Source organism: Pyrus communis, chromosome 1, assembly GCF_963583255.1.
Source record: "Pyrus communis chromosome 1, drPyrComm1.1, whole genome shotgun sequence".
In the NCBI taxonomy this organism is placed as follows: Eukaryota; Viridiplantae; Streptophyta; class Magnoliopsida; order Rosales; family Rosaceae; genus Pyrus; species Pyrus communis.
In genome coordinates, this window is record NC_084803.1 from 1,972,668 (window position 1) to 2,044,604 (window position 71,937).

The window sequence follows — 71,937 nt, forward strand, 5'->3', positions numbered from 1 at the left end:
TATTTTACATTATCTCATTCAATTGAATGTCTTCATATACCTTATACGGGTTTGGAAAAAAAAAATAATAATAAATGTCATGATTCCTATGCATTTAATAACAAAAATTACATGATGCTAACAAGTAAATTAATATATGTCATGTTCCGGCCCAAGTCCCCATCACATGTCGGGCTCGGCTCCACCATAGCACGATATTGTTCGCTTTGGGCCCGACCACGCCCTTACAGTTTTGTTTCTCGGAACTCACACGAGAACTTCCCAGTGGGTCACCCATCATGAGATTGCTCTCGCGCAAACTCGCTTAACTTCGGAGTTCCAATGGAAGCTGAAGCCAATGAGCTCCCAAAAGGCTTCGTGCTAGGTAGAGATAGGAATATACATATAAGACTTACAGGATCCACTCTCCTGGGCGATGTGGGATGTCACGATTCACCCTTCCTTAGGGGCTCGATGTCCTCGTCGGCACACATTCGGCCAGGGATTGGCTCTGATACCAAATTGTCACATCTCGGCCTGAGCCCCCACCACATATCGGGCTCGACTCCACTGTAGCATAATATTGTCCGCTTTGGGCCCCGGCCATGCCCTCACAGTTTTGTTTCTGGGAACTCACACGAGAACTTCCCAGTGGGTCACGCATCATGGGATTGCTGTCGCACGAACTCGTTTAACTTTGGAGTTCTGATGGAAGCCGAAGCCAGTGAGCTCCCAAAAGGCCTCATGCTAGGTAGAGATGTGAATATACATATAAGACTTACAGGATCCACTCCCCTGGACGATGTGGAATGTCACAATATCTCCTACAATTATTAAAAAAAAAAAGTTATTTTACTCAAAATTATCAATATTTTAAATATAATATACGGTAAATTATTTTGCACAACATATATATATAATAACAATATAAGTTCCTGGTAAATTATCTAATAATACATGTAAAATAATTTACCTATAAATAAATAAATAAATATTTTTTTATTAAAAATTAATTAAATATCTATATTTTGAAAAAAAATAAATAAAACAATTTACCTACAAAATCAAAGAAAGTTGATTGATTGCACACATCATATAATAATAACAAAATGTGGCTAGTATATATGTAATATCACATGAAAAATAATTTACTTACAAAATAAATAATTTTTTTAGCCAATTGATCCAAAAATTAATTACTTACCTATAATTTACATAAAAATATAGATAAATTATTTGCATGACTATATATAATTATAACAAAATATGCCTAATACTGTTGATCCTAAAAATTACAAAGCCTACGTGGCTCGCAGACTGAGTAACTAATGAGCTAACTATGTCATTCGGTTGATGCGGGGCGTGCCAACTAGTCGGCCGAGGAGTAAAATTTGTTGATGTTGCGTTGAGCGCATTGCTGACTTCTTGATCTTGCGATTGCGGCCGAGGAAGGAACAAGTCTCGGCCTTCGGGTTCTCGAGCCTGAAGACAAGGCTGCTAGTTCTACAAAGTTCACAAATTGTCGGCGTTGGATTCAATCACAGTGATTATATTTGTAAGAGTTAAGCACGTCAAATCGACACTAGACTATATAGGCACAAGTACTCAAAGGAGATGAATGTCTTGATGGTAAATGTGGTTCGACCGTCAGAATGCCGAAATCTAAAACTCACTTGTGAGTGTCCAATCATAAAATCACTCGGCGTTTGATGTGCCAAATGTCGTAACTCGTAACATCTTACTTCGCTGAGAAGGCTAATAAGATGACCTCTCCCAATGAGGATTCGGAAACCCTTCTCGACCGAAATTTGGATAGGTAACTAGTTGGCCTCGATGCATTGCTGTTTATCCAAACTGAAGGTACTCATCGGTCGGCTGATTCTACGGCAACAGTGCTGTTTATCCAAACTGAAGATGTTCGCCGGTTACCTTCACAGTGCTGTGTGTCGGCGAAAAAAGAAAATAAAAAAATCTCAAGATGTTTGAGAGGTTTGCACAGGACAATTTATGTGTTCAATTGGAGGAGGCCTTTACGTTGCCATGACACCTGTATTTGTAAGACTGATGTACTTGCTTGGCACATCTAAATAATTGTGTAGAGTCTAATTGCAACTCTAACTCGTTGAAATCTGATTCGTGGCCTTCAAATTTCGTGACTTCTAAAATAAAGCCTATCTAGGCTTTATTACACCACATCAGAACCCTATCCCACGTAGACTTCTGATCTTATTAAGAAAACCCTCAGAAACCTTTACTTCCATCACCATGCAAAAACAAAAAGCCTAGTCTACCTAGGTTTCTTGTGTCATCATCACAGCCTAGGCTTATCACATCACCACCAAAATCCCACCACCCACATATTCACACGCCAAAACACCCAAATTAATTTGAATTGTGCTGAAATACACATCTCATCTTTCTTAATAAATTATTATTAAAGGATAATTATGATAAAACACCATAATATTATCCTTTAACAAAAAAAAATGAATTACTTTTTATCTGACGGTGTGAAGTTATGCTCACTCAACGACCTTGATTGTACGGGCCGATGGTGTAAATTCGGATCCAAACAAATATATACATGCAAAATAATTTACCTACAATGATTGTCAAACAAATAAAAGAAATGAAACATATGATGGTAAGACAAGTACAAAGTAGATACTTTTGTAATAATAAGGCCCTTATTATCCATAATTATGGTAGATAATTAAATTCATTAACATAATTAGGCTGTTGTGGCACAATTGTAAATATTTTGAAAATAATAAGTATTTTTTTGTTTACATGACAGTCTATTTTAAATTTAGGTTTTATTTAGATGTTTAAAATGATATGGGATTGTGTCAAAGAAATAAGTATTGTATGAGCTTATATCTAAAGATAGTAGAGATATGCTTTTTCCTAAATGGTTTTTCGCCTGGCCACAAATACCATGGTAAAACGATGAAGCTTCCAAACAAGAAGTAAGCTGCCAACATGCTAAGACTGTGGCCACCAAAGATGCCAACACAAAACACAAAGCGACATCTAGTGACGGCCCAAAACGCACCACTTACATAGGAGTACAACCAGATTATAGTGATGCTCGAAAAGAGCAACATTGACGGTAATCCGCAGCATTTTGCGAATTTGTTTTACAAATTTCTAATTTTATGATAACTTGTTAGTGAAGGACGAAAAAAATAAACACTAAAATTTGATTTGGCGAAAAATTTATTGCTATTTATGATTTTATTTTGTACTAGAAGATTAAACTGTCATTTTACTCTCTTATAACTAAGATTTATTTATTTATTAATACATAATTTAGATTAAATAAATAGTAAAAATTAGCTTTTTGATAATAATTGCAGCCGTCTACACTAGAAATGGACCATTTTATTTTCTCCTGTTTGTGTACTAGCAAATGGGCGGGTTCTTTCCAAACAAATTGAAAAACAAAAAAACCGGGCCGACATGCCCCAAATAGAGCCATTTTAAACCAAATTTTGTAAATAAATGATGTGGTTGTTGATAATTGAATTATTAGTTAAATGTTAATTAACATGCTTATTTCATATTGCTAACATATTATTTGATTTGCAAATTTGATTTAAGATTCTAGTCTTCCTAGCATTATTCTTGAAAATATAATAAAGAAGTATTGTTTAGTCCAATTGAAAATGCAACATGCCCATTCCTGAATATTCATTATTGCTAGCAGTTTTTTTTATTAATTTTATGATTACAAATACATAAATGTATATAATTAATAACAACAAAAATCTCTTATTCATATCACAAATATAATGTTATATATATATATATATTTTATCCATAAAGTTCAGAAGACAAACGAGGTTTGATGAGAACTTTGAGTGGAGTTCTCTTATTGTTTGTTAATCCAAAGCTCTCCGTCATATCAATTGGTGTACTTGACGGGTTCAAGATTTCAAACGCATGTAGAAAACTAGCCAACGTAAATTGCACCATTTGAAGGCCAAATGCCAAACCAGGGCATGCCCTTCTACCACTTCCAAACGGAATCAACTCAAAATGTTGACCCTTCACATCAACTTTCTTGTGGGTGGTAAGAAATCTTTCTGGCTTGAACTCAAATGGCTTGGGCCAATTTTTCGGGTCAGTTTGAAGCTTCCAGAGGTTCATGGTTAACCGGGTGCCCTTTCTGATATGGTACCCAGCAATGGTGCAATCCTCAGTGAATTCACGTGGTCCTGATAATGGTGCTGGTGGGTACAAACGTAACGTCTCCTTTATAATAGCTTGGATGTAGACTAAGTTGCTTATATCTTGCTCACTCACAACTCTTTGTCTACCTATTTTGGTGTCCAGTTCGTTTAAGGCTCTTTCCAAAACGTGCGAGTTGTTCAACAATAACGATATTGCCCATGTCAATGTCACCATGATGGTATCGCTACCTGCTGCAATCATATTCTGCACAAGGATTATTTGGTTGATTAATTAGGATATATATATAGACACACACAAACACATACACATACACATACACACATACACACACACACACACGTAAGAGTGAGGCCACATTCTTATTCTTTACATTCATAATTTTCTGAGTCTCTGTCTTATTTAGGTGAAGATATATATCAAACATTGAAATATGTCCCACCTTAATTACTAAGAGTGTCAGTATACTGTCACTAGCGTTTACTAGAGTGAATTGAACTCACAGTTAGTGTAGTCTTGTACTTAGTGCAGTAAATAATTAACTTTAATAACAATAGCTTGGACTCACCTCGGCTTTGGGCCTCGTTAACTGATGTTAGCTAATCCTAACCGAAAGCTGGGTATTAGCTAGGGAGTATGATGATTTTTATTTTTATTTTTTTTAAATCCCTCTTCTTCTTTTTTTATTTATTTATTTTTTTTTATTTTTTATATTTGAACGATTACAATTAAGTTATGTTAATATTTTATATTAATTTTTTTTATAAAAAGAAAAAGATAAAATAGAAAATATGAGAAAAAGAACGAAAGAAAGAGGATGGAAAGAGGTCTTCCACACCACCGCAGACCTTTTCCAGTGACCGCAGCTCCAGCACGACTTAAAATATTAGATATAGTTACCACCCAGAGTCCGATTACCAACCAGGGTGTTGGACGAGAAAGAGCCAGAAGGAAGAGAGAAAGGGACTTGGACGGGAAAACAAAGGGAAGATAGAGAGGGAGTTGGACGGAAAACTCGCTGTGGCTGCCAACTCGAATTGGCGAGTTTGAACTTGTTCTAGCTTCGAGAAGACGAAATTGGGATTGATCAGGAGGAAGAGTCGTTGGGGTTTGTCACGAGAATTGGGGATTTGGAAAGCGATTCTCCATTTTTTTTTGTGGTGATAATTTCAATAGTGTCTGTGCAACGCTTGCCCAACTTGAGGAAAACAGAGGAAGAAAAAGGGGAACGTTTGACTGACTTGCTTGGGAGAAACACAGATAAAGAGTTCTAGAAATGAAAAAAAGAAAAAGGAATAAATATATACAGAAAAGAAAAAGAGAGCATTTTTACTATTTCTAAGTTAATTTGGTATTGGTAAACATTTCACTAAGTTAGTTTAATTTGATTTATTCTAAAACAGCCTAATTTAGTTCATAAAAATTATTAATTCTAAAATAATCAAATACAAAAAGCACACCTTATAAGTAGACAAAATTGACTCTGTGTACATATCGGTGAGCACTCAAATATGCGTCATGAGTCGTATGTAAAATTGGAAATCATCTCAAAAATCATTCTAGATAGCTACCCTAGTATGTAATGTAATTATAAATTCCATTTTTACATGATGTCTATATGAGAAGTATGTCAAATAATTGTATACTATTGATTATTTTAAAATTAAAAAAATTAGAGTTGTTATTGACAATCCAAAACAGTTATCAGAAATCACAAAATATTGTTAAAAGTAAAAATTTGTACATGATCTTAGAATATAAAATTTAAATTTAGAAATTTTCTTGGCTAATTATTTTCGTTTCCTTTTATAGACCATGCAATTAGCTTAATTATGTAATGAAAGTAAAAAAATAAAATCTTGTGTCTTAAGTCCAGCTTGTGTCTTAAGTCCAGCCTTTTACTGTTAATTATTTGCATGCAAATTAATGAATTATATATGTACCAAGCTTGTGGCTTTGTTGATTGTATCAGCATCAAAACCGCCAAGTTCTGCACCATCAAGCACAGAAAGCATCGCATCTATGAAGTCCTGCTCTCCTTTTGCATCACCTTTTGCTTTCCTCTGCTTATGCTCTTCAACCCACTCGCCAACAATGGTGTCCAATTCCTTCGCAATTTTCTTTATTGCCTTCTCATGTCCACCCAAATCGAACCACCGCAGATAAGGAACCGCATCACCCACCAAAAACAGCCCCGCATAATGAAAAAACTGCCTCAATGCATTCTGAACCCTACGCGCTTCTTTCTTCTCATCCTCATCGGCAGCTACTGAATACCGCTTTCCGTTCACCATTCTGACGAGCACGTTCAGCGTCATGTCCCCAAACCATTGCTTCAGCTCTACAACCACTCCATCATTCGAGCCCTCCTTTTGTCTTGTACTCCAAGTTTTGTGCAATTCTTCCAAGAAAGTAGTCACTTCCAATACTCGAATGTGCTTGAGCAGCTCAACCTTCCGGATTGAGAGCAACTCCAACGTGACGATCTTACGAATTTCTCGCCAATAGGGTCCAGATGGTCCGAACCCAAACATGGCGTAGTTGTAGCCAATGTGCTCTACAGCCGCCATCTTTGGGCGCGAGTTTAAGCTCAAGTCATTGGTTGTGAAGCATTCTTTTGCGATCTCACTGCTGCTTATCACCAACGACGGATAGACGCCAATTCGGATGGTGAAAATGGGTCCGTACTTGTCCGCCATGGCTCCCAAAGTTAAGTGAGGAGGTGTGGAGCCTCCTAACAAAGGAAGGTGACCCAATATAGGCCACGCACCCTTGGCTTCAGGTGGGGAGCCCGTGTAATCGGCAACTCTCCATCTTCGTGATAAGTAATAGGACACGATGATTATTGTGAATAATCCAGCAGCGATGGAGTTTGCATAAGGGAGGGAATCCATTCTGCAACTAAATCATTAGAAATCTGGAGACAGAATTTTTATTGAACTGGGGTGAAGGCTTAAGTTGATTTGTATTATTAGCGCCCTGTCATACATATATATAGAAGAAATATGGTCTCGTTAGATGCCCTTGATTTGATTGAACTGGATAATTTTTTATTCTCAAGGCATATTAATTGATGGGAGAAATGAAAATTTTATGATCAATTAGAAGGTAGAACATAAAATTAAAAGGTAGATAATGTTAGAGAGATCATCTATTTAAATCAAATTTTATAAATCATATGACGTGGTTTTTTATAATTGTTTTATTACTTGCGTATTGATTAACGTGCTTAATTCTTATTGGCGATATAACACGTGATTTACAAATATGGTCTAAAAAGTTGATCTACCTCACATTATATGAGTTTTGCTTGTCCAATATGATGACAAAACAAAATCTTCAATTTCAAACAATGATTCAATTGATGACCAGGTTCTATTACGTTTGACTCATATTTCTTTTCATTCAATCGAAAATTAATTTTACTATATGGATGCTTGTGATCTCGTATATATCTATCTCCTGCACTAATGATTTCCTAGACATTCGTTGAGCGTGTGACACAATACCTTCTATTTATCTGAACAATTATACACTATAGAATCCATACTATACGCTAAAGTTCTTTGGCCATCCTATGATTGAATTGGAACCTTAATTTGCCATGTACAATATATTCGTGAACTATTCATCAAAAAATATATATTCGTGAATTAACTCAAATTACATACTATATGGCTCAGGTGGTTCATTGTAAAATATATGCCACAATCCCACGTGAGCGGCAGATTCTTCTGTGCGGGAGCGATTGGGGTTGGTGTGAGTGAAGGATTGGACCAAAAGGTGAGCCAGGTTAGCATGACAATTGGAAAAGTGGGATGGTAATTTTGAATTTGGAGTTCGCAGAGACGCACGGTCCGAATAACGAACCTCAAACTTTCTCCAAATGAAGGCGCCGCAGCCATATATGACAAATTATGCGTGCAATTTGTCTGTAGTGTATTTTCCGTAGCGCTGTGAAGATTCAAACTATGCGTGCAACGATTTTGATTTCATCACAAGGTCATTAGCTAGATAGTATTTGTCTTGTATAAAATGAACGATTACATTCCTTCTTATAATAATGGCAAGGTAGAATCTGAGGATGCGAAATAATGTTTCATATTGAACATTTTCCGAACCTTCCCTGTACATAAAATTAAATTGTATTTCTCATACATTTTATTAATTCTACTACGGAACCTTAATTTTCTTCTATTTTACTATTTTCAATCATTCTTGCGGACTATAACATTTCCCGAACCTTCGCATGTACATAAAATTAAATTATATTTTTCATACATTTTATTAATTCTACTACGGAACCTTAATTTTCTTCTATTGTACTATTTTCAATCATTCTTGTCGACTGAAAGTGATACTCATTTGTTAAAAGTGGAAGAAAAAGCATGCATCAAGCTCATTAGTCAAAAGTGGAAGCTTTACTTTACCAAAGAGAAAAATTGTAGAAGATTTACTAGAGTATCACTACATCAGCAGCAATGTTCCACCTAATACGTTTGTGAATGGCAGCACAATCTTTCTAAACGGAACTAACGTCAAGATTTATCAATTTTGGCAGCATTTTATTTTTTTTGGTCTTTTTTACAATAGATTCACTCATTTATTTAGCATATAAAGGACAATATTGTGGGATTAAAATGTCATATAAGCCATCAAATGCAGTTTGATGCTTTTTATTGACACCTCCTATACCTCTAGGGTACAGTTCTTGAGTTTAAGTGGAACCACCTCTCTGGGCCTCCAAATCGGAAGGGCAATCCTCAGTGAATTCCCTGAAGCCTGAGAATGTTGCAGTTAACCGCATTGCTTCTTTAATATAGGCTTGCAGATACATGAGATTATTGGTGTCTAAATCATTCACTGATCTTCCCTTAGCCAACATAGTTATCTAGTTCTTCTTGGACTTTGTTCAGAGCCTGGCGGTTGTCCTACAACAATGCGACTGCGCACACCATAAGGATAGTTGTTGTGTCACTGCCTCCAGCAATGATATTCTGCAAAGGCATAGTTAAGTTGTTTGATACCTATATGATTGTTTAATACAAAAGAAGTAACGATTTTTGCACACCTTTCAAGACTTTACAATCCATAGCATTGTGGGCAAAAAAATAAATTTTTCTGATACATAAACTATTTTGTCCATTATTCTATTAATTTTTTCTTTTTACTAATTTCACCTTTTTTTCAAATTAATTTGCAATACAATTCTAGAATCCCAATGTGAATTTATATATCGTTTGGTATGCAGACGAGACGGGACGGAACGGAATGGGACGGGACGGAACAGAATGGGACGGGACAGAACGGGACAGGACGGAACGGAACGGAGCGGGAGCAAAGATGCCCTCGGATGGAAACAAGGAGGAAGAAGAAGGAGACGGAGAAGTTATAATTTTGTGTTCCACGGATATGGAACGAGTCGTTCCAAGGGAGTGAGGTGGAACGAAAATTCACCCAAAACTCATCCCGTGGAACAGCTCGTTCCACCCGTTTTAGGTGCACCAAACGTGGGACGGAACGCCTTGTCCCACTCTATTCCGTCCCGTCCCACGTACCAAACGGTACCTTAAGATTTTGCGTGGTATACGTACCAGAATCCAATGATGTATATTGCGCAACATCCTGTCCGGACTGAAAGCATCGCATCTATAAAATCTTGCTCATCCCGCCTTTAGTCCTGCTCTGCTTGTGTTCCTCTAACCTTTCTAGAACTATATTATCAAGCACTTTTGCATTTTTTTTTTTCATAGCTTTCCCATGCCCACCAATATCCAAAAACCTAAGCCATGGAACAGCATCCCCCAACACAAACATTCCCATATAATGAAAGAGTTCCCTCATGGCTTTATGAAACCGACATTCCTTTTTTTCATCATTCAAACTACCATTCGTAACATTAAAGTATCTTTTTCTGGCAACCATATCCTAAAAATCATGTTCATATTTAGGTAGTTGAGCCACTGCTTCATCTCCACAGAAAACTGTGTCCTAAGCATGATTATTTTTTTCGGTCCATAACTTGTATAGATGTTTAAGTAGCTCCTGCCTGCGGCTTGAGAGTGGCTCGTGGACTGTTATTTTGCACATCTCATGCCAGTTCGCGCCGTATGGGCTAAACCCTAGCATGGCATAGTTAAAGCTCAAGATTTCAGCGCCTATTGTTTGGGGACGTGAAGAAATAATCAAGTCATTGGTGGTGAAGCACTCCTTTGCAGCCTCCCAAGAATTAACGACCACGACGGGGTGGACACCGATGTTGATGGTGAAGACTGTCCGTACTTGTCCGCCAAGGCACCCAATGCAATGTGGGAAGGCTGGGGCCGTCCTCCGAATAGGCAAAGGTTTCCTACCAGTGGCCACCCACCTGCCACTTTGGGTGGCTTGCAACCTTTGGCATTGGCAGCTGCAGCCCTAAAAGCATCACAGCCATTGGTCTAGGGTTATGGCAATTGAAGGACAAAGGCAATGAAATTGTCCTTACTATTCACTCTAAACTGTAACTGTCTTTGTGCAAGTCCATCCGTTTGGAAAGAGAAAGGGCAAATGTAAGGACGATTACTATTCATAGATATACTTTTTATTTTTTTAATATTTTCTTTGTCTTATCGTCACATATCAGTATTACCATAAATTTTTGGATAATTTTAAATATTTAATTTACAAGCGTATTGAATTTTATAAGATTTTATAGTATAAACTTTGTAAGGTTTTTGAAAATTTTAAATAATTTTTATGACTTTTTAAAGTAGGATTAGCTTGGTTGTTGAATTTTTTTAATTTATTGAAATCAGAGGCTTACAAAACATCATGTGGCGGAGCTACAAAATATTTAATTTGTTTTAACCGTTGGAAATCTAACAGTCTAGATGAAAGGACTATTAGAAATCCAACGGTTTGCAGCCAGGTGTGCTCAAATTTGTTGTCACGTGGGTCGTTGGGCTGGGCTGGGCTGAGCTGTCACATGGGTGGGGCCCTCCCTCACCCTCCAGCTGATTGAAAGGGCGTAAGCTCGTGTGATTCTTGCAAGGGCACAATCCTTTGCTACAATTGCCTCTTCAATTTTGAACCGGTTGAGGAAGTTTTCATGGGTTGGAGGCAATTTAACCCAATTGCAAGGGCAATAAAATAACTGGTGGAGATGCTCTAATTATGACCAGGAAAACACAAGTATGGCAAAGAGTCCGGCTACGAGCCTATGAAGGAGCTTTAGAAATGGGATAGGCCTGATAGGGAGATCCATTACTGTAGCTTAATTAAAGGGTGTTAAGGAATTGTTTGCGAGCTTCGAGTTTATATAACTTAAATTCTGTCAATTAATTCCGATCGATTAAATATTTTTAAGAATGTCAAGTCACACTAGTAAAGTAGTCTATTACGGTTTAGTGGTATTCTTCACTTGTAAGTGAGAAATTTTATGTTCGATTCTTGTCAAAAATGAATTTAAACCAAATTATTGCTAGTCCATTGCGAGATTAGGCCCATCCATTCTTCTTACTGTAAATAATATCGTTTGTTAAAAAAAAAAAAGTACACTAATAAAGTAAAACCACAAAAAAAATAAGTCGGTTTTTCTGGCCTCTAATTTTGGTGTAGCCTTACCCTCAACGTAGCTTTACCTCCCTTCTAAACCCACCGATTCAGCTACACTAGTCTCGTTTAGCCAAATTGGCAATAAATTAGGGAATTTGATTCTATTCAGTCAAATCTGGTCCTATTCCGATTTATTGTTCTCTATTTAGCCAAAATTGCAATAAATTAGGCAAATTGTTCCGAGTGCAAATTCAAGTTAAAGCGGCGTAGTCAAAACAAATATGTTGGGCAGCAACTTAACTTGCCCTTTCGCCAACATGAGATGTGTAAAATAATCAAGTTGACCTTAATTGGTTTGTTATTTCAATTATTGATGATTTGAGAAGCTTTTGAATTTAATTACAAGACACTCTTTTTGAATGTTGCATGTTCTCTTACTGTTTTGAGTAAAATTACTATTTTTTAACCTAAAAGCACTTATAATCACGTATTAAGGAATTGAATGGTAGAATATACAGACAAAATATCTAGCGCTAAATGTGTACCTAATACGATGCTAACCATTCATCTAATAAGCTCATTCCCAATATTTCTCATAATTGGACCGATCATTTTTTACGTTATCGTTGAAAGATCAACTCTTCAAGGAACTCATTGAAATTGAAAATCATTTAGTTATGTAACTATAATTTGATAACCAATGAGATGTTCACATTTTCAAGTTGAGTGAATCTTTATAAAGATGATCAATGAATGGTTACTTAGAAATGGATAATTCGTAACATAAAATTTATGTGGGTATTGTTCAAGACAAAGTGAGTAGTTACTAACTAGTTCAATCCACCATGACATGTATCAAAGAATGGAACCCACGGTTTCTAGATTCTACTAAATGCTTTAGTGTTCCGAGAAACTATCATGGATGTCATTTTCCAAATTGAAATAAGTATATCTCAATATATTACATGTCACATCCCGCCCCGAGGTCCACCATATTCCAGGCCCGCTCCACCACCGTAGCACGATATTGTTCGTTTTGGGTCCCAACCACGCCCATACGGTTTTGTTTTTGGGAACTCACACGAGAACTTCTTAGTGGGTCACCCATCATGCGAGTGCTCTCGCGCGCTACTCGCTTAACTTCGGAGTTCCAATGGAACCCGAAGCCAGTGAGCTCCCAAAAGGCCTCGTGCTAGTTAGGGATGAGAATATACATATAAGGATCACTCCCCTGAACGATGTGGGATGTCACATTACAGTTCAATCCACTATGCAATATAGCTGGATCCCTCCTCAAGTGATAAGATGGAATTGTTTTTGGTGGCTATATACACGGACAATTATTTAGCATACTCTATGGTATCACATATTATTGAAGTTTTTATTATAAGAGAAATATTAGAGAAACTCTCTCAAAGTGAGATTTTGTCACTTCATGTTCTTTTGCAGTGTTTTAAAAATTGGCCTAAACGGTTGACTAAGCGCTAGCTATCGTTGTGCCGATGCGATTAGGTCCGAAACATTAAGGAAAATTGGGGAGCTGTTAGGTGCCCACCTAGGCTCTCCTAGGCGGCTTGGGTAGTCTATGCGGTTGTTTAGGCGACGGTCTAGGCGGAGTGAAATGGTTTCTTGGAAAGAAAGTCCAAACAGAACCCAGAATCGCAAAAGTTTTCTCACCGCTTCGACTCCATGTCTTTGTGCACCACGACTTTCTTAGCTGTCACTACTCTCGCTCTCTGAAATCTTCCTATCCAAACAAAAGAAGAGGAAAAAAAGAGATGTATGTCTTGATGGTGAATATCGTTCGGCCGTCAGAATGCCGGACTCTAAAACTTACTTGTGAATATCCAATCATAAACAACTCGGTGTTCAATTTGCCTAGCCCAATAATCTATAACACCTCACTTTACCGATAAGGCTAATGAGATGACCTCTGCCAACAAGAACTCAAAAATCCTTCTTGGCCGAGACTTGGATAGGTAACCAGTCGGCCTTGATGCAGTGTTGTTTATCCAAATTGAAGGTACTCCGGGGTCGGCTGATTCTACGACAACAATGATGTCTATCCAAACTGAAGATGTCACATGTTGCCTTCACTATATTTATAGAAGCAAATGTTGCTTGGCGCAACTCCCCACTAGTGTAGAATTTGACTTCAATTCAAACTCATCAACTAGAGCTTCAGTCAAAGACTTTTTCAAGATAAGCAGGAGCCTATCTTTTAGATGCCATCATCATCTGACTCTACTTCACCATTATTCGAAGAGCCTATATGTCTTCCTTCCTTATCTTTAGAAACTGTGCCATCAGGTTGTCTCCTAGTCCAATTAGAACATTATTTCCACCGCATTGATCCAGGTGCAGCCATGCACGCATAATAAGATAGAATATGGTCTCAAAAAGCACATTCATGTGACACAACATCAAAAGGCATATACCTGCATACATATTTATCTGCTGCCGAGCCTTATAAATACCCCCATTCCATCATCATCCAAATCAATGGAGATTTAGACAAATAATAATTTAATATATTACTAAGAGATAATATCATGATTAAAATTAGAATATTATTTCTCAATAATTGAAAATCACTTTAACCATTTTGTCATTTAATAGTCTAAAATTTTGCTCATCCAACGATCTCGATTACTCGAGCCGATAGTGTAAAATAGGATCCAAACAAATTATACAAAAAACATGAGATGCGTAGAGTCTCACGTTTAATAGAGTCTCATATTTAATAGTCTCTCTCTAGCATTTCTTTTATTTTAATTTTGGTTAAAGATATGATGACGAAAATTAGTAGTTTTTTATTGGATAAAGTACAAAAACTACATTAACTATTGATGTCACGACACTTTCATACCTCATCTTTTAAAATTGACAATGTCATACCTCATCTTTAGAATTTGGTCCGATGTTAACCTTCCGTTACTTGGCCGTTTACTTTTCAGTTAACTGCTGATATAGCTTGATTCGTGATCCACTTTATGTTAAAAAATTAATAAAATATTATGAAAAACTAAAAAAAAAAAAATTTATTTAATATTTTTTAAATATTAAAAGAAAAGTTAAAAAAAAAATAGCCAAATGTTAATCCTATGTTAACACAATTCCTAATTTAACCCTAATATGAAAAACTCTCAGTAACGTAGACCAGCAAACGCATAAAACCCTCCACGCCGTCATCATACCAGCAACCATCTACCTCCAGTGACGGTCGGCGAAATCATCGGCGACATCCCGTCTCTTCTCACTTACTTCCTCGTTTTCTCCTTCTCTTACTTCGGCATGGGACCCAGGTTGGTCGACGGCAATTGCAATTCTTAAATCTGCTACTCCAATCTAAGAATTAGTGAGGTCGCTGACCTCTTGTATGTCCTTATCCGATGTAAAAGAAAGGAGGCGAAAGAAAAATAAAGGAAGATGAAAGGAGAAAGTAAGGGAAAGGGAGAAAGAGAAATAGGTGAGGCCGTGAGAAGCAAAAAGGGGATGGGTGGGGGTGAGGGTTGTTGGGCACAGAGGATCGGCATCTGGGTAAACTTTTTTTTTTTTTTTTGTTTAATTAAGTTATACAGGGCTGAAATTGGAAGTTGAAAAAAATAAATTAATCCATCTATCACTTTGTAATTTGATTTAATTTCATATCTAATTCTGGGTTGTGAATTTGTTCCTCTTTTTCTTCTCTTCAAGTTCTAAACACAGAACATTTGAATCAGAACTCAATACGTTTTAATCCTTAATATTTGAGACTGTTTTAGATATGCGTCCTTTGTGAGGCAAAGCAACGGAGAAAGAGAGAAAAGAAAGGTACAAGTCGTGTTTAATTGCAACCACACGATCTGATTAAAGAGATTGGACCGCGAAAGCAACAGATTTGGGGTAATCTGTAGAATGGGTTCAAGGATTGGAACTTCATTTTTCGAATTCTAGGGGTAATACCAACTATGTTCCCATTTGAAGGTGAAAACTCATTTGATTCTGATTAGAATGGGTTCACGGTTTTGTTTTCTGGGTTTTTTTTCCATTACTTTTTGGTACCTATATATCAGCCCTTGTCTCCTTGAGGAGCCTAAGCTGCTGCCCAGAAATTGGGAAAAAAGATCCCAAATAATTGAACCCATTCTCCAAAATGGGAATTTACAAATTTCAGGAAAAGGTGTTGTGCAATTTAAATCAAGCAGGAGGACACCCAAATCCATTCTCCAGAAAATGTCCAACTGGAAAAACCAACAATTCCAATTCCTTGAACCCATTTTTCCAGAAAATTATAAAGAAAAAATAAAAATCAAATCATTTAACCCGTTCATCGAATTGCCTATAATGATAAGGCGGAGGAAACTCATATCTGGATTTGAGAAATAGCACGCTAGCAAGAGATAGAAAGATTGGGGTTTTGGTTTGCGGTTCGTCATTCGAGGGAGAGATGGTCAGGTGTTTGATGTTCTGGTTTGGAACACCAACTGTCGCTAGTGAGTTGGTGTTCCCGATACTTAAGAAAAATTTCTCCCCCCTGCCCCTCTTCTCTCTATTCTGCCTCATCTTCATCTTCTTCTCCCTTCTAGTCCCCTTCCTGCAACCCAGAAAAAAAAAGAAGGAAGAAGAAGAAGAAGAAGAAAAAAACCCGAATTTACAACCCACAAGAAGAAGAATGAGGAAGATTAAGAAGAAGAAAAAAAAAAAAAATCCCAAATCTACAAAAGAAGGAGGAAGAAGGAGGAGGAAGAAGAAGAAGAAGAAAAAAATCCGAATCTACAAAAGAAGGAGGAGGAAGGAGGAGGAGGGAAAAAACAAATAAAACCTAGATCCCATTAAGGTGGATCAGGAAACCTTCGTGACCTCCTTCCTCCTCTTCTTCTTCCTCTTCTTCCTCTTCTTCGGGCACGAGTGCGGCCGCCGGGGGTGGTTACTGAGGGTTTTTTTTTTTTAATTTTCTTTTAATATTTAAAAATATTAAATTTTTTTATATTTTTTAATAATATTTTATTAACTTTTTAACATAAAGTGGGCTTCGAATCAAGTCACGTCAGCATTTAACTGAAAAGTAAACGGTCAAGTAATGAAAGGTATAATATTGGACCAAATTCTAAAGATGAGGTATGACATTGTCAATTTTAAAAGATGAGGTATGAAAGTGTCGTAACACCAATAATTAAGGTAATTTTTCGTACTTTACCCTTTTTTATTTCACGTTATACACATATATTTACACTAGAGTTGGAGGAAATAAATTAATATTAAACCTGCTACTTACGAGATTCAGGCCTATTACAAGTAAAGAAGATTGTACGTATATAATACTAAACAACAACTGAAATTTACATAAGAGATTGCGTATTTAATTTGTTTGCTTGTACGTACTAAAATACACAGACTAGTAAGTGCAAGCTCCATGCGAGGAATATTGAGTAACACAAACCACAAAATTTAATTATGTCCTCATCTGCAGATATGTCTTAAACGTATATATCCAGAAGTTTTTCCAATAGATAGACATTCAGATGATAATTAAGATGCTGACTAGAAATGGAACATACATACTACACAAACCGTATAAGGATACTAAACGGGTAACTAATTCATAAAGATTTGGGGAGACAAGCGCGGTTTAACGAGGACATTGAGAGGGGCGAGTTTCATGTTCGTAAGTCCGACGCTTCCGGTCATATCAACCGGTGCATTTTTCAGAGTTAAGACATCAAACGCATGTAGAAAACCAGCCAGAGTCAAAAGCGTCGCTTGAAGGCCAAAAGTTGTCTGTAGTTACGAAGTCCTGTTTTGGTTCTCTGAATTCAGTCTTGGATTTTGACGTCGTCGAGTATCTGTGCAATGAGTTGGACACTGGTTACGTTTGAAACCCTACTTAAACGCCAACCTGAAATTAAATTCCAACTGGTTTTGATATATAGGTGATATTTGGTAATACATGGCTTTTCTGCTTTCTCATGTTGTTGTTGATTTATGCACTGATTTTCCTAGCGACCTGGAGCTTTTTACACAGGTTTCTGACTGAAGTGTTAGTTTGGGAAAGTAAACTGTTATTTTGTTTTTGTGAAAGGTGATATGTGTGTTTACGTTTTCTTTGCAGAGATGCTTAATGGAACTTTTTGGTTGGGTGAATTTGCAGGCTTCAAAGTATAAACATCGCAGTTCAACGTCCAGTTTATTTTGAATCATTTGAAACGATTAAGTCCTACCAATAATCCAGATATCATAACTTGATACCCTTTAAAATTGTCCTGCCAATGATGAAGAAAGTGAATAGTACTGACTTCGTCTATATTAGTGGTGCTTAATTCAGAAAACATCATCTCCGCAGAGACTCTATTTGTCCCCCTTCCAAGTGTATTTTCTGAGTAAAAGAGGTTCGCTCTCAGATTTCCTCATCGGCAAGCGAAAATACACTGCGTATCTATATGAAGAATTAGATACTGACATCTATATGAAAGTTCCAGAATGACTTAAGTTGCCTAAAACAAGTAACAAACCACGAGGTATGCTCTCGATCAAATTAAGGTGATCATTGTATGGGCTGAAACAATCTGGACGAATGTGGTATAATCGTTTTAGTGAGTATTTGATCAAAGAAGGGTATATCAACAATGTCATTTGCCCTTGTGTGTTCATCAAGAAATCCAATTTTGGATTCGTTATAGTGGCAGTATATGTTGATGATATGAATCTAGTTTGAACTCCTGAAGAGCTCAATAAAATTGCTGAATATCTGAAACGCGAATTTGAAATGAAAGACCTTGGAAAAACAAAATTTTGTCTCGGCCTACAGATCGAGCATTATGCTAGTGGAATTTTGGTCCACCAATCAGCTTACATTGAAAAAAATTCTGAAGCGATTTGGTATAGACAAGGCTTATCCACTCAGCACGCCAATGGTCGTTCGTTCTTTGGACATTAAGAAAGATTCATTCCGTCCAAAAGAAGATGATGATGGTCTAGAAGTATCATATCTGAGTGTAGTAGGTGTTTTGTTGTATTTAGCATAATGTACTAGACCAGATATAACTTTTTCAGTTAACTTGTTAGCAAGGTATAGCTCTGCTCAAACAATTCGCCATTCGAAGGGTATCAAAGATGTATTGCGATACCTTCGTGGGACAACAGACATGGGTCTCTTCTACTCAAAGAACTCCACAAATGACCAGGTCCTTATTGGATATGCAGATGCTGGTTTCCTCTCTGATCCGCATAAAGCCTGCTCACAAAGTGGATATGTGTTTAAGAATGAAGATACAACAATCTCATGGCGCTCAACCAAACAAACATTAGTTGTTACATCTTCAAATCATTCAGAAATACTTGCTTTACATGAAGCAAGTCGTGAATGTTCTTGGTTAAGATCAATGATCCATCATATCCGGAATTCATGTGGTCTAACTTCGAAGACAGACAATCCAACTGTCATCCATGAAGATAATGCAGCATGTGTTGCCCAAATGAAGGAAGGATTCATCAAGGGCGATAAGACTAAACACATATCTCCAAAGTTTTTCAGTGCACATGAGCTTCAGAAGGCTAAAATTATTGAAGTCAAATAAATCCGTTCGAATGAAAATCTAGCAGACTTGTTCACCAAATCTCTACCAAAGTGTACGTTTCAGAAGTTAGTGCAAAGCATCAGATTACGTCGACTTACCAAACAGCTAAATTTGGAGAATGCGGAATCAAGGGGAGATACATATCAGGGGGAGCATCCATGATACATGCTTGTTGTACTCTTTTTCCTTCGATTAGGATTTTTCCCACTGGGTTTTTCCTATCAAGGTTTTAACGAGGCAACATAAGCATACTTGACACTATATCAACGATCCAGGAAAAGTTGTACTCTTTTTCCTTCGCTATGGTTTTTTCCCATTGGGTTTTTCCAAGCAAGGTTTTAACGAGGCAACTCATGTTAATATGTGGGCATCCAAGGGGGAGTGTTGAAAATGCTGATGGGTAGTGAATGCCCACAGTGTTTTGGTGGAGTTTTTCAATGCCCTCACAGATTGGTTTTTAACATTGGAATTGTTTATGACTACACGTAAAAATTGTCAATTCCCATAACAGATTGAAAACTGACTTTGGGAATGCAGGATATCATATTGTCAAAAGTGTGTTGTAAATTTCAAATGTAGTAATACGAGTTGCTCTATAAATAAAGCACTCGACTGCAATCAAAAGATACAGAAAAATATAAGAAGAAGAGAACGAGAGAAAAAGATCAGTAACATCATCTATTCCTCTATCTTTTATTTGTTATCCTCTTGTGCTATAGTTTTAGTGTGACATTTTACATCTACCTCGCACCTACCATTAAAAAGATTATCTCTCTAACCTTGACCTATTTATAACAAGATGGTAGAAATATGCTTTTTCCAACATGGTTTTTCGCTTGGCCACAAATACCAAGGTAAAACAATGAAGCTTCCAAACAAGAAGTAAGCTGCCAACATGCTAAGACTGGCCACCAAGGATGCTAACACAAAACACAAAGCGACATCTAGTGACGGCCCAAAATGCACCACTTACATAGGAGTACAACCAGATTCTGGTGATGCTCGAAAAGAGCAACATTGACAGTAATCCGCAGCATTTTGCGAATTTTGTTTTACAAATTTCTAATTTTATGATAACTTGTGAGTGAAGGACGAAAAAAATAAACAGTAAAATTTGATTTGTGCAAAAATTTTATTACTATTTATGATTTTATTTTATACTAGAAGATTAAACTGTCATTTTACTCTCTTATAACTAAGATTTTTTCATTTATTAATACGTAATTTAGATTAAATAAATAGTAAAAATTAGCTTTTTATAATAATTGCAGCCGTCTACACTAGAAATGGACCATTTTATTTTGTCCTGTTTGTGTACTAGCAAACGGGTGGGTTCTTTCCAAACAAATTGAAAAACAAAAAACCGGGCCAACATGCCCCAAATAGAGCCATTTTAAACCAAATTTTGTAAATAAATAATATGGTCGTTGATGATTGAATGATTAGTTAAGTGTTAATTAACATGCTTATTTCATATTAGTTACATATCATTTGATTTGTAAATTTGATTTAAAATTCTAATCTTCCTAGCATTATTCTTGAAAATATAATAAAGAAGTATTTTTTAGTCCAATTGAAAATGCAACTTGCCCATTCCTGAATATTCATTATTGCTAGCAGTTCTTTTTATTGATTTTATGATTACAAATACATAAATGTATATAATTAATAACAACAAAAATCTCCTATTCATATCACAAATATAATGTTATATATATATATATATATATATATATATTATCCATAAAGTTCAGAAGACAAACGAGGTTTGATGAGAACTTTGAGTGGAGTTCTCTTATTGTTGGTTAATCCAAAGCTCTCCGTCATATCAATTGGTGTACTTGACGGGTTCAAGATTTCAAACGCATGTAGAAAACTAGCCAACGTAAATTGCACCATTTGAAGGCCAAATGCCAAACCAGGGCATGCCCTTCTACCACTTCCAAATGGAATCAACTCAAAATGTTGACCCTTCACATCAACCTTCTTGTGGGTGGTAAGAAATCTTTCTGGCTTGAACTCAAATGGATTGGGCCAATTTTTCGGGTCAGTTTGGAGCTTCCAGAGGTTCATGGTTAACCGGGTGCCCTTTCTGATATGGTACCCAGCAATGGTACAATCCTCAGTGAACTCACGCGGCCCTGATAATGGTCCTGGTGGGTACAAACGTAACGTCTCCTTTATAATAGCTTGAATGTAGACTAAGTTGTTTATATCTTGCTCACCCACAACTCTTTGTCTACCTATTTTGGTGTCCAGTTCGTTTAAAGCTCTTTCCAAAACGTGCGAGTTGTTCAACAATAACGATATTACCCATGTTAATGTCACCATGATGGTATCGCTACCTGCTGCAATCATATTCTGCACAAGGAATATTTGGTTGATTAATTAGGAAGGATATATAAAGAGAGACACACATACACACGCACACACGTAAGAGTGAGGCCACATTTTTCTTCTTTACATTCATAATTTTCTGAGTCTCTGTCTTAATTAGGTGAAGATATATATTAAACATTAAAATATGTCCCACCTTAATTACTAAGAGTGTGTCAGTATACTGTCACTAGCTTTTACCAGAGTGAATTGAACTCACAGTTAGTGTAGTCTTGTATGCAGTAAATAATTAACTTTAATAACGCTATCTTGGACTCACCTCGGCTTCGGGCCTCATTAACTGATGTTAGCTAATCCTGACTGGAAGTTGCGTATTAGTTAGGGAGTATGATTCATTTTTTTTTTTTTTTTTTTCTCTCTTCTTCTATTTGAAGAATTACGATTAAATTACGTTAATATCTTATATTAATTTTTTTATAAAAAAAAAAGACAAAATAAGAAGAATGAGAAGATGGACGAAAGAGGATGGAAAGAGGTCTTCCACACGACCGCAGACCTTTTCCAGTGACCGCAGCTCCAGCACGACTTAAAATATTAGATATAGTTACCACCCCAGTCCGATAACCACCCAGGGTGTTAGACGAGAAAGTGCCAGAAGGAAGAGAGAAAGGGATTTGGACTGGAAAACAAAGGGAAGATAGAGAGGGAGTTGGACGGAAAACTCGCTGTGGCTGCCAACTCGAATTGGCGAGTTTGAACTTGTTCTAGCTTCGAGAAGACGAAATTGGGATTGATCAGGAGGAAGAGACGTTGGGGTTTGTCACGAGAATTGGGGATTTGGAAAGCGATTCTCCATTTTTTTTTGTGGTGATAATTTCAATAGTGTCTGTGCAACGCTTGCCCAACTTGCGGAAAACAGAGGAAGAAAAGGGGGAACGTTTGACTGACTTGCTTGGGAGAAACACAGATAAAGAGTTCTAGAAATGAAAAAAGAAAAAGGAATAAAAAAAAAATTAAAAAAGAGAGCATTTTCACTATTTCTAAGTTAATTTGATATTGGTAAACACTTCAATAAATTAGTTCAATTTAATTTATTCTAAAACAGTCTAACTAAGTTTCTAAAATTAATTAATTCTAAAATAATCAAATACAAAAAACACACCTTATAAGTAGACAAAATTGTACTGTGTGTACATATCGGTGAGCACTCAAATATGCGGCATGAGTCGTATGTAAAATTGGAAATCATCTCAAAAATCATTCTAGATAGCCACCGTAGTATGTATTGTAATTATAAATTCCATTTTTACATGATGTCTATATGAGAAGTATGTCAAATCATTGTATACTATTGATTATTTTAAAATTAAAAAAAAAATTAGAGTTGTTATTGACAATCCAAAACAGTTATCAAAAATCAACAAAATATTAAAAAGTAAAAAATTATATATGATCTTAAAATATAAATTTTAAATTTAGAAATTTTCTTGTCTAATTATTTTCGTTTTCCTTTTATAGACCATGCAATTGGCTTAATTATGTAATGAAACTGAAAAAATAAAATCTTAATGTGTTTATAGTGTCTTAAGTCCAGCCTTTTACTGTTAATTATTTGCATGCAAATTAATGAATTATATATGTACCAAGCTTGTGGCTTTGTTGATCGTATCAGCATCAAAACCGCCAAGTTCTGCACCATCAAGCACAGAAAGCATCGCATCTATGAAGTCCTGCTCTCCTTTTGCATCACCTTTTGCTCTCCTCTGCTTATGCTCTTCAAGCCACTCGGTAACAATGGTGTCCAATTCCTTCGCAGTTTTCTTTATTGCCTTCTCATGTCCACCCAAATCCAACCACCGCAGATAAGGAACCGCATCACCCACCAAAAACAGCCCCGCATAATGAAAAAACTCCCTCAATGCATTCTGAACCCTACGCGCTTCTTTCTTCTCATCCTCATCGGCAGCTACCGAATACCGCTTTCCGGTCACCATTCTGACAAGCACGTTCAGCGTCATGTCCCCAAACCATTGCTTCAGCTCTACAACCACTCCATCATTCGAGTCCTCCTTTTGTCTTGTACTCCAAGTTTTGTGCAATTCTTCCAAGAAAGTATTCACTTCCAATACTCGAATGTGCTTGAGCAGCTCAACCTTCCGGATTGAGAGCAACTCCAACGTGACGATCTTACGAATCTCTCGCCAATAGGGTCCAGATGGTCCGAACCCAAACATGGCATAGTTGTAGCCAATGTGCTCTACAGCCGCCATCTTTGGGCGCGAGTTTAGGCTCAAGTCATTGGTTGTGAAGCATTCTTTTGCGATCTCACTGCTGCTTATCACCAACGACGGATAGACGCCAATGCGGATGGTGAAAATGGGTCCGTACTTGTCCGCCATGGCTCCCAAAGTTATGTGAGGAGGTGTGGAGCCTCCTAACAAGGGAAGGTGACCCAATATAGGCCACGCACCCTTGGCTTCAGGTGGGGAGCCCGTGTAATCGGCAGCTCTCCATCTTCGTGATAAGTAATAGGACACGATGATTATTGTGAATAATCCAGCAACGATGGAGTTTGCATAAGGGAGGGAATCCATTCTGCAACTAAATCATTAGAAATCTAGACAGAATTTTTATTGAACTGGGGTGAAGGCTTAAGTTGATTTGTGTTATTAGCGCCCTGTCATACATATATATAGGAGAAATATGGGCTCGTTAGATGCCTTTGATTTGATTGAACTGGATAATTTTTTATTCTCAAGGCATATTAATTGATGGGAGAAATGAAAATTTTATGACCAATCAGAAGGTAGAACATAAAATGAAAAGATGAATAATGTTAGAGAGACCATCTATTTAAACCAAATTTTATAAATCATATGACGTGGTTGTTGATGATTGTTTTATTACTTGCGTATTGATTAACGTGTTCAATTCTTATTGGCAATAAAGCACGTGATTTACAAATATAATCTAAAAAGTTGGTCTACCTAACATTATATGAGTTTTCCTTGTCCAATATGATGACAAAACAAAATCTTCAATTTCAAACAATGATTCAACTGATGACCAGGTTCTATTACGTTTGACTCATTTTTCTTTTCATTCAATCGAAAATTAATTTTACTATATAGATGCTTGTGATCTCCTATATATCTATCTCCTGCACTAATGATTTCCCAGACGTTCGTTGAGCATGTGACACAATACCTTCTATTTATCTGAATAATTATACACTATAGAATCTATACTATACGCTAAAGTTCTTTGGCCATCCTATGATTGAATTGGAACCTTAATTTTCCATGTACAATATATTCGTGAATTATTCATCAAAAAATATATATTCGTGAATTAACTCAAATTACATACTATATGGCTCAGGTGGCTCATTGTAAAATATATGCCACAATTCCACGTGAGCGGCAGATTCTTCTGTGCGGGAGCGATTGGGGTTGGTGTGAGTGAAGGATTGGACCAAAAGGTGAGCCAGGTTAGCATGACAATTGGAAAAGTGGGGTGGTAATTTTGTATTTGGAGTTCGCAGAGACGCATGGTCCGAATATCGAACCTCAAACTTTCTCCAAATGAAGGCGCCGCAGCCATATATGACAAATTATGCGTGCAATTTGCCTGTAGTGTATGTTCCGTAGTGCTGTGAAGATTCAAACTATGCGTGCAACGATCTTGATTTCATCATAAGGTCATTAGCTAGATACTATTTGTCTTGTATAAAATGAACGATTACATTCCTTCTTATAATAATGGCAAGGTAGAATCTGCGGATGCGAAATAATGTTTCATATTGAACATTTTCCGAACCTTATCTGTACATAAAATTAAATTGTATTTCTCATATATTTTATTAATTCCACTACGGAACCTTAATTTTCTTCTATTTTACTATTTTCAATCATTCTTGTGGACCATAACATTTCCCGAACCTTCGCATGTACATAAAATTAAATTATATTTTTCTACATTTTATTAATTTCACTACGGAACCTTAATTTTCTTTTATTTTACTATTTTCAATCATTCTTGTGGACTATAAGATTTCCGGAACCTTCGCATGTACATAAAATTAAATTAGATTTTTCATACATTTTATTAATTCCACTACGGAACCTTAATTTTCTTCTATTTTACTATTTTCAATCATTCTTGTGGACTGAAAGTGATACTCATTTGTTAAAAGTGGAAGAAAAAGCATGCATCAAGCTCATTAGTCAAAAGTGGAAGCTTTACTTTATCAAAGAGAAAAATTGTAGAAGATTTACTAGAGTATCACTTCATCAGCAGCAATGTTCCACCTAATACATTTGTGAATGGCAGCACAATCCTTCTAAACGGAAGTAACGTCAAGATTTGTCAATTTTGGCAGCATTTTATTTTTTTTGGTCTTTTTTACAATAGATTCACTCATTTATTTAGCATATAAAGGACAATATTGTGGGATTAAAATGTCATATAAGCCATCAAATGCAGTTTGATGCTTTTTATTGACACCTCCTATACCTCTAGGGTACAGTTCTTGAGTTTAAGTGGAACCACCTCTCTGGGCCTCCAAATCGGAAGGGCAGTCCTCAGTGAATTCCCTGCAACCTGAGAATGTTGCAGTTAACCGCATTGCTTCTTTAAGGCTTGCAGATACATGAGATTATTGATGTCTAAATCATTCACTGATCTTCCTTTAGCCAACATAGTTATCTAGTTCTTCTTGGACTTTGTTCAGACCCTGGCGGTTGTCCAACAACAATGCGACTGCGCACACCATAAGGATAGTTGTTGTATCACTGCCTCCAGCAATGATATTCTGCAAAGGCATAGTTAAGTTGTTTGATACCTATATGATTGTTTAATACAAAAGAAGTAATGATTTTTGCACACCTTTCAAGACTTTACAATCCATAGCATTGTGGGCAAAAAAATAAATTTTCCTGATACATAAACTATTTTGTCCATTATACTATTAATTTTTTTTTTACTAATTTCACCTTTTTTCAAATTAATTTGCAATGCAATTCTAGAATCCCAATGTGAATTTAGGATTTTGCATGGTATACGTACCAGAACTATTGCTTTCATGATGGTGTCAACATCCAGTGATGTATATTGCGCAACATCTTGTCCGGACTGAATGCATCGCATCTATAAAATCTTGCTCATCCCGCCTTGAGTCCTGCTCTGCTTGTGCTCCTCTAACCTTTCTAGAAATATATTATCAAGCACTTTTGCATATTTTTTTTCATAGCTTTCCCATGCCCACCAATATCCAAAAACCTAAGCCATGGAACAGCATCCCCCAACACAAACATTCCCATATAATGAAAGAGTTCCCTCATGGCTTTATGAAACCGACGTTCCTTTTTTTCATCATTCAAACTACCATTCGTAACATTAAAGTATCTTTTTCTGGCAACCATATCTTAAAAATCATGTTCATATTTAGGTCGTTGAGCCACTGCTTCATCTCCACAGAAAACTCTGTCCTAAGCATGATTATTTTTTTCGGTCCATAACCTGTATAGATGTTTAAGTAGCTCCTGCCTGCGGCTTGAGAGTGGCTCGTGGACTGTTATTTTGCACATCTCATGCCAGTTCGCGCCGTATGGGCTAAACCCTAGCATGGCATAGTTAAAGCTCAAGATTTCAGCGCCTATTGTTTGGGGACGTGAAGAAATAATCAAGTCATTGGTAGTGAAGCACTCCTTTGCAGCCTCCCAAGAATTAACGACCACGACGGGGTGGACACCGATGTTGATGGTGAAGACTGTCCGTACTTGTCCGCCAAGGCACCCAATGCAATGTGGGAAGGCTGGGGCCGTCCTCCGAATAGGCGAAGGTTTCCTACTAGTGGCCACCCACCTGCCACTTTGGGTGGTTTGCAACCTTTGGCATTGGCAGCTGTAGCCCTAAAAGCATCACAGCCATTGGTCTAGGGTTATGGCAATTGAAGGACAAAGGCAATGAAATTGTCCTTACTATTCACTTTAAACTATAACTGTCTTTGTGCAAGTCCATCCGTTTGGAAAGAGAAAGGGCAAATGTAAGGATGATTACTATTCATAGATATACTTTTTATTTTTTTAATATTTTCTTCGTCTTATCGTCACATATCAATATTACCATAAATTTTTGGATAATTTAAATATTTAATTTACAAGCGTATTGAATTTTATAAGATTTTATAGTATAAACTTTGTAAGGTTTTTGAAAATTTTAAATAATTTTTATGACTTTTTAAAGTTGGATTAACTTGGTTGTTGAATTTTTTTAATTTATTGAAATCAGAGGCTTACAAAACGCCATGTGGCCGAGCTACAAAGTTTTTAATTTGTTTTAACCGTTGGAAATCTAACAGTCTAGATGAAAGGACTATTAGAAATCCAACGGTTTGCAGCCAGTGTGCTCAAATTGGTTGTCACGTGGGTAGTTGGGCTGGGCTGTCACATGGGCGGGGCCCACCCTCACCCTCCAGCTGATTGAAAGGGCGCAAGCTCGTGTGATTCTTGCAAGGGCACAATCCTTTGCTACAATTGCCTCTTCAATTTTGAACCGGTTGAGGAAGTTTTTATGGGTTGGAGGCAATTTAACCCAATTGCAAGGGCAATAAAATAACTGGTGGAGATGCTCTAATTATGACCAGGAAAACACAAGTATGGCAAAAAGTCCGGCTACGAGCCTATGAAGGAGCTTTAGGAATGTGATAGGCCCGATAGGGAGATCCATTACTGTAGTTTAATTAAAGGGTGTTAAGGAATTGTTTGCGAGCTTCAAATTTATATAACTTAAATTTTCTGTCAATTAATTTCGATCGATTAAATATTTTTAAGAATGTCAAGTCACACTAGTAAAGTAGTCTATTACGGTTTAGTGGTATTCTTCACTTGTAAGTGAGAAATTTTATGTTCGATTCTTGTCAAAAATGAATTTAAACCAAATTATTACTAGTCCATTGCAAGATTAGGCCCATCCATTCTTCTTACTGTAAATAATATCGTTTGTTAAAAAAAAAAAATTACACTAATAAAGTAAAACCACACAAAAAATGAGTCGGTTTTTCTGGCCTCTAATTTTGGTGTAGCCTTACCCTCAACGTAGCTTTACCTCCCTTCTAAACCCATCGATTCAACTACACCAGTCTCGTTTAGCCAAATTGGCAATAAATTAGGGAATTTGATTCTGTTCAGTCAAATCTGGTCCTACTCTGGTTTATTGTTCTCTATTTAGCCAAAATTGCAATAAATTAGGCAAATTGTTCCGAGTGCAAATTCAAGTTAAAGCGGCGTAGTCAAAACCAATATGTTGGGCAGCAACTGAACTTGCCCTTTCGCCAACATGAGATGCGTAAAATAATCAAGTTGACCTTAATTAGTTTGTTATTTCAATTCTTGATGATTTGAGAAGCTTTTGAATTTAATTACAAGACACTCTCTTTGAATGTTGCATGTTCTCTTACTGTTTTGAGTAAAATTACTATTTTTTAACCTAAAAGCACTTATAATCACGTATTAAGGAATTGAATGGTAGAATATACAGACAAAATATCTAGCGCTAAATGTGTACCTAATACGATGCTAACCATTCATCTAATAAGCTCATTCCCAATATTTCTCATAATCGGACCGATCATTTTTTACGTTATCGTTGAAAGATCAACTCTTCAAGGAACTCATTGAAATTGAAAATCATCTAGTTATCTAACTATAATTTGATAACCAATGAGATGTCCACATTTTCAAGTTGAGTGAATCTTTATAAAGATGATCAATGAATGGTTACTTAGAAATGGATAATTGGTAACATAAAATTTATGTGGGTATTGTTCAAGACAAAGTTAGTAGTTACTAACTAGTTCAATCCACCATGACGTGTATCAAAGAATGGAACCCACGGTTTCTAGATTCTACTAAATGCTTTAGTGTTCCGAGAAACTATCATGGATGTCATTTTCCAAATTGAAATAAGTGTATCTCAATATATTACAGTTCAATCCACTATGACATATAGCTGGATCCCCCCTCAAGTGATAAGATGGAATTGTTTTTGGTGGCTATATACACGGACAATTATTTAGCATACTCCATGGTATCACATATTAAGAGAAATATTAGAGAAACTCTCTCAAAGTGAGATTTTCTGTCACTTCATGTTCTTTTGCAGTGTTCTAAAATTTGGCCTAGAAGGTTGCCTAGGCGCTAGCTATCGTTGTGCCGATGAGATTAGGTCTGAAACATTAAGGAAAATCGGGGAGCTGTTAGGTGCCCACCTAGGCTCTCCTAGGTGGCTTGGGCAGTCTATGCAGTTGTCTAGGCGGCGGTCTAGTCAAAGTGAAATGGTTTCTTAGAAAGAAAGTCCAAACATAACCCATAATCGCAAAAGTTTTCTCACCTGCTTCGACTCCATGTCTTTGTGCACCACAACTTTCTTAGTTGTCACTACTCTCGTTCTCTGAAATCTTCCTATCCAAACAAAAGAAGAGAAGAGATAAAAAAAATAAAAAAAATAAAAAATAAAAAAAAAAAAGAAGAAAAAGCATAAGAGGAGGAAACGAAAAAACACGAAGGCAATGAGGAAAAGGAAAGAACTTAAAAAAAAAAATGAAAAAGGTTTTTGGTTTTCGATTTTCAATGCGTCAAAGTGGTATCCTTCCTTTGGGAGTCTCTTGGGTGATGCGAGTGTTGGGGTGGAGGGGAGGGGTCACACCTCTGGGGTTTTATGAAATGGGAAAGGATGCATGCAGTTAGAATTTTACCTTTATTATGAACCACCTAACCCACTACCTGAGATTTTTATTAATCATTCATTTTTTTTTTTTTGGAAGTGTTATTGGCACTCCAAAATTCTCATTTTACAATCCTCACAAATGTATTTTTCTTTTATAATATAGGAAGTTTGGAGTGTGTAATGAGATTTTTGGAGTGCTAATAACAATTCCCTTTTTTTTTTTTTTGTCAAACGATATATTTTGTTAGATTAGCTAACGACAAGGTTTGAACCCACACTATTATGCAAGGACTCTATACCTTTCTACCATTGTGGCAAAATGCTACTTAAAAATACTAATCATTCAAAATTATCTTAAATTATTACTTTATTTTTATAACTTAATATATATTTTTTATAATGTAGAATAAATTTTTATAAAATCACCTAGATCACCTAGGCCCTAACCCACCGTTCGACTAACGCTTAGCATCTTTTAGAACCTTGATTTTTTGCACAAAGTTTTATAATATTGATATAGGAATTTGTTGACCCTAAAAACTACCAAGCCTACGTGGCGTACAGGCCGAGTAATTAATAAGCTAACTACGCCCTTCGGTTGTGTACGGGGTGTGCTAACTCGTCGGCCGAGAAGTAAAATGTGTTGATGTCTCGTTGGGCGTGTTGTTGACTTTTTGATCTCATGATTGCGGCCGAGGAAGGAACACGTCTCAGCCTTTAGGTTATAGAGCCTGAAGACAAGGTTGCTAGTCTTGCGAAGTTCACGGATCGTCGGCACTGGGTTTGGTCACGGTGATTATATTCGTAAGAGTGTAAGCACGCTGAATCGACACCAAACTATACATACACAACTACTTAAAAGAGATGTATGTCTTGATGGTGAATGTCGTTCGGCCGTCAGAATGCCGAACTCTAAAACTTATTTGTGAATATCCAATCATAAACAACTCGACGTTCAATGTGCTGAGCCCAATAATCTATAACACCTCACTTCGCCGAAAAGGCTAATGAGATGACCTCTGCCAACAAGAACTCAAAAATCCTTCTTGGCTGAGACTTGGATAGGTAACCAGTCGGCCTCGATTCAGTGCTGTTTATCCAAATTGAAGGTACTCCAGGGTCAGCTGATTCTACGGCAATAGTGATGTTAATCCAAACTGAAGATGTCGCATGTTACATTGTATTTATAGAAGCAAATGTTGCTTGGCGCAGCTCCCCACTAGGGTAGAATTTGACTTCAATTCAAACTCATCAACTAGAACTTCAGTCAAAGACTTTTTCAAGATAAGCAGGAGCCTATCTTTTAGATGCCATCATCATCTGACTCTACTTCACCATTATTCGAAAAGCCTATGTCTTCCTTCCTTATCTTTAGAAACTGTGCCCTCAGGTTGTCTCCTAGTCCAATTAGAACTTTATTTCCACCACATCGATCCAGGTGCAGCCATGCACGCATAATAAGACAGAATATAGTCTCAAAAAGCACATTCACGCGGCCAAAACCAACACAACATCAAAAGGCATAGACCTGCATACATATTTATCTGTTGTCGTGCCTTATAAATACCCCCATTCCATCATCATCCAAATCAATTGAGATTTAGACAAATAGTAATTTAATATATTACTAAGAGATAATATCATGATTAAAATCATAATATTATTTTTCAATAATTGAAAATCATTTTAACCATTTTGTCATTCAACGGTCTAAAATTCTACTCATCCAACGGCCTCAATTACTCGAACCGATAGTGTAAAATAGGGTCCAAATAGAATTATACAAAAAACATAAGATGCGCAGTCTCACATTTCATAGAGTCCCATATTTAATAGAGTCTCTCTAGCATTTCTTTTATTTTAATTTTGGTTAAAGATATAATGACTAAAATTAGTAGTTTTTTATTTCATGTTATACACATATATATTTACACTAGAGTTGGAGGAAATAAATTAATATTAACCCCACTATTCACGAGATTCAGGTTTATTACAATTGAAGAAGACTGTACGTATATAATACTAAATAACAACTGAAATTTACGTAAGAGAGTTTGCTTGTACGTACTAAAATACAGAGACTAGTAAGTGCATGCTCCATGCGAGGAATATTGAGCAACACAAACCATAAAATTTAATTATGTCCTCATGTGCAAATATGTCTTAAACGTATATATCCAGAAGTTTTTCCAATAGATAGACATTCAGATAATAATTAAGATGCTGACTAGAAATGGAACATACATACTGCACAGACTGTATAAGGATACTAAACGGGTAACTAATTCATAAAGATTTGGGGAGACAAGCGCGGTTTAACGAGGACATCGAGAGGGGTGAGTTTCATGTTCGTAAGTCCAACGCTTCCGGTCATATCAACCGGTGCATTTTTCAAAGTTGAGACATCAAACGTATGTAGAAAACCAGCCAGAGTCAAAAGCGTCGCTTGAAGGCCAAAAGTTATACCAGGGCATGCTCTCCTACCACTACCAAAAGGCATGAGCTCAAAATGCTGACCCCTAACATCAATATCTTTATGGGTGGTGAGAAATCTCTCCGGCTTGAACTCCATCGGGTCAGCCCAAACCCGTGGATCGGTTTGGATCTTCCACAGGTTCACCAACAGCCACGTGCCTTTCGGAACATGGTAGCCTCCGACCGTGCCGTCCTCGGTGAATTCCCTTTGGGCAGAGAGTGGTCCAGCAGGACATAAACGCATTGCTTCTTTAACAGTTGCTTGCAGGTAGACAAGATTGCTGATATCTGATTCGTTCACTAGCCTTTCTTTACCAACATGCTTGTCTAGTTCTTCATGAACTTTCTTCAAAGCGTGACGGTTGTTCAAAAGTAGCGAGAGTGTCCATATCAGAGTCACCGTGGTTGTGTCACTCCCTCCAGCAATCAAAGCCTACAAATAATTGAATCATAATTCGCTTGGTTAGTTAAAACCAAATTTAACCGAGAAAATTTAATTATTTAGTTTGAACTTTTTAAAGAGAGACAATCTTAGAGTACCAAACATGTTGCTTTGATGACTGTATCAGTATCGAAGCCTGAAACATGTGCTCCATCAAAGACTGAGAGCATCACACCCATGAAATCTTGCTGATCATGGCCTTTAGCTCTTCTCTGCTTGTGCTCCTCCAACCATCCCATAACAATACTGTCCAACGCTTTGGCAGTTTGTTTCATAGCCTTCTGATGACCGCCCAAATCCAACCACCAAAGCCAAGGAATAGCATCTCCCAACACAAACATTCCCACCAACCGAAAGAACTCCCTCATGGCGTTTTGCCAAGTTCTTGCCTCTTTCTCATCATTCAAATTGCCATTAACAACATTAAAGTCTCTCCTTCCGGCAATCATCCTTAAAACCACATTTAGAGTCAAATCCCCAAACCACTTTTTCATCTCCACCGAAATATCGCCCGACGATCCACCATCTTTTCTTTCGGTCCATCGCTTGTACAGCTCTTTTAAACTCATCTCCACTTCGGATACTCGAACGCTTTTGAGTAACTCGAGCCTTCGGTTTGAGAGTAGCTCGATGGATACAAGTTTGCGTATTTCGCGCCAGTATGGACCGTAGGGACTAAAGCCGAACATAGCAAAGTCATAGCTCAAGTGCTTAATCCCTAGGGTAGCGGGACGGGAGGAAACAATCGAGTCATTGGTGGTGAAGCACTCCTTGGCAGCCTCCCAAGTATTTATCACCAGAGCTGAGTGGATGCCAATTTTGATGGTGAAGATTGGTCCATATTTGTCAACCAGGGCTCCCAAGGTTATATGGGGAAGCTGGGATCCTCCGAATAGATCGAGATGACCTAGCAGAGGCAACCCACCTGCCAATTTTGGTGGTTTGGAACCCCTGGCATTGGTAGCCGCCCTAAACTTTTGTATGAAATAGAACGAAAATAGAAGTATGGCAAAGAGTCCAGCTACGGCAGTGTTTAGGAATGGGAGAGAAAACTCCATTAATTGTAGCTTGGGTTACTTGGTTATCTATCACTCCAATGATTCTTACTTATTGTACACCATAACATAGTTCAGAGAATCTGCGCCTCAGATATACTTTTCACTTACTCCAAAGGATCTGTAATAATTGATCCCGAGGAAGCAACTTGCCAATTGATCGCTACCAAAAAAACAGACTAAGGGTGTACAACATAGTTCAGAGAATCTGCGCCTCAGATATACTTTTCACTTATCCAAAGGATCTGTAATAATTGATCCCGAGGAAGCAACTTGCCAATTGATCGCTACCAAAAAAACAGACTAAGATTTTCTTCTCTCCTCTTTCCATTCATTCATCTTACATTCTTTTATTTTATTTTTCTCTTACTATAAAAATTAATATAAGATGTTGACGTGACTTAACCATGACCGTTCAAATAGGAGAGAATGGGAAAAAAAAAAAAAAAAAAGAGAATCCTAATCCAAAGCTAAAATTTATCAGGAAAGAAAATTGTGGTATTCTATCAAGACAATTATTACGGAAACAACCTCAATGTGAGATTTTACATTGATTCTCCTACGGTGGAAAAAAAAACTTAAAATTTCAAATCGAACCGAAAAAATTTCAAAACCAAGCAGAAAAAATCCTAAATCGAAAATTTCGAAAATTTCGGTACCCAATATCGAACTGATCCTGAAATTTCGGTACAAGAATTGATTTCACATTTGCATTAATTTGGTAATCCCAAACCAAACAGAAAAATATATATATATATATATATTTAATTTTAAATATATATTTAAAATTGTAACAACCGTTTGGTTGAGATTTAATCTCAACCGTTGAATCCAAATAAACCCGCACTCAGACAGTGAGATTCAGTCACTCTCACCTCACCCTCGTCCTCGTCGTCTTCGACCTTACCCTCAGTCACAGCCTCACTCAGTCACTCTCTCTCTCTCTCGACCTCACCTCACCCTCCTCGACCTCACCCTCACTTAGTCACTCGCTCTCTTTCTCGACCTCATCTCATCCCTCAGACCCTCACTGTGGAGGAGCCTTCCTTCACGGCACAGAGGCAGAGCCACGGCCACCGGCGCCGCTCACCTCTCTGATCTCTCTCTCGACTTCTTCATCCAGATTCCAGTGCACTGTGCACCGATTCTCCCCCAAATCAGGTAAATTTTGGAATTAATTTAGGGTTCGAATTCTAGATTATGGTTTGTCAAATTTCGCAATAAATTGGGGAGCTTTGTTTATTGCTTCTAATGGCGGTTCTGATGTTGGTATTTTTTTTTTCTTTGTGGTCTTGCTTGTAATTTCAGAATTGCGAAATGATCACAAAGAGATTACCGAGAAATTGAACCGAAACATAGAAGTTCTGCATTCGGCAAGGGTTACTCCGAAACAATCATCACTCAAAGATTCGGGTAGGTTTTTGAAACCCGACATGCATATTATCGTTTTGGTAGGAAAGTTACATTTCTACGGTTTAATCTGTTTCGTGTTTTGATATGTATTGTGTGTGTGAGTACTGATAGTGAGTGCCTGTGCACTGAGAATTCTGAGATTTATTGGCCTTTCCAGATAGGAGCTAAATATATATTGTACTGTGTATCTATCAAGATATGTGACACCTGCATTTTTGTCTAATGTTTCTGTGATGATGGATGTCAGATGGCCAAAGCGCATCAGTTGTCAACGTGGTTGCATCTGCATCCTCAACCAATGTTCATACTGGTTCTACCAATGCCATGGATGTGGATGTGATTGTGAGCGTACCCCTTGCGTTGGTGGGTGAGATATCTGATGCATCACCAGCAGCAGAGGATGGTTTGCAGCTTGGAGATCAGATTGTTAAATTTGGTAGTGTGGAAAATGGCGATAATTTGTTGCAGAAACTTGCTTCTGAGGCTCAAGCTAATCAGGGCCGTGGGATACCTGTAATACTTGTAAGGCAAGGTGCTCAAGTCAACTTCACCATGACACCTAGAACATGGCAAGGCAGGGGTCTACTCGGGTAAATGTCGTTTTATTTCATTTCATTTTTCTCTTGTTAAATGCATTCCTGATTTGATTACTTGTCATAACTTCTATGTTAGGGAGGGCATTGGTTAACATTTCGTATTAGTGCTATTGAGGTTCTTAAAAGTTCTCCAAAGAATATATAATTGACAGCTTTTTCAGTTAATTTCCGTTGTTCATCAAGTAACATTGAATTATTATTAATCTTTCTTCCGAGTCTAACATCCAATCTGAGAACGATATCATAGAAAACCTTTGGTCAGGAAATTATTATATTGCCAACTATGTTTCGTTTAAAGTTATTCTCTTCTCAATATGTAAGTATATCAGCATATTTGGTCTAAAGCATCATCGTAATGCATTATAACTGGAGTTTTCTGATAGATATGGTTTACATTTGATAATGCCGTCTCTGTTTGGGTGAATGGAATGCCCTTTCTTGGGGTTTTGTTTTTTTTGAATTGCACAGTATTATACGCGGTAAGCTATAATAAGTGGAGAACAGATTTTCCTCACGACATTTAACAGTTTTAGTAATCTCAAATTTTTTTGAAGTTGTTCTTCCTCCAAGTTGGTTTCCAGACCATTTTTAGTCTTCCACCCTATGTTGTCAGTCACTTTCTGTCCTCAAGACATGGATTCCCATTCTTGCAGAGAACTTTTGGTTCATGGGGAAACATGGAAGGTTGAGGCTTTATATTCAAAAGGTTAAATTTAGCCCAAAAGCCCAAAACTATTTCAGGATTCCTGATTTGTCCCGAAATCCCGAAACTATTTCAGGATTCCTGGTTTGGGATTGGTCTCGAAATTGGGATTCCCGAAAACTTCGGTTTGAGAATTGAGACAAGGGTTTCAGTTCAGTATCCCATATCGAACCAGCCTTAGATTCTCCGTAACATTTTATTTTTGGCAGAATATGTCACGAAGCCGGAATAAGAATGGTGATAAAAATGTGAGGTGGCATAGGAGAGGTTTTTAGGGTATTCGGAACACGAAGTGCTATATCACATGTTACTATACAAGTGGTGAGATATTTGTGTTAAAAATTAAACACTTAGAAATAAAATGACGTTCTTCAGTTCATCAGGTTGAAGAGATTATCTTTCTCCATTTGATCACAATGGAGGGTGTAACTATTTAAACTTATCCGATATTGTATAACACTACTGTTTAATTTTTAATTATTATGTAAATTATCATGTGAAGGCTCGTATTATAACTATTAGAATTTGTAATTTAGTTGGTTAAATAAAATTTAATTTTATATTTTTCAAAACATAATAACAAGAAAAAAAAGGCCTATAATTATGTCAATAACTTAAAAAGTGAGATAGTTTCGAATCTAAAATATATGAGTAAATTACCAACGATCATATTCACTAGAATATCATACCACATACCACACTACTGGATTCATTTTCTCCTCTCTCGAAAGCTTGTAGCATGACAAGAAGAAAAGACACATCTTACATCAAAATAAAAGCTGTTTAAACCTCCTTAATTAACCAACAATTAAGCAGTTCAAATTTTATTGTTGTTCGGACGCTTTGACTAGAGATAGAGTTCACTAGGTAGACGTGGGCTGAGGAGAACTTCCAAAGGAGTTGCTTTCGGAATGGTCAGACCAGGACTCTCAGTCAAATCAATAGCCTGACCCGACGCCGTTTCAATCTTAAACCCGTGCAGCAGTCGAGCAAGCGTTAGGTGAAGAACCTGCATGGCAAACGACATACCGGGGCACGACCGTCTGCCAAAGCCGAACGGCATCAGATTGAATTGTTGGCCTCTGACGTCGACATGGCTATGGCTTTCCAAGAACCTCTCAGGAACAAAAGCAGATGGGTTCTCCCAAACCCTAGGATCCCTTTGAATCTTCCACACGTTGACCACTAGCCGGGTGCCGGCTGGCACGCGGTACCCTGCTACGGTACAGTCTTCCAGAGCTTCTCTGGGTCCCAAAAGGGGCCCAGCTGGGTACAGACGCAGAGTTTCCTTGATTATGGCTTGGAGATATACCAAGTTCGTGATGTCGGATTCTTCAACCTGTCTTTCTGTGCTGACGTGGAGGTCTAGCTCTTCTTGTGCCTTTTTCATGGCATGGGGATTGTTTAAGAGTAATGAGATTGCCCATGTCAGAGTTCCTGCTGTCGTGTCACTCCCACCAAGTATAAGCGCCTACAATTTCCATGTTTAATTTGTTTGAATTAAGGTAATTAAATGACAAATAATCAATTTTCAACATAAAAAAAATATGAGTTAATAGACTACGTGGTAAGTGTGTGTCAATAGAGTGAGATTTATATCACAATATTGAGGTTACACTTAAACATGATCTTAAATCTCGGGTCACCATCAGTTAATAGCCTACGTGGTAAGTTTGCCACACTTTTTGTTTTTTTTTTTTTCTTTTCTTCAATACAATAATATATTTTACACTAAAATGAGAGGAGAATGCGGTTAAGCCATACAATCGGTAATATAATTTGGTACCGAATTCGTCAATCATAAGATTCGAACTTAAGACATCTTACTTACAAGTGAAGAAGAATACCATCAGACCGTAGTATTGAGTGGTGTGCCACACTTCTAAATGGCAACCAATTTTCCCGCCCAATTTCGAACTGAGACAGTTTTCATCTCCCAGTCCTTAGAGTCCTAAATTCTTTAGAGCTTTCAAAATTTACGTAGTAATGTGAAAAAAATTAAAATTTTCTTTCCTGTTTGCAAGCAACTGCATTAGTACATTCCTCATAGCGCATTTTAAAAACTATCTTTAAACAGTACCAACACTGTCATGCTTCTCTAGATTTTTTTAAAAAAAAGAAAGAAACCATACCAGACAGGTAGACTTGATGCTAGTATCTGAACTATACTGAAAATTTGAAAGCTGCCCTTCCTCCTCAAGAGACAACATGACATCAATGAAATCCTCATCACCTCCTTCATCCTCCGCCTTACCATGAGAAGCTCCTCTCCTCTGGCGGTGCTCCTCCAGCCACCCTCCGAGTATTCCATCCAACTCTTTCGCGGTCTTCTTCATCGCCTTTTCGTGCCCCTGCAAATCCAACCACCAAAGAAACGGCAGTGCATCTGCCACCACAAAAATCCCGATCAGATGAAAAAACTGCCCAATCGCCTTCTGACACCTTCTCGCCTCGTCCCCATCTTCGCATTTCGCCGACGCGCCAAAATAACGCTTTCCCGCCACCATCCTAACCACCACGTTAAGCGTCAGCTCCTCCAACCAGTGATTGAGCTCGACAACGGCAGGTCGTAAACCTCCGTTTTGGACCCACAAATTGTACAGTTCTTTTATGCCCATGTCGAGTTCTGACGTCCTGACATGTTTGAGCATATCCAGCCTTCGATTCGAGAGGAGCTCGAGCGTTGCGATTCTTCTCATCTCCCGCCAAAATGGGCTGTAGGGCGCGAAGCCGAACACGGCATAGTTGTAGCCCATGTGCTTGGCGGCCACCGTCGCGGGTCGAGAAGCGAGTGCCCTGTCGTTGACTGTGAAACAGTCTTTTGCTACTTCCCAGCTGCTCACTACAAAAGCTCGGCGGCTGCCGAGGCGGATGTTGAAGGCTGGGCCGTACTTGTCCGCCATTGCCCCAAGTGTTCGGTAAAGAAGCTGGTCTCCGCCTCCTAGAAGGTGGAGGTGGCCTATGATTGGCCATCCACCGGCGGGTTCCGGTGCTTCTCTAGACTTGGAATCTTGCATATTTTTTTTAAGACATGCGCGAATGAGAAAAATTAGGGAAACGAGCAAACTTATGACAGTTAATTGGATAGAAAGATCCATGATTGGAATAATGTTGCAAGGAATCAATGAAATAGCAAGCTCTGTTAGGTTGATTTATATACAAGTAATCCACTGGGGATTTCAGTAGGTTAGGCATAATGAAACATGCCGATTATTGCATTGGTTACTATCTGGAGCAGTCTCCAACCTTAATATTATTGCATTGGTTACTATCTGGAGCAGTCTCCAACCTTTAATTCTAGCTTTCTAGTAAATAACCACTAATGCTCGAATGGTGACGAATTAGAATAACTTTACAGAACGCTGCCTCATTCAGTATTAGAATATCAATTAGTATATTTGATTCTCCTTGATTGCATAGGGAGACCAAATTTTTAAACCAAATTTGCAAATCAAATAATGTGGTTATTAATTATTGGATTACTACTTAACGTTGATTAATGTGCTTATTTTCGATTGGTGATACATCATTGATTTGCAAATTTAGTTTAAAAGTTTAGTCTCCTTAGCATTACCCTTCGTGTAAATCCTGTATTGATATCTCATAGAGTTGACTTCCTAGAATACTATTTGTATTGTATAAACTTGTACTTCATTGAAAAAGCAAATGGCTTTTTTTAATGCAAAATGATCTCTGAGATTTGCATAACTCCTCACTTTGGTCCTGAGATTTGAAATCAATAGAAGTGGTCCCTGAGTTTGTCCACCATCAATTATTTTCGTCATTCTGTAAAAAATTATGTTAAATAAGGACTAAATGAAAAAAATACACTCAATTTAATAAACAATGTGCCAAAATGATTTGACAAAACTTGAGGTATTTTTGTCACTTTATCGTTAGTTAATAGAGATTTTTCACGGAAATATCAAAATGATTGATGGTAGACAAACTTAAGGACCATTTTTATCAATTTCATATCTCAGAGACCAAATTAAAGAGTTATATCAATCTCAAAGACCATTTTAGCTAAAAAGCCAAAAAAAATTAATAAAAAGAAATTTATTGAGAATTCCTTCCATGTATCTAATCCTAGCATTAGCACTTATCAACGTGGTATCAAGGCACCGTTTCTGATGACTTTGATTGCCCACATCGCTTCTGCAACCTCAATAGACACCACATCGCCACTGTTGTCGAACCAACAAAAAGCCCAAAATCAAAAGAGATGTCCACTAATGTCTCAAACCCCTTTACTTTACATGCCTCCGATCAGCCAGGGGATATATTGGTTTCCTGAACACTTCAATGAGGCAACTACAATACATGGGGTCGTGCTAGGCAAATTAGCTTGTGCGCCAATAACAAACTCAGTTCTGTTACTCAGGCACTAAGATGCATAGTGATTTTCCTTCCCGATTTTTGTGTGATACAGAATCACCACAAGCAATGATGAGGTGGCCATTTGTGATCTTAAACAATTCCTTCAAACTCATTTTCGAATCAAGGATAATGAACACTTGAAATATTTTCTTGGCGTGAGGTGGCTTGGTCTTCCTAAGGTATTTCCATCTCCCAGCGTAAATATACCCTAGACATTCTTGACGAAGCTTGTTTACTTGGTGCAAAACCTGCAAATATTTCATACCCAGTTCATATTTTTAGTTTCTTTATGCAACAATCGAGAAAAGGTTATTGTGATGCGGACTGGGCTTGATGTCCCATTACGAGAAGGTCCGTCACAAGTTATTGTATATTCCTTGGAATTGCACTTGTGTCTTGAAAGAGTAAGAAACAATCTAGTGTTTCTCGGTCCTTTGCTATAGTGGAATATTGTCTCACATCTTCTGCCACATTTGAGCTTACATGGATGAAGTTTCTATTAGCTAATCTACGGGTTGATCATCTTGGACCAGAGAAGTCACATTGTGATAGTCAAGTTGCCTTTCAAATAGTCGCTAATCCGGTTTTTCATAAGTGCACCATGCCCTAGAAATCGACTGCCATGTTGTTCGTAAACGGATACCCTATGGAGTTATTACAAAATCTTACATCCCTAGCGGACAACAACTAGCTGACATATTTACCAAGCCATTTGGGCAAGCTACATTTCGATATCTTCCTGGCAAGATGGATGTTCATGACATTCACACTCCACCTTAAGGGACAGTATATATTTGGAAAACAATATCAATCAGTATATTTGATTCTCCTTGATTGTATGATTGGATTCATGTAAATCATGTATTGATATCTCATACAGTTGAATTTGTCATGGCATTTGAATAGAATAATAGTATTTTAAAGTTTGTGTGGCTCTTTTTATTATTCATATTAATTAAATGGTATCTAACAACAATACCAAAAAAAGAATTAAATAATAAAACGGGATGAAATGTGCTTGTAACAGTCAGTCACTCTTTTATTCTTAAGTTAACGCCTGACAACAATTTTAGACTTTTAAATGATGATTATGATTCACTAAAATAATGATTCTAATGTATACCTTATAATTCTTGTGCTAAGAATCAATTATTCAATGAAAGAAACGTAATAGTTATTTGGGTCACTCACGATCATAACATATGATTCATGATAAGATATGATTGTTGATAATTGAATTATTACTTAAATGTTGATTAACGTGTTCATTCCGTATTGGTGACATGTCAAATAATTTACATATTTGGTCTAAAAATTTGTTTTACCTAACATTATCCTTATGTTAAACTTCATTAGGTTAAGGAAAAAAAAACAAATTTGACATTAATTTTCTAATCTATATAAAGGAAGTACCCCAAAATAGTGAAACATCCAAAATACCATAAATTGTCCCTAAAGAATTATTCAAAATTAGAATTGAACTAAAAGGAATTAAAATAATTCGACAAATACTAATATTGAATGAATTTAAAATATAAAACATTTTGAATGAATTTGAAATTTTAAACTTTAGAAAGAAAAAAAAATTAACAAAACCCCACGTTAGTGAGTGGTTAATGGGCAGCCTAATTTGGTATCTAATTCGCCATCCACGATATTCGGACCTAGAATCTCTCACTTATAAGCGAAGAGAAATATCACCAAACTGTAATATTGAGTGGTAGTGGGTGGTTTATGTTTAACTTCTAATTTATTTTCAAAAACGTTTTTTTTTAATAAAAAAAAACTAGCATTTGCCTACACACTTTGTGTGTATGAACACATTTTTTTAGAAAATGAGAAGGAGAGAGAGAGAGAGAGAGAGAGAGAGAGAGAGAGAGAGAGAGAGAGAGCGAGAATGTGGGGGGAGTGGGAGGTTTTTGTTTTCGGTTTTTTTTTTTTTTTTTTTTTAATATTTGAGGTATTTTAACATTACATGTAGGTGAAACTTCGATAAAAAACAGTAAAATTTGGACCTATGAAATTACATGATTGCCCATCATTTTTTTGGTGATAGAACAAAGAAGGTTTCATTAATTAGTAGAGATATATAAATAAGAAAATTTTAAATTTCTTAATTTGTTTTGTGAAAAACCACCAAAAAAAAAAAAAAAAAAATACAAACCTTAAATTTAATATACAAGACCAAACGTGGGACAAGAAGCTAGTAAATGATTTATTAGGGTGGTCGAGGCTTCTCTAGTTTAAAGCCCAAGGCAAGGGACGTGTGTGTTTACCAGGCCGATATGCCCTAAACAATTGTTATATATTTCTCTCGTTAGTTTTTGGTTCGTGTCATAAGGAAAGGGATCTTCGGATCTTTTTCACCTAATTCTCTTCATCAAACAATTTAGATCCTTGAAATTTGATGCAACAACTAAAGTTATTATAACTTTAAAGTGGGGCCGTGTTTTTAATCGTTGGATCAAATTTCAATGGCCTGGATTGTTTGATGAGAAGGATTAGGTGGAAGGGATCCAGAGAGGATCCCTTTCCATGTCATAAAGCCTCAAATTGGTTTCGGTTTGACGAGAAACTTTTCAGTGTATTTAGATTTTTACGGGTTGGTACGTCACATGTTGTAATACAAGTGGATGAAGACTTAAAAAAAAAAAATTATTTCCACTTATACTTTGACATGTGGTATAACATATTGTAGCCACATAAAAAAATCTCTCCACAATGTTACTCAGTTAGTTAAATTTATATATGCAATAGTCTTCATATCTTTTATCATCGATTTCTATATGCAATGGGTCTTCATAGATTTTGTCATTAATTTTGATAAAACTGATGAGGGTGATGGGCAATGTGGGGACTGGAATTTGCTACTTCTGCAGAAGAATGAGGAAAGGCGGAAGAAGAAGAATAAAGGGGTTGGGAGGGGGTTGAGTTGGATTATCGACTGACAATCTGAGATGGTTGTGCCAAATTTTTTTTCTTTATTTTTGTGTAGGAATAATTTAAAAAGTTATAGATAATGTAAAAATATTATCAATTTATACAGGTGTCTAGAGAAGTATATAAATTGAATTGTGGGTGTCCAAAAATAAAAATTGTGGGCCAAAGTCCAAAGTTTAAACATGAAATGGGCTCCCAAGCGAATACATTACATCGTTGGGCAACGTAAAAATACCTTCTCCTTCTCATTCATTTCCTTTCCAGAACTTGGCCAAACCGATTCAGTGGGATCAGAACGATGATGATCCTTCATCATCGTCTAGAGCGGTGAATAGCATTCTACGATTCGTGGCATGAAAGAAATTAAACTTTCGTTAATCTCGCGGAAAATTAGAACTAAAATACTGAGAATTTCAAAGTATTTGGATCACCGTTTTTTATCTCGCACAATGTAGTACAGGAAAGTATTTAGATTTTAATGGAGTGTTGAGATGATTGATGAAACAAACCAACAAGTCATTCCTTTAGAATAATTTGATGATTGGTATCTCATTTACTTTGTTATTAGATCTAGATACAAGCATTCAGATTTAATGTAAAATAACACAAGCATTGGTATTGCATCTAGGGAAACATGAATTTCATGATGGTCTGGTGACCCGTGTTCGACATCTGTTAGAGTTCTACCATGTTTAAGCCTTTAACATTTCAGGCTTTTTCTTTCTGTGTTCGGTTGCTAACTTCTGATGAGGCAAATGAACTCTCATACATGGTTAACTTTATTTAGGACTCAAATGTCAAGGTTCGGCTGAGTTCGTCATCTTCTTGTTTGCAAGTGCGTATTGAGATTTCTCAATTTAGTTGGGTTGTATAATTGTATTTGACATGACATGAAACTCAATCGAATATGGTGTGCCATATCAAATTTATAGCTTTCGGTGTTCTATTCACTTGGTGTTCTGGTGCCCTCTTGCCTAGACTTCCTAGTGCTTCGTAAAGATCACAGCGAGTTCCCTTTGACTCCCGCCTTCTCTGTTTCCTGCTGTTCTTGAAATTTATCCCTTGTTTATTGTAGTGTCGGTGAATTATATGTTTAATCGTGAGTTAAGGCCTGAATTTCAGGTTCTTTAGATTTTATTTTGGATTTTATTGGAGCAGTTGTCTGTAGTTACTAAGTCCTGTTTTGGTTCTCTGAATTCAGTCTTGGATTTTGACGTCTTCGAGTATCTGTGCAATGAGTTGGACACTGGTTACGTTTGAAACCCTACTTAAACGCCAACCTGAAAATAAATTCCAACTGGTTTTGATATATAGGTGATATTTGGTAATACATGGCTTTTCTGCTTTCTCATGTTGTTGTTGATTTATGCATTCCTAGCGACCTGGAGCTTTTTACGCAGGTTTCCGACTGAAGTGTTAGTTTGGGAAAGTAAACTGTTATTTTGTTTTTGTGAAAGGTGATATGTGTGTTTACGTTTTCTTTGCAGAGATGCTTAATGGAACTTTTTGGTTGGGTGAATTTGCAGGCTTCAACGTATAAACGTCGCAGTTCAATGTCCAGTTTATTTTGAATCATTTGAAACGATTAAGTCCTGCCAATAATCCAGATATCATAACTTGATACCCTTTAAAATTGTCCTGCCAATGATGAAGAAAGTGAATAGTACTGACTTCGTCTATATTCGTGGTGCTTAATTCAGAAAACATCATCTCCGCAGAGACTCTGTTTGTTAGACAAATAAGGAATATGGTTGGAGTCCTTGTGTAATTGTATATAATATTATTATTGGAAGAATAAGCCGTCCTACAGCCGTCAAGCCGTCCTACCTTGTCCTACCTACACACTAGCCGTCCTACAGCCGTCCTACCTTGTCCTACCTACACACTAGGACGGCTACCTTGTCCTCTACAGCCGTCCTACCTTGTCCTACCTACACACTAGGACGGCTACCTTGTCCTCTACAGCCGTCCTACCTTGTCCTACCTACACACTAGGACGGCTACCTTGTCCTACCTACACATTTGTATCATGTATATATATCCTTGTAATCTTGTAGAGAAATATAATGAAAAAAATTAAGCATTCTCTTCCATAAACATTCTCTTCCATTTTTCCACATTCACGTATCAATAACAAATATATTTTTTAGCCTACATACCTTTTTCTACACTGTTTGTCCCCCTTCCAAGTGTATTTTCTGAGTAAAAGAGGTTCGCTCCCAGATTTCCTCATCGGCAAGCGAAAATGATTTCTCCAGATTTTTCGGTATGAATTCAAAATAATTTGTAGGAAAATTGAAAATTGAAAGATTTGGGAAAAGAGAACTAAATTTAAAGGAGCGCAACGGCTCAGAAAAAAAAAGCAATTCAAAATTGGGGGTTCGTTTGTTTCTGGTTTTGTTTGGCTAGCAACAAAACCAACTTTTAGGGTAACTAAAGTCAAGAAATTATGTTTGACAATTGCCAAAATTATTGTTCCCTTAAAGTTTCAAAGGGGAACCATACGAATTTGCTAATAAAATCATAGTATAATAATAATTACGTTGACATCAGGCTGAAAACATCCCAACATAACGCTGACAGCATTCAGGATTAATTATAAGAAAAACTAATGAAAAGAGTTTAAAAACTTTGAGTTTTAACGATAAGGACAAAATAAAGGCTAAAGTGAATAGTACCATAATTGACTTTTTAGTATAAAAATGTGATTTTTCGTTAAAATAAACAGTACTGATAGTTTTTTTTTTGTTAAAGTTCCCTTAATTAGATGACAGTCACTTAATTTCACTGACCACGTTTTACTCAACATGCATCCACCATAGTACTATGTTACGTCCCTAATTTTTTTTTTTTTTTTTTTTTTTTGTCGAAAAGAACAGTTCATTAAGCATAAGGGAGGCTACACATCAACCTAAAGAAAGGCAAAATAACCCAAAACACATTAGGAGAAACAGATACCTAAAAATACAGTCCAATCAAATAAATAAAAATTAAAACCTTAATCTCTAATCTCCAACCACAAACCGCAACGCCCCCCGCCAGCCACGAAAGTCTTGCCAGCAACCATGGAGGCATCAACACTAGAAAAAACGACCGAATGGTCAATTCGACCTAGATATTGTAGCACAGAAGTAACAAACCCGCAACCAAAAGGACCCCGCACCCAAATTTTGTCACCGAAAATGTATAACCAAGAGATAGTCACCGAATTCAAATCTCATTCACCAATCCCTGCAAATATATACAAACACAATAACACATGGATATAAGGTGAGGTTAAGGAGTATGTAAAACACACTTACTTTGATCGATGCTGCAGAACGCTTGGCCTCGAGGGAATTCGAGCATGCTGGTTGGGGAAGGGAAAGTGGAGGAGGGAGATGAATATGGTAATCATTTTCATCTAGGAGCCCGCAAATTGGAGCAAAAGATGGGGTGGGGATGTATTATGAGTGGGGGTGGCAGTGGGAAAAAGTGAGGGGAGTTGGAAGTTTGGGTTTGGAAAGGTACGGCCAAATGATAGAGAGGGAAGTAGAGAAGGGACATGAAGCTCAAATCTGAGACAAGCTCAGGGGAAAACACTTCAAACTTAATAATTTGGAAATACGAAAAAAATAGTTTATTTTGTAGCGACAGAAGGGAACCAAAAAACTCCCGGGCTTACAAGTAGATAGATGATGAGTTTTTTTTTCCTTCTATCTGAACTTTTAAGGTGTTTCTATATAAATTGTGATGTATTTTTCTTATTTACTATCCTTGTCAATATGGGACTAAAATATAATGATATTTTTGAGTTTTTAATTGATATGTACGAGCAATGAATGAGCACTAAATTAAACTAATCGGTGACACGTCATATGATTTGTAAATTTGGTCTAAAAATTTGGCCTACGCATTACTCTTTGTTGAAGGTTAGACTTGGAACGAATGTTTAAAAACTGCAACCCACATAAGTACTAGCCAGTAATTAAAAAGAAATTAACGACAAAACAGAAATTAGTAAAAACTGAAAAGAATAAACATGCACATAGCATTTTAAACTGAGGACATCTCATTAATTTTAAACAACAAAAACATTGTTTATGATTAAACTTATTGATCATTTAGTCAAATTCCATAAATTTAAACTCTTATTAAAAAAATCGTAGAAGTTGGAAATTTAAAAAACACACATAGTATTTTGAACTCGGGACATCCTTGTTAATTTTAAACAACATAAACCACCATTATTGGTCAAATTTACAATCATTTGGCCAAATTTTATAAATCTGTACTCTTATGGAAAGAAATTTGTAAAACTTGGAAAGTAAATACACTCGCGTGGTGTTTTGAACCTGACACCAGTTCTAGTTAAATTCTTTGTCATTGGTAGTGGGTCACAGTGAAATTTGGTTGTTTGTCTAGATTTGGAAAGAAAAAAAAATTGTTTTTCAAATGGGTAAATTATTGCTGGATTATTGTATGTGTTTGTGCTTATGTTTGAAATGGAGTGGTGATGATGAGAACAATGGCAAACATGGGACACGGACATGGGGAGAGGATGTTGGGGATGAAAGGAGTAATTGGGATGTTTGGACACATATGATTTACCTATGTGAACAATACTCATATAATTTACTTGTATGAACAATACTCAATGTTTGACACAAATCTATTTGTGAAAGAAGATGATGATGATGATGATGTTGTAAACACGAATATTTCTACGATGAATGAGACAATAACACGTTTACAAAATAATATTTTGTATTAATTTTGGAGTTACAATCTTTTTTACAATTTGTTCCTCTAATTCTATCCTCGTAAGGTGTAGATATGTGGAGGGGTTGTTGATCCAAAGGGCCGTTGGGGCTTAGTCTAGGGATGAACAGTGATGCAGATTTGTTGATGTTGTTGATCCAAAGGGCTGTCGGGGCTTGATCTTAGGATAAACGATGATGAACGGATCTTCAAGGACCTTCAGGGCTTGATCTTAATGAACGGTTGTGTGGATTTCTTCAAGAGTCGTTGGGCTTGACCATGCAGATGGATCTATATTTGTTAGTCAATCGAAGTATACAAATGAGTTACTAAAGAAAGCAGGCACAAAGGCATGCAAACCAACCTCAACTCCTTCGAAGCTTCACTCTCAAATCCTTGTGTCTGAAGGTAGTCAATCTAAGCTCTAGTAGCTTAGCTTGAGGGGGGAATATTAACCATAATCATTTGTGATGATATGGTTACTTAGTAATACAAAATATAATCCGTTGGAATGTGTGGCTAGGTAGTTAAGGTAGTTACAACGGTAAGATTGGTTGAAGTTATTTGAGGGTATTATTGTAATGAAGATCATAAATTCAGCTCTATAAATTCAAATGTAAACTGCCATTTATGGCATCAGAAAATATATACAAAACTTTATATTCTCTTATATTCTCTCTAAGAGCTTCTTCTTCGTCCTTTCACTGTTCATAGATTTTAGAGTAGTTAACACTGTGCTCCCTCTCTCGCCCCAATAACATCCTCACATCCACAATGTCGACATAAATTTGTGATTGGACAAGTCTCAGTTTTAGCAGAAGAGGACATAATTAAATTTGGTGGTATATGTTACACAGTATTCTTCGCATGGAGCATGCAGTCATGAATCTCTGTACTTTTGTACGTACAAGCAAACAAATTAAATACAGAGTCTCTAGGTAAAGTTGGGAGCGTGGCATAATTAAATTAAGGTACATCAAACAGTACATCAGCCTTTTAATCAGATTATGTAGGAACTGGAGGAGGTGGATTGTTTGCCCTTCTATTTTCATACTTTTCTCATACTTTCTTGTTTGTGTGATCACGGTTAAATTACGTTAAAATTTTCTATTCCTATTACTTTTTGTTTTATTATTTCTATAAAAAAAAATTTAATATAAAATATTGACGTGGTTTAATCGTAATCACACATCACAGAAGAGCATGAGGAGAGTATGGAAATGAGACGACAGACAATCCACCTCTAGAACTGGAGGGCTGTCTATCCGTTTATGTATGATAAAAAAATTGTAGTTAAATTTCATTATATCTTTAACCAAAAAAAAAAAAAAAAAAGAGTATACTAGATAATTGTCCGTGTATATAGCCACCCAAAACAATTCGATCTTATCACTTGAAGGGTGATCCGGCTATATGTCATAGTGGATTGAACTGTACGTAATATATTGAAATTCATTTATTTCAATCTCGAATTTGACATTCATGATAATTTCTCGGGGCACCATTTATTTTCTTTGAACAAACGGGACAACATTTATTAGAATCTAGAAACCGTAGGCTCCATTCTTTGAGACATGTCATAGTGGATTGAAATAGAAACTTTGTCCGCACTCACCACTTGTGTTGAACTTTCCACATAGAAATTTCATGCTCCTTGTGTCGAACATTGCACAAAGAAATTTTATGCTCCAAATTATCCATTTCTAAGTCACCATTCATGAAACATGCTAAGGAGATCCTCTCAACTCTCAAAGTGAAACTCTTCATGTACTCTTTGTTAGCTCATCTTTTTGGTATATTGTTTTATAATGTTGGCACGAGAATTGTTTCACAAAGATGAGGTAGCAGAGAGTCTATAAAGAATCCCACTTTTGAGAGAATCTTCCTAGATTTCTACACCATTCATTGATCATCTTTGTAAAAATATACTTAAATTGAAATCGTTTCACCCTTATATTGTGAAAATATTAGTGGTTGTCAAATCATAATTAGATAATTAAATATGAAAGTGATTTTTAGGATGGTTGTTGGAAAAATATCGGCCTAGGACTCTTATCACGTGGCGTAGCCTAGGGTTTGATGGTCTTGGATAATGATGAGATAAGAAGCCTAGATAGGCTAGGCCTTTTTACATGATGATGGATGTTGTCAGATGTGTTTAAAGGTCATTGATGGAGTTTTGATTATGAGATAAGAAGCCTAGGTGGGCTAGGCTTCTGATATGATGTGATAAGCCAAGATAGGTTTTTATTTTGTTTGAAAAGTCATGAATGGGAAGGATAGATACCGATCAGTCTTTCTTCCTAGAGTTTGAGTTGCGCTTGAACACCATCAAGCCGTGCCAAGCAAATACCAACCCTATAAATACAAGACTTTGTGCATCGAAAAGAGCCCCTCCAATTCAATACACAAATTACCTTGCGCAAACCTTTTAAACATCTTGAGATTTTTATTTTCTTTTTTCCGTCAACACATCTTCAATTTGGATAAACAGCATTGGAGCCGTAGAATCAGCCGATCGAGGCAGCACTGGGGCCGTAGAATCATCTAACTGAGGAGCACTTTCAGTTTGGATAAACAACATTGCTTCGAGAGTAACTAGTTATTTATCTAAGTCTCGGTCGACAAGGATTTTCGAGTCCTTGTTGGTAGATGTCATCTCATCAACCTTCTCGACGAAGTGAGGTGTTACAGGTTACCACGTTCAACACATTGAAATCCGAATTTAATATTGAACTTCACAGAGCTAGCAGCCTTGTCTTCAAGCTCTAGAACCAGAAGGTCGAGACGTGTTCATTCCTCGGCCGCAGTCGCAAGATCAAGAAGTCAACAGCGCGCTCAACGCGACATCAACATATTTTACGCCCCAGGACGTAGTTAGCTTATTAATTACTCGGCTTGTGCGCCACATAGGCTTGGTAGTTTTTTAGGGTCAACATATACATAGCTATCTTCATTTGTCTAGTTGATTAAATTCACACATCACATATAACCAAATTTTTAGGATTCTTTAGATATAAACTCTTATAACTATTATTGTCTAGACGAAAACCCACCTTATATTAAACATTCAAATAAAACCCAAAATTCAAATAGTCTACCATGTTGACAAATAAATGACATATTCTTATAAAATATTTACAACTTATGCCACAATGCTCTAAATATGTCAATAAATATTATTATTACTCACCTTTAATTATGCCAATGAGCAATGAGCTTCTGTTTTAAAACCACGTATTCCAAATATAAATAATATCTATAACTACTAATCTATCTACATATAAATTAATTTACCTAAATTCCTTTAAAACAAACTAATTTATTTATATTTTAATACAAACTAATTTACCTACATTCTTTTGATACAAACTAATTTACCTCTATTTTTAAAACTCACTAATTTACCTAATTCCTTTTGTTACAAGCTAATTTATCTGCATTTTTATAGTACGTACTAATTCACTAATGTAGTTATTAATTTACCTATATGAACAATACTTATATAATTTACTTATAATATCCAAAGTAATCATATACATTTTTTTTATTTACAATATCACGCCTATGGGGTAGGTAAATTATTTTTGCAGTATTTCTATTCTAAGTATATGTACAAGAATTTATCAATAATAGCCAAAATTTAACACTCACTTTCATAAATGTCACTTTTTATAAAATCTTTCAAATATAATAGAAAATTCACATGAATAGACCTAAATGCCCTCAAAATCCAAAACCCATTTACACATAAAAACCAAAACAATTGCATAGACTCATCTACATCTCCCTTATGATGCCCGGATACTTTACTTTGGTTGCATATCCCGTATGCGATACTTTTCGGAAATGATACTTGCTGGATACTCTCGGATACTTGCTGGATACATATGATGGTTAATGGATACACTTTAACTGGACAGATACACGTATCCCACATTTGGGATACAAGTATCATGCTTTTAGAATACTTTTACACTTTCAAATAAAATATTAATAAGAGACAAAGCTTTATTTGAAATCAGTGAATATGAATTATGAAGAGTAACCTCTAATTGAAACTATGAATACAACTGTCATCCTTCTTTTATATATACCAGGAGAATTAGAATTCCAACTTTTCTTCTCCAATAAATCAAATGAACTTGAATTTGAATGATCTCGTGTTATCAAAATATGTTCTAAATTATATTTTTATCTTTGTTTATTATTATCTAAATTTATTGTTGTATCTATCGCGTATCGTATCCTACTTTTTAGAGATTTTTCATATCACCGTGTCATGTTGTATCGTATTGTCATATTCGTGTCCGTGTTTTACAGATCATCCCCAAATTTCAACCTCTTTTTGATGTTGAGTTGGGCAATAATTTGGGGAGCTAGGAATTCAATATTTTGAAATGGAAAGATGGAAGCCCCAAACATCTTTGTATCATGTACCACCTCCCTATGGTCTGGTTTTGTCTACAGCAACTCAAACTCCTCCAAGCATAGACCCTCTACTCTTCTGTTTCGTCTTAGCTTTAGACTCTGAATTTTCATTGACATCAGAATTTTTGTCGGTGGTACTACTACGGTCTTGACATTTTTGCTCGCGTTGTTTCTTGTACTCCTCTTTTAAGTCTTTCTTTTCTTCTCTTCTTGGTGACATGGAGTTTCTCAACTGAGGACTTCTTTTTGTTTCCAATTTACAATTGGTTTGACATCACGAAATGTGCCTCTCATTTTTCCTTAATTCTAATCTAATAGGGTGTTGTCTCTTATGTTTATTTGGTTTTAATTATAAGGGTATTGAAGTCTATTTAAGTGGTTTTTCTGCTATATTTGAAGGAATTTATAAAAAATGATATTTATGAAATTGAGTGTTAAATTTTGGCTATTATTGATAAATTCTCTAAATGTACTAACATATAAATAGGTAAATTATTTCCTATGAAAAGAAAAAAAATAGATACATTATTTTATATAATTTTTTTGACACAAATTATTTGTCTATGTTTCAAACGGAAAACACCATAATATTTTTATTTATATTACCCCTTGGTGATTGTTGGTAAAAAAAAAAAATATGAGAAAAGAAGCCTAATCAAATAATAGGTTAGTTGACATTTAATTGCATTGAAAACAATAAAATGCAACAATTAATTATTAATCATAAGTCAAACCAAATGCACGTTACATTCTATGAGGGTATTTTAGGAATACGAAGATTATAAAAACTGATATATCAAGCTTGTTAAGGAAATTTGTTTAGTTGGACTCTAATTAATGGGTTTAAGTCTGAAAAAATAGAACGCATTATGAGTCACATTTTACACCACAAATATCATATATAGTTTGCATTATTGACGTTTATTATTATTATCCATAAACATTTTCAGATAAGCGAGGTTTGACGAGGACTCGAAGTGGGGTGGATTTCACGTTCGATAGCCCCAGGCTCCCAGTCATATCAACAACTGCATTTTCTGGAGTTGAGATGTCATAAGCATGCAAAAAACTAGCCAGGGTTAACTGTATGACTTGAAGAGCAAAACCCATTCCAGGGCATATTCGTCTACCACCACCAAAGGGAATGAGCTGAAAATTGTGACCCTTCACATCGATATCCTTGTGGGTGGTAAGAAATCTCTCCGGCTTAAACTCCATCGGATCAACCCAAACCCGGGGGTCACTCTGGATCTTCCATAGGTTCATCATCAACCAAGTGTCCTTTGGGACATGGTATCCTCCTATTGTGCAGTCCTCGCTGAATTTTCTTATGCCAGAGAGTGGTGCCGGTGGGTACATACGCAGCGTTTCTTTGAAGATGGCTTGCAAGTACTCCAGGTTACTGATGTCTGATTCATTCACTAGCCTTCCTCTCCCAACATGCTTGTCTAGTTCTTCTTGAGCTTTCACCAAGGTGTGACGGTTGTTCAAAAGTAGCGAGAGTGCCCATGTCATAGTCACCATGGGTGTGTCACTGCCCCCAGCAATCACGGCCTGAAACATTATAATTTCAATTAGGATGCTCTATACAATTTAAAAACTGATAATTGCAATTTATAGATATGAATTCAATGTTATCATTCAAATTAATTTAGAGAATATGTATCTACATACCAAACATGTCGCTTTATTGACTGTATCAGCGTCAAATCCTACAACATCTGCTCCATTGAGGATTGAAAGCATTACATCCATGAAATCCTGCTCTTGGCCTTGAGTTCTTCTCTGCTTGTGCTCCTCCAACCATTCCACAACAATACGATCTAGCTCTTTCGCTGTTCTTCTCATCGCTTTCTCGTGCCCACCTATATCTAGCCGCCTAAGCCACGGAACAGCATCCCCTAACACAAACAATCCCATGTAGTGAAACATATCCCTTATGACGTTTTGGCACCGCCGCGCCTTCTTTTCGTCGCTCAAACTACCATTCATAACGTTGAAGTAACGCTTTCCAGCAACCATTCGAAACACCACATTTAGTGTCAAATCCCCGAACCACTCCTTCATCTCCACCAAAATTTCTCCTGAGCCTCCTTTTCTTTTGATCCACAGCTTGTACAACTCTTTCAAGCTCATCTCTACTTCGGACACTCGAACATGTTTGAGCAGCTCCAGCCTGCTGTTTGAGAGTAGCTCGTGGGTTGCTATTTTCCGTATTTCACGCCAATACGGACCATAGGGGCTATACGCCACCAAGGCTCCGTTGTAGCTCAAGTGTTCAACGCCTACGATTTTGGGACGGGAGGAAACAGCCAAGTCATTGGTGGTGAAGCACTCCTTCGCCGCCTCCCAACAATTTACCACAAGGGCTGAGTTGAGGCCCACATTTATGGAAAAAACCGGTCCATACTTGTCCACCAAGCCTCCCAAAAGTATATGGGGAAGCTCGGGTCCTGCCAACAAGTGGATGTGCCCTAACAGAGGCCATCCACCCACAACCTTCGGTGCTTTGGGAAGCGAGGCAGCAGCTCTAGACTTCCTGTTTATGATCAAGTAGGAAAGCACAAGTATGGCAAGGATTCCAGCTATGGCAGTATTTAGGTATGGGAGATGGAATTCCATTGTTGCTGGAAGGATCAGTTATCTGTGGCTTTTTGGAGATTGGCTAATCGTACAACTTCTTTATCAATGTAGTGTTTGTTTGTAAATTGTATCCATCAGTAATAATGTCTTTACATCACATCACAATTCACTAATTAACTTCTGGAAGGACCAGTTATCACTTCAGAATAGACATATTCAATTATTGTAGTATGGTTACCTTCAGTTACCTACGAACTTAGACTTTGAGATACGGAAACATAAGATTCGTGGCTGAAATTTTGATGACTCACGTGGAGAGCTGATCACCATTTAAAATATGGAAAAGCATAGAGCAAATGGAGATAGCATTTAAAATTTCTTTTATATGATCGATATTTCTAAGAAAATATAAAATAAAATAAAAAATTTGAGACATATATAGAAATAAAGGATGAAGTCTAAACTTTATCTTATATCAGAAGAATTTTAAGTTTAGGTTAAAATCGATAGATATTACTGATATTTCTGACATATCTGTTAAATATCTGAGAAACTCTTATTTCGTCCAAACTAATGTTTGACAACCTTAAAGTTTTATTTTAAATTTTCATTATTTTAATCAAAAGCAACCAATATTGATATCGATATATTTGTTGATATTTTCACGGATACTGATATTTTAAATACTAGTTGGAGAACGGCAAGGACAAAGCAAGCCAAGGCAATTGTCCCTTTGCAAAGTAATTGTCTTTGTCCCACTCCACCCATTTGACAAGGCGATTAATATTCACAATTTTTTTTTTAATGTCTTGTACATGTGAACTTTTGTAAGTTTATTCTTTAAAAAATAAAATTTCATACCTAACTCCAATGATTTAATTTCAAATACAAAGCAAAGTATAGCTTTACAACAAATATAATTAATTAAAAATAAAAGGCTAATGAAGAAAGTGGTTGGATATTTATATTTTTTTTTTATTTTTAGCGGTTAGATTAATCCTGACAGTTTGATTTTTCTTATAATAAAATCTGACGCACCACAATGTGCCATGTGGCATAATCGTAACTTTATCACTTTTTTTTTTTTACCGTTAAATAAAAGTCCAGATCATAAGGTTCTTGGGTTCTTTAGTTGAAGCTGCTGCAGCGAGTCGCACGATACCAGAAGTTGTTGGCCCACTCACCGAGATGCACGGTATTACACGCGCCAGAAATAACATATAGCAGAACGTGGCTGGCGGAAGGCCGGGCTTGATTAGGGGCAATTGGGCGGGCTTTTGTGGCCCACGAATTGCCATCCTTCTTTTAACCCGCTCGAGGTGGTTTCTGAAGTTAAAGGGCAACTGAGAAGCCCTCGCCCTTGCCCTTGGAAATGGATGGAATTGCTCTTATAGGTGCAGCTGGCAGGATCGATCGGAAATCAAACTGTTAAACCACTTTATTGAGTGAAGACTTTTATCATTTTGTTTTGAACTTTTATCATCTAACAAAGTTTGATTTTATAGTGAAACTTCAATTTTTTTAATGGTATTAGAGTAAGGTGTTCCGCGTGTGAAGCTTGACACCCACACGTGCTCTATGTCTTCCAATTTCTGTTATCCATGTGTTAAACTTAAAAATTCGTCACACATGAGAAGACGAGTTAAGAGTATCAATCTCACCTAAAAATAAAAAATAAAATAAAAAAAGAACTTTACATGTGCTTACGGACAATCTTCTTAACTATTAAATAAACCATCCATCAAATTGGTGTTAAAATGTATAGGGGGAGCAAATCTTAGTAATTTTTAATTTGAGATTCGAATGTGGGAAAATGATTTATTGATAATAACATCGAACAGAGCAAATGGTTAGTGCCAATAAACTACTCAAAATACAATTGTAAATTAAAAGCAACAAACCAACTACCATATAAGTTTATAAAATATCATTCAATAGCTAAACAAGGAAGAGAATTGCTGATGTATCTGCTTGTCATGCTTTAATTAATTTTTAGTTATAAATTCTCTATTCTAAAGACAAATAATAAGCCCGGTGTTTATTTTTCTTTTAAATTATTGAGTTTGAAGTATTAATTTCAAAATTGTAAGTTCTAAAAGATTTAAGGGTGAAATGTCCAAAATCAATGCAAAATGAGCATATTATGGATAGTACAATGGTGACAAGATTCAAAGTAAAGCAAATTCATATCCAACATGTATGCGATATTACTTGTAATTGGACGTGGACTACAGCAAAGCAATTTTTTCAAAGACTGTATAGCGGAAGCTAACTAAACTCCCCAACTCACGACCGCAAAACTAAACATAAATTCATGAAAACATAGAGGTCCAAATGGAGTGAAATCAGAAAACGATAGAAGCGAAAATTCAGACTGAAATGATGAACAAAGTCAATAATACTGAACATACATAAGTTCAATAATTCACCTGACTTGGCGTTGGTGGTGGTGCTTAATTCAGAAATCGTAATCTCGATCTCTGTCTGTAGTTTCGTCCAGACTCCATGCCCATTTTCTGAGCAAAAGAGGGGCCGCATCATGCACGGAACCGCATTTCACAATTTTCCATTGACTTATTCCATCACGCTTATTTTTCTTCATATCTTCATTTCAATCTTTTCACTCGGTCGTCGGTGGCCTTTTAACTACGATTTCTTTTTGGTCAGACATTTTTAAATCTTATGGGGGCCCTTTGTTGATATAATCATGTAGGCTTATATGGGAAGAGATTCTCTACGGATCTCTTCCACCAAGGCCATTGGATCAAGTGATCCGAACTTTTGAAATTTCATCCAATGGTAAAAAATTATTATAGCTTTTAAAGTATCAAAACAGGTGAGTCATTGGATGAAATTTCAAAGGTCCAGATCACTTGATCCGATGACCTTAGTGGAAGAGATCCGAAGAGGATCTCTTCTCGGCTTATATAACTTGACATGCAGGGCCCGACATTGGGATAATTCAGGCTCCCAATTTGAAACAAAGTACATACTTATGAAACCGAACATGTTTCCGATTTGAAACAATTCTCAACATCCTCACAAACTGCTTTAAGTGTATCAATAATGCTTTTGAAACCACGAGCTAATCTGGGGTTCCACCCGTTCACCCAAAAGAAATCATCTGGGTTCCACCCCAAAACGAGTATGAGTGACCCAATTGCTTAAAAATCTCAGATTTTTGAGAACTTTGATGCAGGACAACTCCTTAATTACATCCTCACCAAAATTACATAGAACTCATGTGATTAGAGGTAGGAAGATATGAGTTGGAAAAGCATGTTAATAATCAATGTCAGCTCTTACGCCCCATGTTCTTAGATTATCCCCATAAGTGAAACTAACTGGATGGTCAGTATGCGAAGAGAGGTCTCCCTTATAGTTATAACACCACAAGAAGATAGGCAGAGTGGAAGGACAATTAATTGTGCTAGGCGTTAAGGATAGAAGTGAGTTGACCTAGGCGAGCCTCATTGTCTTGATGAACTTTTAGGTTTAGTATTATCCACCATCAACATCACCAATATTTTTCCAACTTAATCACATATTATTAGGGGTTGGGTTGTATGACAAAATGCCTCGGGTGAGATTAGGGGTTGGCTTCATCTTTCAACCTTAGGACTAGCTTGGTCTTTTTTAATAAACAAAAGTATTTGATAAATGACTTATTGTATATTTGGTTTAGGTTCATTACTGTGAGAATGTGAGGACAATTGGTTTTATGGTGGATCTTCAACTTTCTTATTTATTAATTACTTTAAGGGTAGTCCATCTCCATGGCGCTTAAAATCTTATAATGATACCTTATCGAACTCAACTAAGAAATCCATGATAGAGACTCCTCCTAGTAACCATCCCCGAATTCCATGGAGGTGTTCTTGTAAAGAAGGAAAAGTTCCAAACCAACTTGTATGAAGGCACCATGACTAGATAATCGGCTTATGTCCTTGAGAGTATGTCAAGGTTCGATTGCTTTAATTAGAGTGATCACTTGTCCAGGTAAAATTTGATGCATTATTTTAGGAGTGGGCTCCAACAAAGAGTTGCATGTAACTAAGGATAAATTACATAATTTATGTTATACCATGCATTTCCCTCTTAAGTTTCTGGTTAAAAAGAGACAAAATTAAGGGATACTTTGGATGCGGTCTCTAATCCTTAACATTATTTGATTAAAACCTTAATAGTATTCAAAGTTTGATCAAAGTCCCTTAACCTTGTACACCTCATTATATTACTATTAATATTTATATTTTTATAGTTTTAACATTAATTGTTTGATATTTTATGAGATTTATAATCCTATAAATTTAAAATCCCTCATATTAATACTATTAGAAACGGTTACAATAAAAAAATTCAAACATTTTGATTGAATAAATGAATAAAAACTATGCAAAAATAAGAAACAATAAATGGCAAAAGAATATATCCATAGTGTTAAAAAAAATTGGTACATTTCACATATAACAAAGTGGTACATTAATAAAGAAGAATGGGTACATTATAAATAAATTAGGGTACATATAAAAGATTAAAAAATTATGAGTACAAATGAATTTTTAAAAAATATTTTAATACATGGGTACAAAATAAAACTAAAAAGAAAATACTACAAATTAAAAAAAAAATGTTGCAAATTAAAAGTGGGTACAAACTAAAAATATAAATATATGATACATAGTTTAGGCATAAAACATAAATATACAATATGTAATTTTTCTATCATTGATTAAATATACAATGTCACGTGAAAGTGTACACATGGGTACAAACACAAATAAAACTTTAAAAAATATGGGCACAAAAAGAAACTAATATATGGGTACAAATAAAAAATGAAAAGAAAATTGGTACAAATTAAAAAATATTTGCAAATTAAAAATAGGTACAAACTAAAAATAAAAATATATGATAAAAAATTTAGCCATAAATATATATATACTAATTGTAACATTTTTAACACTAAAGGAATATATTTTAAAAATAAAAATATTTTATTATTCAAATAATTAATGATGTTATTAATACCAAGGACCTTGATAAAAAATTGAAAATGAATAGGATTTTAATTAATGGAGTAACAAAAAGAAGAATGTGAACCTAATTTCTCCCAAAATTAAACATGGAATCGAAAGTTACATGAAGTGATTGATATTGCACATTAGATATTTTCTTTCTCGACGTCTGCCTAAAAATTAAGAGGCAAATTAACATATATTAACTCTAGTGTTTAATTAAGTAACACTTGATTAATTTTAAAGCTTAATTAGCTAGCTACGGTCAAGTCATTTGAAGGTTGAGGTTATTGAGCACAGTCCACTCGGCACTTGGCCTTCCAAGAGTGAACTCTAGATTAAGGTACATATCCGACGATGCCAAGGAACTACAATCCAGCGTCGGCCCTTCCTTCAGGCTTTGAGCATACACATGACGGCGGCCTGAATCCTCTTCTTTCACCTATATATCAAATATAAATAAAATGTTATATATAAAGACACACACACACATATACACAAATTTCTTGTAAAATTTTGATATAGTAATTGTGATTATTTTTGCATACCTTGGTGCCATTTGATGGTGGAGAATGAGAATATGTCAAACCATGTCCATGTCTTAAATTAGAGCTCCCATTTGTGATCTCCGTCAAAGAAGGCCACAAACCTCTGCACACAAAATTATATTGTTAGTCATCAAACATAATCACACAAATATGACTTATGTCAGTTAGTTAGAACAATATTTTTGTTCTCATAAATTTAAGTTTAAATCGTTCTTTGCTTAAATCAAAGTAATTTCCGATATATGTTGTGTTATAGAAAAAACATATACACAATAATTGTAAAATTAAAGGCCCTTATCTGTTTTACTTTTATGGGTAAGAAAATGTGACTTTGCCCTACCTAACGCAATCAACAAAATGCATGTCAAGCCACTTTGTTACCGGCAACTGAGATCTAGCAACTGAGATTCTAAGAAGAGCAGGACTCAGACGTCCTGTGCAACAACAGCATTATTTCTCCCTGCCATACATAATGGAGTCAACAAAATGCATCGATGTGGCCAAGTGGTTGGACATGCCTACCCCTAGCTAGCTAATCTATCCAAGGTCTTTGATTCTTTGTGATTTGTGTCAAATATCACAACCGTCGGATTTCAACAGCGTTGAGATTTGCAGTGAATTTCCTTGACTTTTGGTACACATTGGGATCATATCTAATACGCATTCACAATCCAACGGATGTGAGATGTGGAGATCGTTCTAAAGGACAGACGTAATACCTACATTCCCCATAAAAACCCTAGCTAATTAACTCCGTGTTCATCAAATTCATAGTGCTTTGAGACTTCAGCAATAAATATTTTTCTACACCATTAACAAAGACAGACAGCCACCATGTTGGACCAAAAGAAATTCCATCTCCAAGAGTACTAGCTTGTAAAAATTCGTGCATGTATGTTAACATTTGCAATCATTTACTAATACCACTTATTAACCAAGTAATTAATGCGAAGGATTTTGCTTATTGGTCTGACCTGAACTATGAATTTATTCTAATTCTAACTCACTATTTCGTGCTTAATCACCACTTAAACTGACCTTATACGCTTAACTTAGTGTTTTGTACAAGAAAAACAAATTAAAACTAGAGAACTCACCTATTAGCATTAGCTTCACAAGATAATTGTCCATTGACTTGAAGTGCTGGATTGATTCCTGGATTTTGACTCAAACCCATGTCTGTTTGCCCTTCATGACCTGCAACATTTATAATAGATTGAGCCAATGCCCTGGATTTATCAGACACCGAGCAAATAATTCAAGTGGACTGGCTACCTAACAACTACTGAACGTCAGTGCAGTTATATCCCGGCCCTCAACCATTTTTTTTGTTTTAGTTTGGGAGGACACAGTGGATCAAGTGATCGAAGTCCCACTCAGATCACCCCAAGCTCCCAAACAAAGAGATAATGGAAAGATAAATAAACAATAATATGGGTCCTTGTAAGATGAGAGGGCCGGATCGAAAATCTAATTACCTGTTCCTTTATTGTCAGTGCTCTTCACTGTTCTATACATCTGCATGAAAACACCCAAACGAAAAATAGAAGAAAAAAATTAGAGAAGATGAAAAATTAGAAAAGGTCCACATTTTCTGCAAGTACCCCCCCTAGATGCTTTTTTGTCCTCACCCTTTTGTTCTCTACCCCCCACTACAAATGAATCATACCCATATTGTAAAAATACAAATATGTTAAAAGGTACATTGATATAACAACTCTTTGAAAAATTACAAAGAAGGACCAATTTCATTATTTGTATGTTTGAAATCAAACAATTAAAAGAAGATTGAGGACACATGAGTAAGCAGTGATGATATAGCCCACCTGCAAGTGACTCTTCACGTGAGCAAGGGTTAGATCCTTCACATTCATCAACTCTAACACAGATTTTGGCGTTGCTCCTGCAGTCATATTTTTAATTTAATTAATTTACCAATTACATAAGAAACAAGAATTAGCATTGAAATAACTTTAATAATTAACTGTTTTCAAGGGGTTTTATCTTAATTTTTTGCAAGGGGTTTGATTCACTTTCTCCCAGTATAACTTGTAATTAATTGTTCTTGGAAATTAAATAGAAATGTGTAGAAATTAAAAAGATTTGTCGATTACTTTCATGGCCGCCAAGAAGCTGCACTGCATGAACGAAATGGGCATGGAGGGTTGTAGTCCACCGCATTCTTGGAGCTCTGATGCTTCTTTTCACACCACCAACCGTTCTCGCGCTTCTCTTGAACTCGTGGCCGTAGATTTGAGGGTGGTGGTGGTTGAAGTAATGATTACTGTTGAAGTTTCTTGGCATTTGGAGGGCTCGTGGAGGAGGACTAGCCATATGGTGATGATGATCTTTCCCTTCATCAAACCCTAAACTCAACTTTGGCTCCTCAACCGCCGAAGCACGATTGTAACTGCCACTCCTTTCAAGGTGATAGAAGCCATGTTCCTGACTCAAATCGCTTCCGCTGGTGCCGGAGTCGGTGGCTGAGCTCCTGTCTGTACTGTAAAGTGCTTTTCTCGTTACTCCGATATCGTATGGAAGATCATCCGCAGATGATGGAGGGCTGATCTGTAAAGAGAGATCAGGCAAGGGTAAAGAAATTTTTTTCATCATGCTAGGATTTGGACTCATGAGGTACACAGGGAGAAAAATGAGTGACAATGGTGAGGAACAATAAGAGAGATTCCTATAGCAAACAGGAAAGAGAGGGAGAAATGTGGAAATTAATAATATGAAGGAAAAAGGATTGAGAGGTATGATAATTATAGGGTCATGAGTGCCTTATGATTTGCATTGGGGTTGAGGAAGTGATCAGACATATAAATTAGTAAGTAGGTAGCCGGAGATAGGCTTTTTTAAGTAGGATCAAACAACTAGTCAGAGAGGGGGAGAGAGAGAGAGAGGGAAATGGAGAAAGTGAGAGAGTTTTTTTGGGATGAAGGGATGCAGGAAAAGTTAGTGAAAAGGGGAAGTTGTGTATTTAAGAGAGAGTGCAGAGGGATCAGAGACCTTTCCTGCTTTCCAGTTTCTACAGCTAGAGAGAGCCAGAGAGAGAGAGAAGCCTGGTCTTTTGGTATTTTGGTTTATGTTTTTTATGGTAGAGAATGAAAAGGAGGTGCCGGGATATAATGGAGGTTTCTGCAGGGACAGGGAATGGTTGGAATTCGAGAAAACAAATGGGGCACTGTTCAATGGAATATCGGAAACGGAATTGACTCTCTCTCTCTCTCTCTCTCTCTCTCTCTCTCTCTCTCTCTCTCTCTCTAGGTTTTGATGGATGTTATGTATGTATGGATGGATCGCGACCTGTTTAAATACGCTACTTACTCTTTTTGTTACTATCAGGTATAATTCTCGTTGAATTTTAATATTTTCCTTAAACTAGAATATTTCCATTTTATTCATGAACGAGGATTGACTGACCAGTACTGCAGCCCTTAGATTATCCACCGTTCAAAACTCCAGCTATGCCCTTATTCGTTTTCTTTCTTCCAGACGTGACAATTAACAATTATAGAAGGGAATATGTTTCTCACCACCGTCAAGAAATGGTGATACTCACCACTGTATATGAGTTTAAATTTTGAAATATGTATAGTAAATAAATAAAAATTTTAAAATTCAAAATTTAAATTCATTCAACATTAATAAATAAGATGGTGAGTATTATCACCACTTGAGGGTCATCTTTAGCTTCCATTACGGGGTGCAATTTGTTGGTTCTGATCAAAGTTTTGAGGCATGCATATGAGTATACTTCATGATTTCAGATTTGAATTCTCCGATCCGAGACGCTCGTAACTCGAAAACTAAACCCTTTTTCTCTTAGTCCTAGTGGATTCGTTTTGACTAGAAAATAAGAATATATAAGAGTAATGAAGGTTAAGGGAAACTAAATTTCTAAATTAAATGATGTGTTATTAATAGGAAATAAGCACGTTAATCACACTTAAGTAATAATCCAACAGATACTTAGTACTATGGTTTGGTGGTATTCCTCTTCACTTGTAAGTGAGAGGTCTTAGGTCCGAATCTCGTGGATGGCAAATTCGATACCAAATTAGGTTACTCATTGCATGGCTTAGCCGAACTTCACCTCGTCTTAGTGTAAAATATATTGTTGTACTCATCAATATCCACATCATTTGGTTTACAAAATTTAATTTAAAATTTTGATCTCCCTAGCATTATCCAAAAAATAATCAATGTAAAACTCGTTTTTCACTATATGAACTGGTTGTATCGCACAATAGTTTTTTGTTTCCAAGGCTAAGGGCCTAAGGCCAACCCTAACTCTTACTTAATCAACTCAATCAAACCGACTATATATACATTAATTGCCAGCTGATCTGGTGCTGCAGCCTCTGCCAATTCTCCCTCATAATATATTTGAAACCAGTTTAATTTGAACAATATATAGTCGCTGGTCCAAGTGGGCAATACCAGTTTGTCGATCATAATCGAGTTGTACGCGTGCGAACCCCATGAACAAATACCTTAGCTAACTACTTTATTTTTTTAATTAAGCTAATTAGTTAGTTCACTATATGATTAAATCATAGCTAATTAGAAATAACGAAATGATGAAGAAGGGAATGGAATATAAATGAGCACACACGCGCGCGCATATATAGATGAGTTGAGTTGAATTGAATTGAAGATGAGTATGAAGCACAGGATCGGCCCTGAGCAAAACTTGGATGGAGGCCTTTCATTTTTTTTTAATGTTATATTTCTTTATTATTATTTTTTTCAATTTTTTTCATCTATAAAGCTAAAATATTAAAGTTATTGCAACAAAAATAAGTTGTTTGATCAGCTAGGTTTTTTTTCCTTACCTTTAAAGGTCATGAGTTCGATACACGTTGGATGCGTTTTTGTTATCTCCTTTTTTAAGTTTACAAATTTGCAAAAGCTTAAAATAGCAAAGCAATATCACAAGGATTTGAATCCAGGACATGGGCTATAAGGAAGAAGAGCTAAACCGTTAGCGCTATAACCACAGATAAGATTGTCTTTTGCATCTAATCTATTTTATATACATTTGTATACATGTAATGAAAATTTAGAGACCCTTCTAAATCAGGGATCTTGTGCGGTGGCACCTTTTGCACACCTCAGGCCGCTCTGATGAAGCATAGAGGAGGTGTCAGAGTGGCTGGGGTGTCCGGCGACACCAGGGTCGCAGACCCACATGCATTTCTAAGTATTCAAGGTTTTCAAACATTCCTTATGCCACGCGCTCCACATGTACTTTAGTTCAATCACCTCCCTCCTTATTAGGATTGCATTAGTGAAGCATAAAACATGATGGAGCGAATTCAAGAACAGTTCGACAAATGCAAAATTGTTAGCAAGATTTAAGCATTGCAAATTTGGATTTTGAGCTCCTATTTAGACCGTAATAAGCTGGGATTGAAGATGAGAACGGTTCTTGCGTTTAAAGCACTGTTTTTCCTTGAGCTATAAGTTTTTTATACTAAGTTTCTTCGTTTACTAGATAAAACTTTTAAGGATACTTTCGAAATTTGGTTATTTTCATTTTTGTTTCCATTTAGATTGAGAATTGAGATAGGGTATGTAACCAACTTATTATGAGTTAGGGTTGTTATGTTTCATATTATTCATCCAATCTTTAATATTTCCTCATGCTTTTAATGGATTCTAGTCTTTTTTCTCTAAAATTAATGTGATTTCCTTTTGAGTGTCACATTGTGTCAAATAAAGTGCATTTTCTTGTTTATATATACTTGTGACTAACAATTTTCGTTGTACATGTCATAGCCTCATAAATGGTACCGTTTTCTCAATTATCGTCTAAAGAGCGCATCGCACATTATGAATAAGTATTACGTTAACTATAGTTTGTTATTAAACTAATATTGATTCAATGTATATGAATAATTAAACAATCACAACCTGATTGGTTTTTTAATGTCATGATGATCATTAAACATTGATTGAAAACATAATCATTTGCTGTTATGACATATTCACGGAAAAAAATCGTTATCATAATTAGATGGAAAGGAAGTGAAACCCTAGTGTGTGCTTCACAATATAGTGCTTCAATGTAAGCAAGGACCAGCGCGTGTGGAAACGAGAGCGTGTACAAGGAAGTGGATGAAGGTGAGGATGATAATTTCAAGGACTAGTATCTGTCCGATACACGGTCTTCGATCGTCCCCAATATTCCCTCTCCGTGTCCAAGTATTCCTTGGCCAAAACCCATCTGTCGAGCCCCACCCGCGCGTGGAATGCCACAAAATTAAAATTAGAAAAATACGCAAAACTCATCTCAGAGACCATATTCCTCGGCGTCAACATGGCTTCCGGTCACGTGACATATGGACGTGACTTTGTCTGGGCAATGGGCTCTTTGTTTGTTCTCTTCCATTGGTCTTTTATGCTTAATATTATAATATTACTTTCAACTCAAAAACCCATGACTTTTCCTATTCTTTATTATACGATTTGTTTAATTAGTTTATTAATCGTGATTACAGAAACAACAAGATGACTAGAAAACGTTAATCATTTGTTAATAGTTTTCGAAGCCACGGTCAGCGCCTGATGCGCTCGAGATTCTCGAAGAACAGAAAATTTTGTATTTCTTCTCTCTAATTATTTTAGTATTAAATTAATTAATTAAACTTAATTAAAAGTACATGATCACACACACACCTCGATGAATCATGATCACATATATATCCTCAATCCTCATCTTGTTGGAAGTATTGAGGGGAATATCCGGTCAACATGTCTCTCTACGGGTTCATTTGCAATGTTGTCAAATGCTTGGGGCCATTGCCATATTATTCCTTGAGTTATATTCCATGAGTTTGTCTCATAACACCATCTCCCTACCCTCTCATATTAATTACCTATTTTAATCTTCTGACCATATCCCTACTTTTTAATTAAGTCCCTTTTTGACAAGGACCCCAATTGGTTCCACGTTAAAATAATGCACATTCTAATATTTCATTTTCATATCATGCGCCACCTACCTCAAATATTATATACACTCCCTTGACCAGATATGTAAGGGGATTATTGATACAATCAGGCATATCTCCTCGTTATTAGTATTGTTCTCATCACGTGATAGATGTTGTTTGACGAGAGATACTAATAATGGAATATATTCATGTTACACCACATATTTTACTGATATACAAGTGAGGAACAACAATATGAACTTTGAATTCATGATTTAGATTTGCATGCCTAGTTGGCCTTAATATGCAGGACAAACCTTAATTTAGAAAAGTGACAGATAAACTACAAGCAATAGTACACTTTGCTAATTACTTAGAGATGCCTTCTTGTGTTAATTATTCCTTGCATTTTGTTAATTCCTGTTTTAGTGCATCCCAAGTTAGAAGCTGAACATAAATTTAACTTATAGCTTACCAAGACATGCATGTTCTTGTAAAGATATATGTTGCTTTTGTTTTACTGTTTATTTGCTTCTCAAAATAAAAATTATATATACAAATTTCTAATTAATGTTTTCATCTTTTCACGTGCACTAGACCAATAGTGTGTGAATGAAACCTAACCGTAATATTCTGGCAAACAGTTCAAGCTTAACAGGGTTAGGGTTACGGTTAGGGTTAATCTGGATTAGTTATCTTAATTTAAGGGCATTCTAAGAGCTAGCTAGCTAGAAGGTTCCTTAGCAAAATAGCTCTACTCTTAGAAATTTGGAAAGTAAAAAAACAGGGCAAGCCGACCCTTACCCATTTTTAATTACCAGGACTGAGTTAATTACTGTCTTATTGTTAGTAGAGGTAATTAAACTTGTACGTATAAAGTATGTAGTAATCAGGAGAATCATATTTTTATGAGAAGAATATTAGTTTCTTCATGGCGATTCGTGAGATTCGGATACAGCCATACAAGCATGTGTTGCTTTGAGATTTGAACATCGCCACCTTCTCCTTCTCTTCCTTTGAGTATCAATGAAACGACAAAAAAGAAAGGAAGGAATCACCGAAATCAACGCCGTTTAGGCTCACGTGCCCCATGACATTACATCATTTAAAGAATAAGACGATGCCAACACATCAACATGCATGCATGCATATATTGAATATTTATAGAAAAATGCTAATTAATTAGATTTAATTTGGTCATAGATAATATTTGAATTTATTGGGTTAGAATGCATACTTTAAAATTCGACGACAATATATTTGTAACGAGTTATTTACTTAATTGTGCATGTAACTCCATTGCAGTAGCAAATTTTTGTTGTCTCACTATGAACATTTGTACATATCTTATTATTTATAAAACTAAAAAGAGAAACAAATGTTATCGGTACTCTAAACACAAGCATGCATGCATGATGCATCCATCAAGATCGCTGGCCAATTTGGCTGATTGGAATAAATTTCCCGATGCCTTTGAGAACATTTTTCGTTATCAAGGAATTAAAAGATGCTCTACTGAAGAAGGAAAAGCTGACGGATGTCAATAGTCATTCTCCAAACTAACAATAATGCAGTCAAACACAACTTAAAAGGTTCAACATTTGAAAACTCGATTTGGCCTGGTTCTTCTTATCACTTTTGGTCCAACACTTCTGATTCAATAGCAACTTCATGCCAAGTTTTTTCAAACAAAAGCAGAGAGGCAGCTACCTAGATTTACCAAGCTGAGCTGAAAGGGAAGCCAATTTACAAATAAAAATTAAACATTAATAAAAGAAGAACGCATGAGCTCAGAGCCTACGCAAGCTCTTGAAACTTGAGACTTTCTTCTGCATTTTAAAATTGGCTGGACAATACCTTCACCCTCGATGGTAGCTAAACAGCTCTGTAGAGATCCATTGGGTATTTAAATTAGGTCTAACCCTATTTTGTATGGTTCGGTGTGATTTTTCAGTCAGCTCTATGTCATTCCATGCCTTAGAAGTTAAGTTTGATATAGATATTTATTTAGGAGTTAGGTCAGTTAATTAGGAAAATATATTTACAAAAAGAAACTAATACAAACGTTTTCATGCTCATCATTCTTTTGGCATGTGTTTCTTTCTAGCTCTTAAATTTTTTTTGCTAATACACACATTCCTACTCGTCCTCTCTCTCTCAGCACCTTTTCTCGCATTCTTGGAAAAACCCTAAATTTAGGAACAACACAATCGTCGGCCCGTTGTTCCGTGGCAGTCCTTCTCATCTTTTTCCCACCCTTATTTCACCCCTTTTGTTTCTTCCATCTCCCCTCAGCCTTCTTGCCGCCACCCCCTCTCCTGCATCCTGTATGTCCTCTCATTCTCCCTTTCCCTGACCTAACGACATCTCCAACACTCTTTTTGGTTGGGTTAAGCCAGATTATTGTCTTTCTTAACGATAATGGGCCAATTTTATTGTCCTTAACTGTCGAGGGTGTTGGCCAAGGGCTTTTCCCGGGAATAGTTTGATTGGGTGCTCGGGGTGGTTTGATGCCCAAATCTGAAGGCACGATTTCCTCTCCGCAGCGTGGGCTTTCATGGGGCTTCCCTTGAAAGTATTATTCGTCCGCTGCTTGGTTCGTGGTGGTGGCAGGCAACAGCGTCGCACGTCGGTGGCTTTGGCTTGGCAACCGCTATACCACACACACTACTGTTATTGACCTTGCTACAACTGTGACCCACGCTGGCCGACAAAAAATTCTAAAACGGTTTCTAGTGCCAACAGATTTATGCACGGCTATGGTTTGTGGTGTTGTCGTTGTGTTTAGGTCCACGATAGTGGCTTTGGCTGGAACCCCCCTGCGACCCACCCTTCTGTGTGTTGTCCTTGCTAAAACTAACATCCCACGTTCCCTGTTACCCACACCTCTTGCCATCTCTGTACCTGCATCTCCTTCGTAGACACATCATCGGCTTTAGCTTAGGTTTTTCAGTTTAATTTATGTTTCGTGCTTGTACTGCCTAGAGTGAGTTTGTGTTACCTTGGCGATTTGAGGCGGCCTTGCTTTTTGCGGTGGCTTTATGTAAAGGTCCCGTGTTAAGCAGGGCCGGCCTTGAGAATTCGGGGGCCTAGGTGAGCCTTCGAAGTTAGGCCCTAAAATTCTCTGATCTCCGGTTCTTTGTATATTGATTTGTATAAAAAAAAAAATTCGCTAAATACATAAAAAGTTCTATTTTCACATCAAATATCATTAAAAATTAATATCAAAGGAAAATAAATATACAAACATTATTTAAACATTACACAATTCACGTTTTTAGACACAAATGTACTAAATGTTTGTAATCAAGAGTTTAAGATTGAGAGTGAAGAATAATAAAACTTG

At 36.4% G+C, this 71,937-nt stretch overlaps 7 protein-coding genes across 7 annotated transcripts; 1 reads left to right on the forward strand and 6 right to left on the reverse strand.

Moving 5' to 3' along the window:
- Nucleotides 1–3,686: 3,686 nt before the first annotated feature.
- On the reverse strand, nt 3,687–7,113 carry LOC137719647 (cytochrome P450 CYP82D47-like). The gene is made up of 2 exons (XM_068458685.1): nt 6,117–7,113; nt 3,687–4,419 (listed from the first exon to the last, which is right to left on the reverse strand). Exons 1-2 carry the CDS (start codon nt 7,065–7,067, stop codon nt 3,796–3,798), a joined length of 1,575 nt encoding a protein of 524 aa, XP_068314786.1. The 5' UTR covers nt 7,068–7,113; the 3' UTR covers nt 3,687–3,795.
- A 10,000-nt stretch (nt 7,114–17,113) lies between these two features.
- On the reverse strand, nt 17,114–24,193 carry LOC137728427 (cytochrome P450 CYP82D47-like). The gene is made up of 3 exons (XM_068467473.1): nt 23,243–24,193; nt 21,175–21,623; nt 17,114–17,461 (listed from the first exon to the last, which is right to left on the reverse strand). The coding sequence occupies exons 1-3, from the start codon at nt 24,191–24,193 to the stop codon at nt 17,284–17,286; spliced, it is 1,578 nt and encodes a 525-aa protein (XP_068323574.1). The 3' UTR covers nt 17,114–17,283.
- An 8,292-nt stretch (nt 24,194–32,485) lies between these two features.
- On the reverse strand, nt 32,486–34,388 carry LOC137743930 (cytochrome P450 CYP82D47-like). Its single transcript, XM_068483863.1, has 2 exons — nt 33,342–34,388; nt 32,486–33,234 (listed from the first exon to the last, which is right to left on the reverse strand). Exons 1-2 carry the CDS (start codon nt 34,299–34,301, stop codon nt 32,608–32,610), a joined length of 1,587 nt encoding a protein of 528 aa, XP_068339964.1. The 5' UTR covers nt 34,302–34,388; the 3' UTR covers nt 32,486–32,607.
- A 749-nt stretch (nt 34,389–35,137) lies between these two features.
- Nucleotides 35,138–36,512, forward strand: LOC137747998 (uncharacterized; the record flags this gene model as incomplete). Its single annotated transcript, XM_068488115.1, has 4 exons — nt 35,138–35,459; nt 35,607–35,711; nt 35,959–36,301; nt 36,388–36,512. Coding segments are annotated over 4 exons (795 nt in total), but the record flags the coding sequence as incomplete, so codon positions are not given.
- A 172-nt stretch (nt 36,513–36,684) lies between these two features.
- LOC137747892 (xanthotoxin 5-hydroxylase CYP82C4-like) lies at nt 36,685–40,108 on the reverse strand. The gene is made up of 2 exons (XM_068488024.1): nt 39,143–40,108; nt 36,685–38,481 (listed from the first exon to the last, which is right to left on the reverse strand). Exons 1-2 carry the CDS (start codon nt 40,106–40,108, stop codon nt 37,858–37,860), a joined length of 1,590 nt encoding a protein of 529 aa, XP_068344125.1. The 3' UTR covers nt 36,685–37,857.
- Nucleotides 40,109–54,336: 14,228 nt separating this feature from the next.
- LOC137743793 (cytochrome P450 CYP82D47-like) lies at nt 54,337–56,202 on the reverse strand. Its single transcript, XM_068483734.1, has 2 exons — nt 55,176–56,202; nt 54,337–55,055 (listed from the first exon to the last, which is right to left on the reverse strand). Exons 1-2 carry the CDS (start codon nt 56,121–56,123, stop codon nt 54,432–54,434), a joined length of 1,572 nt encoding a protein of 523 aa, XP_068339835.1. The 5' UTR covers nt 56,124–56,202; the 3' UTR covers nt 54,337–54,431.
- A 4,943-nt stretch (nt 56,203–61,145) lies between these two features.
- LOC137716241 (probable transcription factor KAN4) lies at nt 61,146–64,814 on the reverse strand. The gene is made up of 6 exons (XM_068455669.1): nt 63,765–64,814; nt 63,477–63,553; nt 63,129–63,168; nt 62,748–62,847; nt 61,651–61,753; nt 61,146–61,544 (listed from the first exon to the last, which is right to left on the reverse strand). Exons 1-6 carry the CDS (start codon nt 64,279–64,281, stop codon nt 61,368–61,370), a joined length of 1,014 nt encoding a protein of 337 aa, XP_068311770.1. The 5' UTR covers nt 64,282–64,814; the 3' UTR covers nt 61,146–61,367.
- Between the last annotated feature and the right edge of the window lie 7,123 nt (nt 64,815–71,937).

Excerpts from the sequence above, each read along its gene's own strand:
- LOC137743793 (XM_068483734.1), bottom strand. The coding sequence starts at position 56,123 with ATGGAATTCCATCTCCCATACCTAAATACTGCCATAGCTGGAATCCTT. Across the intron at positions 55,056-55,175 it reads TCAATAAAGCGACATGTTTG|GCCGTGATTGCTGGGGGCAG; the intron begins GTATGTAGATAC and ends ATAATGTTTCAG.
- LOC137728427 (XM_068467473.1), bottom strand. The coding sequence starts at position 24,193 with ATGGATTCCCTCCCTTATGCAAACTCCATCGTTGCTGGATTATTCACA. Across the intron at positions 21,624-23,242 it reads TCAACAAAGCCACAAGCTTG|AATATGATTGCAGCAGGTAG; the intron begins GTACATATATAA and ends TTCCTTGTGCAG. Across the intron at positions 17,462-21,174 it reads AGGGCATGCCCTGGTTTGGC|TTTTGGCCTTCAAGCGACGC; the intron begins ATTTGGCCTTCA and ends ACTACAGACAAC.
- LOC137743930 (XM_068483863.1), bottom strand. The coding sequence starts at position 34,301 with ATGGAGTTTTCTCTCCCATTCCTAAACACTGCCGTAGCTGGACTCTTT. Across the intron at positions 33,235-33,341 it reads TCATCAAAGCAACATGTTTG|GCTTTGATTGCTGGAGGGAG; the intron begins GTACTCTAAGAT and ends AATTATTTGTAG.
- LOC137719647 (XM_068458685.1), bottom strand. The coding sequence starts at position 7,067 with ATGGATTCCCTCCCTTATGCAAACTCCATCGCTGCTGGATTATTCACA. Across the intron at positions 4,420-6,116 it reads TCAACAAAGCCACAAGCTTG|AATATGATTGCAGCAGGTAG; the intron begins GTACATATATAA and ends ATCCTTGTGCAG.
- LOC137747892 (XM_068488024.1), bottom strand. The coding sequence starts at position 40,108 with ATGGATCTTTCTATCCAATTAACTGTCATAAGTTTGCTCGTTTCCCTA. Across the intron at positions 38,482-39,142 it reads GCATCAAGTCTACCTGTCTG|GCGCTTATACTTGGTGGGAG; the intron begins GTATGGTTTCTT and ends TGGAAATTGTAG.
- LOC137716241 (XM_068455669.1), bottom strand. The coding sequence starts at position 64,281 with ATGAGTCCAAATCCTAGCATGATGAAAAAAATTTCTTTACCCTTGCCT. Across the intron at positions 63,169-63,476 it reads ACGTGAAGAGTCACTTGCAG|ATGTATAGAACAGTGAAGAG; the intron begins GTGGGCTATATC and ends GTTTTCATGCAG. Across the intron at positions 62,848-63,128 it reads CACTGACAATAAAGGAACAG|GTCATGAAGGGCAAACAGAC; the intron begins GTAATTAGATTT and ends TAAATGTTGCAG.